Raw genomic sequence first — 67,654 nt, 5'->3', positions numbered from 1 at the left:
CACAAAGGGAATCCTAAGCTATGAATGCACATGCCCCCCCAACCGAGGTTCACCTAGCAAAGTGCGAAGTAGCTAGCAGCCCCCCCTCGTGTCGGCATGAAGGGAGTCCTAAGCAATGAGCATGCCCCCCTCCCACACACACACACACTTTCAGTCGGCGGGCCAGAGAGGCATATATCTCACCAAGATGGATCATAAAATGGACCAAGAATAATCCACCTTGGTCGTACAACATCTCTCTTGTTGTTGGTCAAAGTGATGGCCGTCCATGCGATCCTGGAGATGGGCTAGCTCGCCAATAATCACGCAAGTAGCTAGTCCCCGAAGACAACCACTACATGCGTGTGGCCCAAACATATGTATGGAGAGGTGTGTTTTTGAGTAACAATGGAACAACTTTGATGTGGCACCGTGATTTCGAACTAGAAATCCCCACACTGAGTGAGGGGTTGACGATGCATATGTATGTTACACCACACTTCAAGCCAACGACGGGGATACATATATGCATGCATGCGTGCATAGTATATGCGCTCAAACTTAATTAGGTCTGAATCTCACCATGACCTATACTACGATAACACAAACCAAATGAAGAATCCGCCATGGTAACCTATCTTGTTACTGGTCAAGGTGATCATGGATGTCCACGCGGGCCCACGAATATATAGGCTTGTCACCGATAACCACACGAGGGAGTGTATCGTTCGAAGGCAACCACTACATGCATATGTATGGAGGTGATGCGTGCATGCATGTTTGAATACACAACATTGACCTGGCACGTGTGTCAAAAATCGTACACTAGCTCCCCACACAGAGCAAGATCGGTTCATGATGGTGTCGTTGTACTAGCCACTTTGACTCAATGGGAGGGATTCATGCATACACATGCATGTGTGTGTGCTCAAAGTGTATCATGCATGTCATCCCAGAGAAAAAATAATAATCCCTTCCTAAGTCAAATTAACCTCTCTTGTTGTCAGGCAAAAAGAAGTGATGGACCAAGCGGGCCCACAGATGGAAAGCATCGATATCGCTGATAACCGCTTAAGTGGGTGCGAGAGGACAACCACCACCGCTTTGCATGTGGGCCAAACATATATATGTTGAATACCCAAAATGCACAACTTTGATGTGCCACATGCCTCAAAAACCGTAAACCATGCACCCACACATAGCGAGGTTCATATCAAGTGTACTACATATGATGGTCCCCTTCCCCCCTCTTCACCGCATACTATATGCTCCTGCCGTAATATATGTACAACCCAAAAGAATCCTCATCGATGGTGAAATTAATTAACCTCTCCGGATGTAGGTCAAAGTGATGCATGCATGCATATGCATCGACGATGGCCTCCTGGGCCCACAGATGGAAGCGTCACACATGAGTGTCCTAGCTAGGATATATATGCATGTGGCCCAAAAAGGTGTTGTGTGATGTTTGAATAACCAATTTTCACAATTTTGATGTGGCACGTGCCTCGGTAACCAAAAAGTCCCGACACTGAGTGAGGTGTACTTGTTCCCGGACGCATACGTATAGTATATATGCTAGTCCCCGCCCACCTCTTCGACGCGTACTATATACCACCATAACACAAACAAAAAAGATTCTACCTTGCTGGTCAAATTAACCTCACTGCCGGCTGTTCGTCAAAGTGATGGACGACGACCTCGCGGGCCCACAGAAAGCATCGCACGCGAGTATCGAGTGTCATGTAGGACAACCATCGACTACATGTGGCCAAAACATTTATGTATGAAAGGGTTGTGTAATTTTTTAAATAACGATTTCACGACTCTGATGTGGCACCAACCTGCCTAACAAAACTGCCAACCCACACGGTGGCTCACAACTCGTAGTGTACTGCGAGCCACCCGCCACCCCCAGACGCACACACCCACACACACACCGCGAATCCACATCAACTACGATGCATGTTAAATTAATTATCCCGCGGTGAACATACATGTTACCAAAGGAGGGACGTTTTAATTTCGAAAAAATCACAGAGATCATTAAGACGTTTGAGTACATTGATTGATTGATTTTCTATGGGTATATTGTGAAAAAATCAAATTTGAGCTACATGCACACGTGACAGTGCACCTAAATGGATTGCAAAAACACATGTGTCACACTGGGTGCATGTTTACTCCCCGTGCAACAAATTTCAAACATTGAGAATCTTGATTTTTAAATTGTAGTACATCCAAAACTTATTTGAAGTTAATGAAACTTATCGTGTTGTCATATGGACACCAATACAAAGTGGCATTGTACTTTTTTTGTCAAATTTGAGACCAGTTTTGATGTAATCTTTATCTAATTACAGACGGGAGATTATTAATAATTGGGAACTAATATACCAAACAGATTATTTATTCGAACCGTGAGCGTTAGACCAACAATGGGTACGTGCCATGCTTCGGTTAAGCAATAATGCGACAGCATTAATCATCCAAATAGGAAAACAATATACGTGTCGCCGCGCGACCCGTGTGGCGTGCGAGCAGGCGTGAGTTGACAGGATGCATGCGAGCAGTCCGCCGCGCAGGCAGCGGGGAGGCGTGCGTGCAGGTGTGTGAATTGACGGAGGCGTGCTCACTGCACAGTGTCATCGGGAGGCGTGTGAGTAGTTGTGTGAAACTTTGGTAGGCATGCCAGCAGTCCGGTGCGCAGGCTCACCGGGAGGCGAGCCATCGGTTTGACCGCTGCCCGCCTCTCTCCACTACTCCATATTAATGGTGCACCCGAGCGGCCGCACCCCCCATCCTCGCTACGCACACACAATCCTCTCTCTCCGCTTGCATCCTCGACGCCGCTCTCAGTCCTCAAAGCCGTCAGTGTATGAGGATGCCGCCGAAGCGCCCCATCAGAGGGAGTGGCGACACCTGGGCTGCTAAAGCACTAGAGCATGGCGTGGAGATGGAGAAAGAGGTTGTCGTCACCGCCGACGAGTTATCGCTACACCCTGACATCGTCGAGCTTCCATAGCCGGAGGCAGAGTTCCACACCGACTCCGGCGACCACTCCGGCAACGACTCTGACGACCACTCCGGCGACGACTCCGACGACGACGAACAACTGGTTAGTCATCTATACCCATTTATGTTAAGTAGATCATAGGGTTTCTCTGGTTACTCTTGCCTCCCCCTTTTTGGAATAGAAATCTTGTGGTTATGTTCTCCCAATCCATGAAATCTGAGTAAGTTTCGTTAGATCCGTGTAGTGTATTGATTGTTTGAATGGTACAGGTGATAAGTGATTAGTTGTTTCATCTGTGCAAATGATTTCTGCTAGTAATCCAACTAGGGTTAGTGTTCGCGCTAATAATTCCTAGCCAGGACATGACAATTGATTTTGAATGACCTACATATGTTTGTGCCATTATTTTCTTCAAGATTGGTCTGTACATAGACGATTGTGCTTAAAAATCGAACCATAATCTCTGGATATGTATAAATAAATAGCCATAAATTCCTAATCCTACTTCACGGCATGTAATCAGTGATTTGATGCCAAATTTATTTTACTACTTGTATAGGTGTTGTCTGACGATGTGGACAGCGAGGATGAAGATGCCCAGAGGAGGTACAAGAGGCGAATCCTGGGGGCGCATTATGCGGGAATGCATAACAGGCTTATTAGGACCTGGAACGACGGCTATGGATGCCCATTTTGCAACCACAAGATTCATGACGCGTATCTAAGTGTTCTGGCGCATGCAAGAGGATGGGCCGTTGGCTCCTTCAAGCAGAAGTATTCTCGCAGGGTGGCGCACGGCGCGTATGCCGAGTACCTGGAGAAGCTTCGGGATCGTGCCGGACGCATGTGAGATGAGATGTGGGATGGATCGAACTATGTACGCTTGAGTATGCTTAATGACGGTTGAACTATGTAGTTATGGTTGAACTATGCTTATGTACGTGTACGCTTATTATCTACGTCTGAGTATATTAAATATTTCGCCAAATTTTGGTAAAAATTATAACGGGGGACCAATAAACCAGGACGGAGGTAGTACGTCAATCACACATGGTTCACAAAATTGGAACCATGTGCAATGCCTTTCATTTTGCCTGCTACGTCAATCACACACGGTTCGCTCTAGCGAACCGTTGCCCCCAAAGTTCTTTGTGGGACAGCAAACCCTCACCACCCAATTCAAAAAAGAAAAAAGAAAACCCTCACCATCCCCACGTCACAAAACCCTCACCCCGCCCACCACCCCCTCGGCCCCTCCGGTACGTTCCCCATTCACACCTGCACAAGCTCCTCCGCGTCTATTCCATGGCACCGCCTATCGCGGCGGTAAACACTTAGCTCGACGCCTGCCGCCGCCGCCAGGCTGCCGGCAAAGCCCACCGCATTTCGCCACTTCCGCTTACCGCCGCCTATCGCCATCGACTTTCTCGACGTTGCTCGCGGTCGACCCAGCTCCGCTCGGTTGGGGAATCTGCCATACTGAGGGTTCTTTCTCATGGATGACAAAGTAACTAATTTAACGAGATATTATCTCATCTCTTATCCCTCTTCATCTGCCTCCTTTAATCACCCGGCGGAAATCGTTGTGAATACATTTTTATTCGAGCTTATTTGAGGGTTTTCTTTCATTCATATAATGTACAGTGCGCCGACACTTCAGGACTTGGCGACTGCCGCCAGAGATTCCATCTCATCGTACCAGATAACTTGAGGACGCGCGCGGTATGTTCAATCTCACCCTAAATCGGTTGGCATGGCCTACTTTCCTGAACATATTCTAAATATTGCTACATTTGGATAAAAGGTGCCCCAATCACCATATACGTCAAAGGGGATTTTCCCCCTCTTCTTTTTGTATTAGGCAAATTAATGATGTATTGTTCTTTTGATTACTCTCATATTTCCATGACATCATGTTTACCCTATCTGTTTAATTATAGACTTTTGTCCTTCGATTTCAACTACTGTACAGTTCTTTCAATTTGGGCCCACATTTGCATGTTACCATATTTTCTTTAACAATCCTACCATTTTCTGCAGGACATCCCTCGCTATGCAATAGATTATGTAGTGCACAATTTTTCCCTTTACATACATCAAGGCTCCACGAATGTCATACTGCACACAAACCATGGATTTACAATCGTTGCTACTGTAAGACTTGATGAACGTGGTGACTCCTATTTTGGCACTGGCTTTTGGAATGAAATTGCAAAGTTTTATGTACTGAAAGCTAGCACTAAAATTGCACTGCACATAGAAGGGCTAGTCATGAGATATATGCTAACTTCCCCGACAAAATCATCCGTCCAGACTTTGTTCGAAGTAAGTTTTCTTTTCAACTATCTGCATATGTTGACTTACCCAGCAATGTCAAATGAATTGTGTAGTATTTAAGCAACCAATTATTATTCCCTTTTCTTACTATATTCCTACCTAATAACTTCTAGTTACTAATACACTTTTCTATTGCCCTGTTTTAACTAAATATTCCCTGTACTCCCATTTCTATCAGAAAGCGCCGCTAACAAGGAGACTCCAGAGGTGGAGAACGGGGCTGCCAACAAGCGGAGGCGGGGAGAGCTAGAACCGCAAGCGACTCCAGTAGGCCCAGACTTAATCAGCAGCCTCCCCGATGATATGTTGAGAGTCATCATCTCCCTCCTCCCAATCAAATATGGGGCGCGGACAACCCTCCTTTCCCGACGGTGGCACCCCTATGGAACTCCATCCCTCTCAACCTCATCGACACCCACGACCTCTGCCATGGCTATCGCAAAAGCTTGGATGCGTTCTCCAAGATCCTCGGCAGTCACCTTGGCCCAACCAAAGGCCTTAGAATGGGCAAGTTCCGTTCCAACGGCAAGGACCGAGCCAAGCTTGACGACTGGTTCCGATCCCCCGCCCTAGATCAGCTCGAGGAGCTCACTTTTGATGATGGGCATATATGGTCGCTGCCAACATTCACGCTCTGCCTCGCGCCCACGCTGCACGTCGCCAAGTTTAGGAACTACCATTTCCCGCCCCTTAATGATGCGCTCGCTCTTATTCTACCACGACAGAAGCACCTCGAGCTCGTCGCCGTCTGCCTCTCAAAGGGTGACATGGAGCGCCTGCTCCATGGTTGTACTGCACCCAAGTACCTTCGTCTTCAGGCGATCAATGGGTTGAGTACCTTCCACATCACCTCCATGACTCTCCGGACTATTTATGTGTGTTGCTAGTGCGGCAGGAGGACATCACAAAAGATGGACCACGGTATGGTAATCCAGGACACACCTGCACTTGAGAGATTACTTGTAGTTGATCAAGAAGGTCCAACAAGAATCAATGTCATTTCTGCGCCGAAATTGACAGTGGTGGGCTACTCGTCTGACAAATACTCCGAACTTGTTATTGGATCCACACCCGTTCAGGTACAACAGCCGCCTTCTACCTCTCCTTCTACAAATTAACATTATTTCTAATTTTGAAGATGTTTGTTCGTCTGTCATTCAGAAAATGATTCCGACAAGCTTGACCCCGAAACTGCGCACAGTGAAGGTCTTGGCACTAGAATCTATCGGGCCCGACCTGGAGCAAGTTGTCAGTTTCCTGAGATGCTTTCCGTGCCTGGAGAAGCAATATATCAAGGTGATGTTCCTTTCCTGTTAAATGTTAACCATAAGGGAGTTCAATTTGTGACACCTTTTCCACGTTTACAATGACAATGTACTACGATTTCTGAAGGTTCTTTTGGAGGATTTTAGTACATACATGGCCCCCCATATTGGTTGCTTGATCCATATGGTTACATTCAATAAGCATTTCTTCTTTGGATTCATCTGTACTAGTTTTCTTAGGGAACTTTTCGTCCACTCCAACCTCTTGTGAAGAAGGCTACATTTTTCTAGAATGTAATCAAATGGCCATGTTAATCATGTCAGATCGAAGATGGCATGTTAGTGCATTTTACAAATCCTGCAAACCAAATAGCTAGGCCTGTAGTAATGTTCAAAACTGCATGTAGGCACTAACACGTTTTCTTCTTTTGCAAATAAGATTAGGCCCAATGGTGGATAATGTGATACAATATAACAATCACGTCGAATGCCTAGATCTGCATCTCTCAGAAATTAGTTTGAACTCCTACCGAGGGACCTTACCAGAGATTATATTCGCCGGGTTCTTTGTTCTCAGAGCAAGGGTGCTAAAGGAAATGAGGTTTTCCCTACATTTATTTCGCAAAAATGAACGGTCTGTTGATCAGCGCCGGCGCCTGCGGCAGAATGGAGTAGGCTCCAAAAATGCTGAATTTCATTTTGGAACTTCAAATGATAGAGTAATCGGAAGTCATCGGGTCAAACCCATACATGACTTCTTAGTGGCTGGCACCTTTGCAAAAATTGTGAGGTTTTGAAGCCAGACTTAGAAGCAGTGATATTAGTTTGAACTTCTCTGATATCCATGTTCAGCACATCAGCGCGAGCGTTTGCAGCTGATGAGCTGAATTTCATTTATAATATCAGTTTGAACCTTGTAATCTTCGAATTTGAGCCATATAACTCTGGAATTTGAACCTTGTAACATTTCGAGCTTTTGTGGTACAATCGTTGAAATGGCATCGTATGAGACTCATATATTGCTAGCACTATTTTGACCTTAATATGCAATGGTCTTAGATTTTATTAACCATTCTCGAATTAGTTTACCTTGTTGATCTCACAGCACGTGATCTGTATAGCTAACTCGACTGCGATCTTCGACATTATTGCACACAGTTGGTTTCTTCCACCGTATGCACTATAGAGTGTAGAATTAATGATCGCACTCGAGTGTCCATCATCACCCTTCTGTGTAACTTTGACCTCATCACCCAAGGGTAAACTTATGACCGAAGTCATTCCACACACCTCTTTTTTACAAAGCTTTTTGCCAATAAACGCCCATGATTTGTCCCTCTTCTAGCCGACACGTGGCCAAACTAGCCAGGCGGGAAGCTTGCGCGGTAGCGCGGGAACAGGCTCACCGATGATACATTTGGCGCCTCTTCGAGCCCACGCCTGGGGTGCGGTGTTGTCAAGCGTGCACTGGATTCTGGAATCCTCCGCTATGAACGCCGTCACAAGACATGACAATTACAGGTTGGCCGGCCCCCATTTATTACAGCGGCCATTTAACCTACCCTTGTGTCTCTTCAACCTTTTGATCGCGCCCCACCATTGCAAGAAGCACACCCACCACGAGAAATTCTTAGAGGGTATCCTGCGCAGCTCCAATGGCGCTCCGAGTGGCTGCCGACGACGAGCAACAGTTCACCATGCGTGCCGTGGTGGACACCCACGGAAGTTTCATGGACCTCTTGGTGGTGTACACCAACGACCCGGTCTGGGCGGAGCACTCCATCCACATCATGGAGCTGTTGCTTGCCGAGGAGAAGTACAAGGTGGTCGGGTTCGACCTCGAGTACACCCGCGCTCGTGCCGGGTCTCGTCCCAAGGTTGCCGTCGCCCAGCTGTGCGTGCGCCACCACGTCCTCGTCTACCACTACTGCCTGGACACAAGGCATTGTGAGCGTTTCGCCAGGTTTGTCAACAGCCCCCACTACATGTTCGCTACGGTGGACATCACCAACGATGTAAAGCCACTCGAGAATTCGGGCATCGCCTGCCAGAATCTTGTCGACATCCAGGGCCAATACAAGATCAGGGGCAGCAAGGAGCATGAGAATGACTCACTGGTTCACCTTGCCGAGGCCATCATCGACCCCTACTACAGAGACATGAAGGATTCGTGCAACAAGGACAAGCGTGCCTGGCACTCGGCCTGGATGGAGAAACTCGACAAAACTCACGTCGTGTACACGACGAAGGAGGCGTACACGAGCTACGACATGTACAGGCGGCTCGTTGACATGAGGAAGTCCCTCCTTCCCCAAAACGGCCAGGGATCCATCCGGAAGCAGAGCAATGGCAAGCGTCGTTGCAACAATAAGTAGATGATTAGATCCTCATTTCTCCTACTTTAGTATGCATGTAATTGCTTTTTTGGTGTGTGGAAATGTTATGTGTGTAGTCACTTGTGTAATTGTATGCTTAATTTGGTTATGCAATGCTGTCTTTTTAAGTATATATGTTGATGCTCTGTAGACAGAGCGTAGATGTTGTGCGGACAAAGAAAATCACATCGCACACGGACTATACAATGGAACCCGTCGGTGATGAAATCAATCACTCACAATTGTATACCAGCAATCGTTTGCTCACAACACATATGTCTTATTAGAAGCAATCGTCTGCGTTATTATCGGTCTTCGCACACATTTCTGATTACAGACCTGTTTGCCGCGTATCACACATATAAGTTGAACCATTTCTGTTCTCTTGTCTCAATGCAAACAGTTCATCCGAGTGAACCACGTGCCGTATATCGCACACACCTTGATCTGGCTGACCGTTTCTTTCGTGTTGCCTAATCACAAACAGTTCATCCGAGTGAACCGTATGATGTACATCGCACACACCTTCATCTGGCTGCCCTTTTTTTGTTCCTCCTCATCACAAACGGTTAATTGAGCTGAACCGTATACCCTGCATCGCACACGCAACTAAAATCTGAACCGTGTTTGATGCATCCTCCATCGCAAACGTTTTGCACCTTTTTTGACGGTTATTTTACACCACCGTTGGCGATTATGGCATCGCACACAGTTTCGTCAAAGGGTCTCTGATCGTAGTGTCGCGTTACCAGCATCCTGCAGTAGTGTATGCCATCTATATATTCAACTGTATTTTCATACCACATATCATATTTTTTCTAAATATATTTGCTTGCCAACATATAACTAATTTACTAGCACATGCATACGTCATCTATAATTCAACCAAATTATCAAACTAAGTCTATTGGTGGACAACATATAAACTAACCCGAATTGTTTTTGCCTACATATCCAACTAAACTACCTACATAATCATCCACCAACTACAAACATATTACTAAAACAAATAAATAATCTACTCATGTAACATCACCTAATGTGAAATAATGCATCAAAAAAGAGAGGGGGAACCCAAAACAAATTGGAGGGAATGGGGGAGAATACCTCAAGGATGCTTGGGGGAGGTCAGAACTATGAGTTTGAGCGGAGGATGGAGTAGATCAGGGGGTGGTGGTGTGAGGGAGAAGAGGGGCGACGAACAGAGCCTCTGTTCGTGAGGCGCCGCCAGGGAGAAGATGAGATGGGGATGGGTGGGCTGGCCCGCGCCGTTATCCACTTACCAGGGCCAGACGCCAGGAACCCTGGCGTCTGGCCCTTTGCCATGTCAGCAGGTCAACGGTGAGGTGGGTCGTGCGGGCCAGGGCCCAGATGCCAGGGTGCATGGCATCTCCCTTACAACCCAGACGCCAAGGATGTTGGCGTCACCAAAAAAGGTTATATTCGAATTTTTTTTCAGAAACAAGGTCAACTTAGGATTTTGTTAGCACTATAGGTCAGAACAGTAATTTTGTCCACCACCACCACATCGTGGTTCAGCCTCTGCACGCACGACGAGCTGTCAGCGATGGGACGAGGTTGCTGAGCCTAAGCTCGAGGCTCAGCGGCGGGAGTTTGGAAGGTGTGACACAAGCCATGACTCCGACGTGGACAAAGCACCTTGCCCTGTCTCCGCCGCATGACGTGCCGATGTTGGGTCCGGTAGAGCTCATCCATGTTGCCACCCGCCAGGTCTCCACTGCGCCGCAACTTTGGTGAGGACAGAGCAACCCGCCCCGTCTCTGCCCGCGATGTCCTGATGCTGGTCCGGTGGAGCTCCTCCCCGCCACTGCCCGCCTCACCTTCACTGCGCGACGCTCCGATGCTTGGTCCGGTGGAGCTCCTCCCCGCCGCCGCCCGCCTCGTCTCTGCCTCGCCACGACTCCGACGAGGACAGAGGAGCCCGCCTTGAATTTTTGTCTAAAAGGATCACCTGACGAGTGCACTTGATGAAAAACACCTCAAAATGGCACAAAATACCAACACATGCCGCCACGCGCCGAGGTGGCGAGCACCGCAAACTAGTTTTCCGCTGCCTCGGGCGAGCCACGGCCGAATGGACAGGACAGATAGGCCTACGACCACGCCACGAGGCAACATCTGTTCGGCCGATGTGATCGAAGCAGCACAATCAGTTGACGATAAGGCCAACTTCAACGCACAACCCCAAATCGTCTGGGATAGGACGAACGGCCCAACGCACGGAAGCATCCTCATTTTTGTCTGGTCCATGTCCGTTCTGCTCCATACCCAGCCCAAAGTTGATCTGGATTTGAGGCCGAGCGGGCAGAAGATGGACGCTTTATGGGCCGTTCGCGTCCGCGCGTGACTCCGCTGGACCCACTTGTCACCCACACTGCCACTCTCTCTCCTTTTCTTTCTCCCCCACACCCCATGCAGGAGCAGGGCCCGGCGGCCGGCGGGCGGGGCGCGTGACGAGCAGCGCGCGGCGGTTGGCGGGAGGGGAGGCGTGACGACCGGTGAGCCCAACGCGCGACAAGCAGGGCGCGTCGTGCTACCTCTTGAGCACTGCATTGGTTTTCCCTTAAAGAGGAAAGGGTGATGGAGTAAAGCAGCGTAAGTATTTCCCTCAGTTTTTGAGAACCAAGGTATCAATCCAGTAGGAGGCCACGCACGAGTCCCTCGCACCTACACAAACAAATAAATCCTCGCAACCAACGCAATAAAGGGGTTGTCAATCCCTTCACGGTCACTTACGAGAGTGAGATCTGATAGATATGATAAGATAATATTTTTGGTATTTTTATGATAAAGATGCAAAGTAAAATAAAAGGTAATGAAAATAGCTAAGTGTTGGAAGATTAATATGATGGAAAATAGACCCGAGGGCCATAGGTTTCACTAGTGGCTTCTCTCGAGAGCATAAGTATTATGGTGGGTAAACAAATTACCGTTGAGCAATTGGCAGAATTGAGCATAGTTATGAGAATATCTAGGTATGATCATGTATATAGGCATCACGTCCGCGACAAGTAGACCGACTCCTGCCTGCATCTACTACGATTACTCCACACATCGACCGCTATCCAGCATGCATCTAGAGTATTAACTTCATAAGAACAGAGTAACGCTTTAAGTAAGATGACATGATGTAGAGGGATAAACTCATGCAATATGATGTAAACCCCATCTTGTTATCCTCGATGGCAACAATCCAATACTTGCCTTGTTGCCCCTACTGTCACTGGGAAAGGACACCGCAAGATTGAACCCAAAGCTAAGCACTTCTCCCATTGCAAGAAAGATCAATCTAGTAGGCCAAACCAAACTGATAATTCGAAGAGACTTGCAAAGATAACCAATCATACATAAAAGAATACAGAGAAGATTCAAATATTGTTCATAGATAAACTTGATCATAAACCCACAATTCATCGGTCTCAACAAACACACCGCAAAAGAAGATTACATCGAATAGATCTCCACAAGGAGGGGGAGAACATTGTATTGAGATCCAAAAAGAGAGAAGAAGCCATCTAGCTAATAACTATGGGCCCGAAGGTCCGAGGTAAACTACTCACACATCACCGGAGAGGCTATGGTGTTGATGTAGAAGCCCTCCGTGATCGATGCCCCCTCCGGCGGAGCTCCGGAAAAGGCCCCAAGATGGGATCTCACGGGTACATAAGGTTGCGGCGGTGGAATTAGGTTTTTAGCTCCGTATCTGGTAGCTTGGGGGTACGTAGGTATATATAGGAGGAAGAAGTACGTCGGTGGAGCAACGTGGGGCCCACGAGGGTGGAGGGCGCGCCCAGGGGGTAGGCGCGCTCCCTACCTCATGCCTTCCTGGTTGATGTCTTGACGTAGGGTCCAAGTCCTCTGGATCATGTTCGTTCCAAAAATCACGTTCCCGAAGGTTTCATTCCTTTTGGACTCCGTTTGATATTCTTTTTCTGCGAAACTCTGAAATAGGCAAAAAACAGCAATTTGGGCTGGGCCTCCTAGGTTAGTCCCAAAAATAGTATAAAAGTGTATAATAAAGCCCAATAATGTCCAAAACAGAATATAATATAGCATGGAACAATCAAAAATTATAGATACGTTGGAGACGTATCAAGCATCCCCAAGCTTAATTCCTGCTCGTCCTCGAGTAGGTAAATGATAAAAATAGAATTTTTGATGTGGAATGCTACTTGGCATAATTTCAATGTAATTCTCTTAATTGTGGTATGAATATTCAAATCCGAAAGATTCAAGACAAAAGTTTAATATTGACATAAAAATAATAATACTTCAAGCAGACTAACTAAGCAATTATGTCTTCTCAAAATAACATGGCCAAAGAAAGTTATCCCTACAAAATCATATGATCTGGCTATGCTCTATCTTCACCACACAAAGTATTTAAATCATGCACAACCCCGATGACAAGCCAAGCAATTGTTTCATACTTTTGATGTTCTCAAACTTTTTCAATCTTCACACAATACATGAGCGTGAGCCATGGACATAGCACTATATGTGGAATAGAATGGTGGCTGTGGAGAAGTCAAAAAAGGAGAATATAGTCTCACATCAACTAGGCGTATCAACGGGCTATGGAGATGCCCATTAATAGATATCAATGTGAGTGAGTAGGGATTGCCATGCAACGGATGCACTAGATCTATAAGTATATGAAAGCTCAACAAAAGAAACTAAGTGGGTGTGCATCCAACTCGCTTGCTCACGAAGACCTAGGGCATTTTGAGGAAGCCCATCATTGGAATATACAAGCCAAGTTCTATAATGAAAATTTCCCACTAGTATATGAAAGTGATATCATAGGAGACTCTCTATCATGAAGATCATGGTGCTACTTTGAAGCACAAGTGTGGTAAAAGGATAGTAACATTGTCACTTCTCTCTTTTTCTCTCATTTTTTTTATTTGAGCCTTTTCTTCTTTTTTATGGCCTCTTTTTTTAGTCCGGAGTCTCATCCCGACTTGTGGGGGAATCATAGTCTCCATCATCCTTTCCTCACTTGGGACAATGCTCTAAAAATGATGATCATCACACTTTTATTTACTTACAACTCAACAATTACAACTCAATACTTAGAACAAAATATGACTCTATGTGAATGCCTCCGGCAGTGTACCGGGATATGCAATGAATCAAGAGTGACATGTATGAAAGAATTATGAACGGTGGCTTTGCCACAAATACGATGTCAACTACATGATCATGCAAAGCAATATGACAATGATGGAGCGTGTCATAATAAACGGAACGGTGGAAAGTTGCATGGCAATATATCTCGGAATGGCTATGGAAATGCCATGATAGGTAGGTATGGTGGTTGTTTTGAGGAAGGTATATGGTGGGTGTATGATACCGGCGAAAAGTGCGCGGTATTAGAGAGGCTAGTAATGGTGGAAGGAAGAAAAGTGCGTATAATCCATGGACTCAACATTAGTCATAAAGAACTCATATACTTATTGCAAAATTCTACAAGTTATCAAAGCAAAGTATTACGCGCATGCTCCTAGGGGGATAGATTGGTAGGAAAAGACCATCGCTCGTCCCCGACCGCCACTCATAAGCAAGACAATCAATAAATAAATCATGCTCCGGCTTCATCACATAATGGTTCACCATACGTGCATGCTACGGGAATCACAAACTTTAACACAAGTATTTCTCAAATTCAAAACTAATCAACTAGCATGACTCTAATATCATCATCTCCATATCTCAAAACAATTATCAAGCATCTAACTTCTCATAGTATTCAACACACTCATAAGAAATTTTTTACTAATCTTGAATGCCTATCATAATTAAAGCAAATTACCATGCTGTTTTGTAGGACTCTCAAAATGATCTAAGTGAAGCATGAGAGAACAATAGTTTCTATAAAACAAATCCACCACCGTGCTCTAAAAGATATAAGTGAAGCACTAGAGGAAAAACTATATAACTCAAAAGATCTAAGTGAAGCACATAGAGTATTCTAACAATTTACGAATCATGTATGTCTCTCTCAAAACGTGTGTACAGCAAGGATGATTGTGGCAAACTAACAAACAAAGACTCAAATAATACAAGACACTCCAAGCAAAACACATATCATGTGGTGAATAAAAATATAGCTCCAAGTAAAGTTACCGATGGAAGTAGACGAAAAGAGGGGATGCCTTCCGGGCATCCCCAAGCTTTGGCTTTTAGGTGTCCTTAGATTATCTTGGGGTGCCATGGGCATCCCCAAGCTTAGGCTCTTGCCACTCCTTGTTCCATAATCCATCAAATCTTTTACCCAAAACTTGAAAACTTCACAACACAAAACTCAGCAGAAAATCTCGTGAGCTCCGTTAGCGAAAGAAAACAAAACACCACTTCAAGGTACTGTAATGAACTAATTCTTTACTTATATTGGTGTTAAACCTACTGTATTCCAACTTCTCTATGGTTTATAAACTATTTTACTAGCCATAGATTCATCAAAATAAGCAAACAACACACGAAAAACAGAATCTGTCAAAAACAGAACAATCTGTAGTAATCTGTAACTAACGCAAACTTCTGGAACTCCAAAACTTCAGCCAAAATAGGACGACCTAGACAATTTGTTTATGATCAGCAGCAATTGGAATCAATATTTTATGACGTTTTGGTGATTTTTAACAATTATTTTCGTGAACAGAAAGTTTCTGGAATTTTCAGCAAGATCAAATAACTATCATCCAAGAAGATCCTATAGGTTAAACTTGGCACAAACACTAATTTAAACATAAAAACACATCTAACCAGAGGCTAAATCAAATATTTATTCCTAAACAGAAGCGAAAAGCAAAAAACTAAAAATAAAATTGGGTTGCCTCCCAACAAGCGCTATCGTTTAATGCCCCTAGCTAGGCATAATAGCAAGGATAGATCTAGGTATCGCCATAATAATAGGATAGATCATTAAAACTCATTTCATATTCTCTACGTTCAGCAGCGAGTTTTCTTTGAGGCAAGCAAAAGTAATCAAAAGGGCTAAATTTAATGGGGCAAAAGTCCCCAAGATCAACTTTAGGAGGTATAGGTTCCTCCTTCGGCCCTTCGTATTGCACAACCAATTCATCATTATAAGCATTCTTTTGACAGAACTTTGTGAGCCTATATTCGAGAGAATATCCTAGCTCATTATTTCGGATAACAAAATCATTATTAAGTTCAGAAATTCTATCAACTAGAACATTTGTAGGAACCTTTTTCTAAGGTTCTCATTAAAAGCAACATAGTCTAGAGATTGAAAACGCATTATTTCCTCTTGATCGAATAAGATAGTTTCTATGGGAGGACGGCCAACGTCTGCCCTATAATGCGCAAAGATTTCTCTGGCCTCTTTTATTATGAATCTGAACTCATGAGCCAAAAAGATAGTAGCGGCACGCTTAACCGAAGAATGCTCAATATTAGAAAATTCAAGGAAAATCCTTTGTATGCAAGGGTGTATGTGCATAAATTGCCTTTCAAGTTCAACTATAAGCATGGCAATAGCGTCCGCAAGACTACTAGTTCTATGAAGAATAGAGCTGCCCATAGAAGGCAAAGCACCGACACAAGTAAAGAAATCTTGAATCACCCCTTTTCCAATAATGTTACCACTACCAATTCGAAATTTTTTTGTATGCAAGATAGGGGGTTCTTCAGCGAGAGCATCAGAATTTTCCATATTATTACTATTGTCCATATCGACAATAGTTTCCCCAATTTCAGAAATAACGGCAGAAAGTGCGAGGAGAAAAAAGGAAGAGGGAGGCAAACGGAGAAGAGAGGGCGAATAAAACGACAAGGGTGAAGTGGGGGAGAGGAAAACGAGAGGCAAATGGAAAATAATGTAATGCGGGAGATAAGGGTTTGTGATGGGTACTTGGTATGTTGACTTTTGCGTAGACTCCCCGGCAACGGCGCCAGAAATCCTTCTTGCTACCTCTTGAGCACTGCGTTGGTTTTCCCATGAAGAGGAAAGGGTGATGCAGTAAAGCAGCGTAAGTATTTCCCTTAGTTTTTGAGAACCAAGGTATCAATCCAGTAGGAGGCCACGCACGAGTCCCTCGCACCTACACAAAAAAATAAATCCTCGCAACCAACGCAATAAAGGGGTTGTCAATCCCTTCACGGTCACTTACGAGAGTGAGATCCGATAGATATGATAAGATAATATTTTTGGTATTTTTATGATAAAGATGCAAAGTAAAATAAAAGGTAATGAAAATAGCTAAGTGTTGGAAGATTAATATGATGGAAAATTGACCCGGGGGCCATAGGTTTCACTAGTGGCTTCTCTCGAGAGCATAAGTATTACGGTGGGTAAACAAATTAATGTTGAGCAATTGACAGAATTTAGCATAGTTATGAGAATATCTAGGTATGATCATGTATATAGGCATCACGTCCGTGACAAGTAGACCGACTCCTGCCTGCATCTACTACTATTACTCCACACATCGACCGCTATCCAGCATGTATCTAGAGTATCAACTTCATAAGAACAGAGTAACGCTTTAAGTAATATGACATGATGTAGAGGGATAAACTCATCCAATATGATATAAACCCCATCTTGTTATCCTCGATGGCAACAATACAATACGTGCCTTGCTGCCCCTATTGTCACTGGGAAAGGACACCGCAAGATTGAACCCAAAGCTAAGCACTTCTCCCATTGCAAGAAAGATCAATCTAGTAGGCCAAACCAAACTGATAATTCGAAGAGACTTGCAAAGATAACCAATCATACATAAAAGAATACAGAGAAGATTCAAATATTGTTCATAGATAAACTTGATCATAAACCCACAATTCATCGGTCTCAACAAACACACCGCAAAAGAAGATTACATCGAATAGATCTCCACAAGAGAGGGGGAGAACATTGTATTGAGATCCAAAAAGAGAGAAGAAGCCATCTAGCTAATAACTATGGACCCGAAGGTCTGAGGTAAACTACTCACACATCACCGGAGAGGCTATGGTGTTGATGTAGAAGCCCTCCGTGATCGATGCCCCCTCCGGCGGAGCTTCGGAAAAGGCCCCAAGATGGGATCTCACGGGTACAGAAGGTTGCAGCGGTGGAATTAGGTTTTTAGCTCCGTATCTGGTAGTTTGGGGGTACGTAGGTATATATAGGAGGAAGAAGTACGTCGGTGGACCAACGTGGGGCCCACGAGAGTGGAGGGCGCGCCAAGGGGGGTAGGCGCGCCCCCTACCTCGTGCCTTCCTGGTTGATGTCTTGACGTAGGGTCCATGTCCTCTGGATCACGTTTGTTCCAAAAAACACGTTCCCGAAGGTTTCATTCCATTTGGACTCCATTTGATATTCTTTTTCTGTGAAACTCTGAAATAGGCAAAAAACAACAATTCTGGGCTGGGCCTCCGGTTAATAAGTTAGTCCCAAAAAAGTATAAAAGTGTATAATAAAGCCCAATAATGTCCAAAACAGAATATAATATAGCATGGAACAATAAAAAATTATAGATACGTTGGAGATGTACCACACCGCGGGCGGGTGGGAAGGCGGGGCGGCCGACGCGAGTCGGTGGAGCTCCTCCCCATCGCTGCCCGCCTCATCTTCACCGTGCGATGCCCCGATGCTTGGTTCCGTGGAGCTCCTCCCTTCCACCGCCCGCCTCGTCTCTGCCGCGCCACGACTTCGACGAGGACAGAGGAGCCCGCCTCGAATTTTTGTCTGAAAGGATCACCTGACGAATGCAATTGATAAAAAAGACCATCTCTAAGTCAAAATGGCACAAAAGAGCAGCACATGCCACCACACGGGGAGGCGGCAGGGCCTGCCACCACATGTCGAGGCGGCGAGCACCGCGTAACAGGTTTTCGCTGCCCCGGACGAGCCACGGCGGAACGGGGCAGGGGCAGATGGGCCCTGCCGCGAGGCGGCATCTGTTCGGCCGATGTGATCGAAGTAACACAAGCAGTTGATGATAAGGCCAACTCCAACCCAGGACCCCAAATCGTCCAGATGTTTCCGTTTGGGGTCAAACGGACAGGATGAACGGCCCAACGCGTGGGAGCATCCTCATTTTTTCGTCCGACCCGTATCCGTTCTGCTCCATTCCCAACCTAAATTTGATCTAGATTTGAGGCCGAGCGGATAGAAGACGGACGCTCTGTGCGCCGCTCGCGTCCTCGCGTGACCGGGCTGGACCCACTTGTCACCCACACTGCCACTCTCCCTCCCTTTTTCTCTCTCTCCCCCCACACCTCGTGCAGGAGCAGGGCGAGGCAACCGGCGGGTGGGGAGGCACGACGAGAAGCGCACAGCGGCCGGTGGTTGGGGTGGCGCGACGAGATATTATATACCTATATATATATATGAGAGATATATTATAAATCTAAACTCTAAAATACGTCTATATTCATCTGTATGTAATAGTCTATATTCATCAACTCTCTAAAAAGACTTATATTTCGGAACGGAGTGTGTATATTACTATGTATATAGTAGAGAGATACTTATATACCTATATACTAGCAAAAAGGCCCGTGCATTGCAACGGGAGAAAAAAAAGTCCTCTCATATCTCTAGCTGGGTCAGTTGAACAAATTGTGCGTGGCCGGTTGGCAGGTTATGAGATCGAACCCTCTCATCGGCAATTTTATTTTTTGCCAGCTCTCTGAACCTGGGGCCACAGTGCACCGCCAGATGGGCTTTCTCCCTTGGGCCAAAACAGGTGGCAAGTAACGAAACCGAATAGTGTGCGTGAAATTAATTGAAGCAAGACCAAACGAAGCGGAACGAAATCAAGAATATCACCTCCTTTTAATAGTAGGTATAGATATAGATATAGATGTGGTGAGAGGTATTGTTGATAACAGATCGTGTCCTAATTTAGAGAAGGCATCACGTCAAAAATAAATTTAGAGAAGGCAGACTCTTTTTTTTGGTTCTCTCTTCTCCACGCAATATTTATTTTTCTAGGGTAACACCTTGTACACGCACTAAGCTAACGAGATGTATTATTTCTTTCCACATGTGTGTGAATCATCCACCACTCACTGGGATGCCATCCAATGGTAGTCCCTAGGGATTCCCTTTCATTTCAAGGGTTGAATAATCAACACTACAAAATCTGAAGGATATGGCCGCATTTACTACTCACCAAATATAGAGCATTTTATTTCTTGTAATTAATATGGATAAGCACAGATCGGCACAATTAATTGTTACCTAAACATAGATCAGATTGGTCGTATATATATGTGTGTATGTGAGAGAGAAACATATAGCAATTAGCAAGTACTCCGTAGAAGATACTACTCATATCTGAAAGCATATATTGCCATGGAGAGAAGCAAGATCATTATGCTCGTGATGATCATCCTTCCGTGTCTCGTAACATTTTCTCAGGGTGAGTACACAACAACAATTAGGTCAACTTCTCGATATTTGTTAGTTCTATATTACTTTTGGCGATCTTGTTAAGAAGCATTACTAATTTATGTGACTTTGTGCATAATTTTACAAATTACCTAGTTTAATGTGGACACTTGTTTGCATGCAGCTCAAAAACCTGATGATAGCAGCAAGATCCAAATTTGCATGTGCCAAAAGAATCCTCCACCATGCCCAAATGATTTGTGCTTCTGTTGTGCATTGGAGCAAGATAAATGCTTTAGAACCAGCCAAGAATGCATTTGTGGCCCTGATTGCCCTCCTTTAGAAGCAACCTCCACTCATCCCCTCCCTTTGCCTTAAGACATCATGTCAGATTGTTGCAATGACAAGTATTGTCATGAATATCTTGGAATAAAAAAAGTTGTATTCGCTGCATGCTCAGCTTTATGTTCCTCTGAACTGGAATTAATTTTTAGTTATAATATTTTGATATATCTCCTTGATTGACACTCACCAGCAAAAAAAAAGATTGACACAAGAAAATACCAACACTTCTAACTCCGTTGCACTACGACCATGAAAAATGCAAAAAAAAAAGGTTGAGCTCCCGATTATGGATTCAATCTTCCCTGAAGCAATACCGTGAAAAATAATTGGTAAATATTTACACCCGGTGTACCGGCCGAACTTTGAGACGGACGCGCGTGGGGCGTACAATCGATTCGGAACACACAGCCCCATATCTCGTGTCGCTTCGCGTAGGAAACACGCCTTGGTGGCCCCACACACCTCCGCAGGCATCCACCTTATCTCCTTCGGCTTGTTCTGGTCCACACATTCATCTTCTTCTCCAAAACGCATCTTTCTCTCTCCCAAATGAGCACAACTCACACACACACCTTGAACTGGAGCACATCCTCAAGAGAAGGAGAATTCAACCTTAGAGCATCTCCAGCCGCGCCCCCAACAGGCCCTCCTCGGGCGTTTTTGCCGCGCCGGCGCCTAAAAATCGGCCCAGTCGCGCCCCCAGTAGCCCTTTTTCGCCGGCTCGGGCCGAAACTGGTGCCGGCGGACCCGAGCCGAACCCGGCACGCTGGGGGCGCCTGGGGGCGCCGGCACAAGCGAAAAGGGGCGTGGGGCCGCTCTGTCGGTGAGTCGAGAGACTCTTCCCGCCGTTTCTTCCCGCCTTTCCCCCACTTCCCTCCCATTCTCTCCATTCCTCCCGCCAATCTCCCTCCCGCTCGCATCCCACCTGGCCGCCATGCCGCCGAAGAAGAACGTGATCCCCCGCGCCGCGACAACCGCGAGCGCCTCCGTCGCCCAGCCGAAGCAGAGGAAGCCGAGTGCGCCACCGTCCAAGCCACCGGGCATGACAAACGTCGAGTGGAGGGCAGAAGTTCAGTGACGGAGGCTGTCACCGCTGACCGGCGGAACAGGGCAATCACCAAGAAGGCCCATGACAACGCGGCGCGTGCGGCTGCGGCGGACCAAGCCGAGGCCGAGGCGACTCGCGTGGGGATGATGAATCCACCCGGCGGCCACGCCCAGTACGCGCCCTAGAGCCAGCAAAGCGTCGACTCTCCGTCCGGCTTCTCGTCGTCGCCGCAGCCATGGGGATGCACGGCGTCGCCGGGCTACGCCGACGGGGACGCGCACGGTCGGTTCAACCCCAACGTCACCTTCCCCCATGGACACCCGGCCCAGCGCACGCCCTCACCCGCCTTCGCCGGCGTGCAGTACCCTCCATACAACTACTCGCCGCCGGCTTACGCGTCCTCCCCGGCGCCCCCTCTCCGCCGTGGCGCGCTGCCCTTCTCACACCTCGGCGACACCGACGAGACCGACGCCGACATGGACGACATCATCGCAGCAGGCTCGGCCGCGGCTGCCACGTCCCCCGGGTTCGCTACCCCGGACGACACGGTGGATCTCAGCGGCGGCATGGACGGCGAGCTCCGTTCGGCGAGGAGGAGCCGGAGGAGTAGGAGTAGGAGCAGGAGGAGCCGGAGGAGTAGGAGCAGGAGGAGCCGGCGACTGTTCCGGTGAGGAGGCGCAAGAAGAAGAAGAGGGCGGCCAGGACCGGCGAGCCGCGCATCAAGTGGGCGTCCAAGGAGCAGGAATGCCTCGCCGAAGCGTGGAAAGTCGTCTGCCTCGACCCGACCACCGGCACGAACGAGAGCATCGAGACATACTGGGAGCGCATCAAGGCCGAGTTCGACGAGCGCAAGCTCGTCGACCCCTACTTTAAAGGCGTCTACATGCAGCGTGGGGCGAAGGCAATGGCGAACCATTGGGGGCTCATCCAGGCGGCGTGCAACGAATGGCATGGGATCGTCGAGGAGGTCGCAGCTCGCGTGGAGAGCAGTGCCAACGTTGAGGATCAGGTATGCCACGCCGGTCTCCCGCTTCTCTTCGCCGTGTGCGCCCGCCAACTGTTTGTTCCTCCGCGCAGCTGGTGCGCATGTTCGCCATGTATCGCCAGGGCAACAGCAACCAAGAATTCAAGTACCTCCACGTTTACAAGCGCATTGGCAAGTGCGAGAAGTGGGCGGAAGTCCGGCGCACCCTCGACAAGGCCAGGGAGACCTACAAGCCGGACGCGCCAACACCGGGCGCGTCAGAAGGGCGGCCGGACGGCAACAAAGGGGCCAAGAAGGGGAAACACGCCGACGCGGCTACCGCACGAGTGCAGGAGTCCATCGAGCATTGTCTCACCGACGCACAGGCCCGGGCCGCCCTACGTGAAGAGAAGACCGAGGCGCGGTGGTCGGCGTTGCTGACGAGCAGCGCCGTCAAGCTCGACCTACTCCGGACCAACGTCGCCGCGAAGAAGAGGAATACCGACCTGGCTTTCCTGCTGGGCGGGGCGGACATGCTCCAGAGCAACGACGAGGCAGTCAGGGCGTGGTACTTGGCGGAGCGTGGCCTCATCCTGAACCAGCTGCCGTCGACGGCGCCGCCAACTCCCACACCCACGCTGACGCTGCCGCCAAGCCCGAGCGATGATGCCTCCATGACTCCTCGCAGCACAGAAGCCACGCCGACGCCGTCCAGCACAGAAGAAGCTCCGACCCCGCCAAGTCCGCGCACGACCCCGCCAAGCCCGCGCACGCCGACTCCGCCGACGCCGGAGCCCGACCTCGCCGTCTGATGCGCTGCACACGCATCCTTTCTTTTTTTGTACGCCAAACTTTCCATTCGATCGCCGAACTGTGGCCGCTTGATCGCTGGATTTGTGGCGTCTATTTTGTGAGCGTGAAGACTACGTTTGAATTTGCCGCGGCTTGGGGGCGGCGCCTGGGGGCGTGGCTAGGAGCTAGGTCGCCCCCAGGGGCCAATCTAGCGCCGGTTCGCCCCCGGGCCGCTCTTTTTCGGCGCCCTGGGGGGCTGAACGGCTGGAGACGCTCTTAGTTGGAGGGAGCTGCAACAAGCATCCAGGGGAGGCTGCAACCATGAATGGCGAGCATGGTAACCGCGAGGACGGGACGGCGCTGGTCCTAGCAAAAAAGTAATGTCGCAGTTTTTTGCTACATGCTTCAATCGGCATCGCATTTTGCTACAACCGGCACCGCATTTTGCTACAACCGGCGTCACGTTTTGCTGCAACACACAGTTGGCGTCGCGGTTTTGCTATAACTAGCATCGCATTTTGCTACAACGGGCATCACGTTTTGCTACATCCATCACGGCTGAGTTGCGACCCGCGACGGCGGCGACGACATTTTTGCTACAATCGTCATAGGTTTTTCCTACATCCGGCAACGACTTTTGCTACATCCATTCATTTTTAGATGCAAACGTTGCTACCTGCAATGACGAGCTACAACCGGCGACGACGGTAACGACTTTTTTGCTGAACCGTTCTCCGTTTGCTACGACCGACAACAGAAAAATGCTACAACGGAGATTTCTGTTTGCTGGAACCAGTCAACTCATCGGCGAGGCGGAGCTGCATCATTGGCAAAAAAAAGCTACAACCGGCATGTTTTTATGCTGGAACCAGCTTCATTGTCTGGAGTCTGGACAGCCACACAACACCAGCAGGGTTTCTATCACGGGACAGCTTGGGATCGCCGGTGAATATGTGCGGCCAGAGCGGCCAGCGCGGATGGATGGCAAGCACGGGCAGCCAGGGTGACAAGCGCGAGGGGCGGTCAAGGATGAGCGGGGCGGCGGAGGGCTGCTGGTCAACGCTCCGGAGATGTGGAGGTGAGGCGTATCCAACGGGTACAGTTGGACGAATCCAATGACTGCTAGGCGGCCGGCCGAAACTTTTGGGCCGGCGCACCGGCGCCTAGTACCGCCTAAAATAATTTTAGATACATGGCTATTGTTTCTGAAGTGTAAACCGGACTATAAGAACGAATTACAATTAATATGTTTTTTTTCTGATGGCCAAAAAAATACAGATAGATAGGCTCTGTTTGATACGTTTGGAGAGGAAACAAAGGAGAAAAAAAATACTTCAAAGGGTCTGACCAGTTGAATTATGTGCATAGTACGCAGCGTAGACAAGCAAACACACCGCCACCATCGCAAAAAAAAAAAAGAAAACACCGCGCAAGTTCCGCTTCCAGGCGTCGGAGGAAAATCGTACCATTACCATCGCAATGCTCCATCGACATCACAGGTATTGTGAGGACACATGAGTGCACGAAGAAATTGAAAGGTCCACCAGAATTATGTAGGAGGAGCCCCATTACACTCTCCAAGAGGCAATGTTTGGGGCGACCCTGGCGAAAGCCATGTCGATTTTACTGTGCCAAAAGAAAAAACGCGGAGAAAAGAAAGGAAGAAAGGGATCCGGGTTGTGCCGCTCAGTTAAGAGCATCTCTAGCAGACCACGTATATCACCGGTCCAGTTCACGGAAAAAACGGCTTTGCGAGCCGGCGTGGGCGGCGGCCGAGTAGACCCCGCGGATATTCCGTTTTACAGTTCCGCTATGCGGGGTCTGCTCGGCCACAGGCTGCGCCAACCCGCAAATCAGATGGGTTTTTATCTAAATTTAACACATATGCCATATATTCAGAATTATTAATTTAATATAAGATAAAATGCCAATATTACACTACAGCAATCATCCAAATTACAATATTTATTAAAATCACCTAAGCAAAACTAAATAATTCAATACAAAACTTGTCCTGAATACAAATCACACATGAATAAAATGAAATGAATGCAAAAATGGAATGTGTTACTACCCAGCCGTTTGCCAATGGTGCTCAATGAGATTCTCCCGAAGCTGAAAGTGGGTGTTTGCATCTTCAATCTCCCGGTAGGTCTGAAGAAATGCTCTAATGCGGTTAGGGTCTCTAGCTGGTTTGTTGGATTGTCCGCGAAGTAGTCTTGCATCAACATCTTGGCGATTGCAAGGAATGCAAAGACGACCGACGGTCAATCCTCGTCGTCTCTTTCGGTTCTCATCATCGTGCTCCTCCACGGCAAGGGCCATCACCAACATCTGCTGCCGATGGTTCTCAAGCAGCGTCTCAACATCCGAGTCGTCCGAATCGGACGAATCCTCGAGCAAAAACCTCTCGTGAGGTCTCAATTCCATCTAAAATCACAAATACCACCGCCGCATGAACCAACTATGCATATCGCATTCGAAAACACAAGCACAAGTACTCACTGGCGGCTCGAGGCGGTGGCTCTGCGGCGGTCGATCCCGGAGCGGCGACTCGGGCGGCTCGGCTCGGCGGATCCGGGGAGCCGGCGAAGCGGCTAGGTGGAACAGGGTGAGGGGCGCCCGGCAGCGTGATTCCGTCCACAGATATAGCCAGAATCGCCGGCGGCGAACGGGCGAAACCGATGGCGGGCGGCTGCAGAAGGGGGTGGGGAATGCGCGCGGGCTGAAATGTCCGTCCCGCCAACCATTTTTTCTGAGGTACATGGCACCGTCGGGTCAAGGGAGAAACCTGTGTTTTCGCGGGTTAGAGGTGGGATTTTACCGCGCCCCATAATTTTTTTTACGAGTCCGACGTGTTTATAGTGTATAGGCGGCTTTTTTCGCGTAAACCCGTATTTTGACGGTTATTTTACATGTCGGGGCATTATACGGTCTGCTAGTGATGCTCTAACGCCTGCCCAAGGCGATTGGCCGTGTCATCCAACTTGGGGATTGGGCACATCGAGCCCCACGCCCACATCCGTTTCTTCCCCACGCACGCCACCTGCTCTCTCTACGTTCCCTCTCCCACACACCTCCTTACGTGACCCCACCTCGCGCCCCCGGTGTTGCGCCGACACCTCCTCCCTCCGTCGCCCCAGGTCCATAAAGGCGGGGATCGTGGTGATTTTGAGTAGGGCGGCAGGTGGCTAAGGAGTGAGAGGTGGGTGGCTAGATCGGGCGGTCATGTGTCGGCGCGCCAACCTCGGCCTTGCGGATGTCGAAGTGGCGGCGGTGGCCAGGCTTGTTGGTGTCGCGATGGTAATTAACGTGCTCGGAGGAGCTTGATCGGTGGCCAAGTAGTCCCCAATGATGGCAAGACGCCAAGATCAGGCATCAGCACTACCAAAGGTGCGCTGCGCATGTCTCTCCCCACCCTCGCCCGGCCCCGTTTCCCCCTCCCACGCGCACTTGGTATGGCCCACTTCATCCCCGCCAATGAGCTTGGCGGCCTCGGCGACTACGCATCGAGCACTTTGAGCGGCATGTCTCCACTTCTCAGGGAAGTGGATCGCGTCGGCCTGGGTTTGGCCTTGTCAAGAAGGCGGTAGTGGGAAACTAGTTGTAATCTGCTCTATCCGCCCCTTACAATTTGGCCATGTATTGTGCTTGCTTGTACCTATTGGACGAGAAAAGGATGGAGAGTTCGTGGTGATTCATTTTACTCCTATATTAATACTTGTTATGCATGTAAACATTTGGAAGTATGCTAATCAGGAGGTGTTGCATGAAATTGGTATTGTCCATTCAACAAATGGTGATTTTAATCAATTGTTTCTCTCATAAGGATCATCACAAGATGGGAGTCAGTCTAGTGTTGCTCTACTCTTTTCTGCAGTAAAGGTGTGATACACAATTTTGCGATTTAGTTTCAGGGTTTTATTTTTAGATTAGATTGTACCCAGTTTTGTGCACATAAACCACATACTTTCTGATGAGGCTTCTATTTCCCAACCAGGAAAATGGTTATCAACCAATATTCCTTAGTGCTAGAGCCGTTGTCCAGGCATATTTGACAAAAACTTCCTCTTCAATCTAAAACAGGTAAATATAGTTGTTGTCATTTGTTGTTTCCTTCTGTCACTTTTTTCAATCTGTGGTGATCTGATCATATATGTAGTATAACTGCATTGATTATCTATTAGTAGATGTCTATTTCTACATTGTTAGTATGTCTATTAAGTTGGTTATATACTCAGTTATCCTTTTGCAATTTTGCGGGATGGGAAAGTACTGCCTAATGGACCTGTTGTAATTCCACTGGATGGATTGTTCATGTCGCTCTTCCAGAAGACGTCTTGCACATTCAGCTTTTTGTGCGTAGTCTCACTATGTCATGTGAGTACCGGTGAAAGTGATGCACTGAAAATGAAATTTGTTCTCTTTTTTTTCTCCCTTTAAATTAGCCGCTCAAGAAATCTGATAAGCACCACGTTGGTTCGGGGCTTGGTGCTAGATATGTTAGCACCCATTTATCCTGGACATGTACTGTATTCTCAGATCTATATAGTTTGTTGCTCTTGTTTTTTTATGTTGGAGCTACAGATGCATCTCGGCCATTTCGGGAAACTGAGATATGCATCTTCAACTTATAGTTTGCTGAATTGGGTTATTTATGAGAAGAATCCTACATGATACAGCCATTTCAGTTTCAATTTCAATATATGTTACTAATAATTTCAAAAGGCAGATCGGTGTAACTATGGAAATATGAATAATGCAATACATTGCATTTCTGAAGGTCCAGTTTGAGAGATACGTTTCAACATTCTATTGCTTCTGGTGGATTTGTTGGAGATCGGCGTGGTGTTGTTCCAGCATTAGGGTTTTCATTTAGCTCACAACAACCTTGACCTACCTACTCATAAAGTGAGTATTGCTATTTGTGAGCTGCGTTGGGATTGTCCTAAAGATGAAGGGTGAAGCAATATAGTAGCGGATAGTATTTCCGTCAGTGAGAACTAAGATTATCGAACCAATATGATTAAACCCCATCGTTTTACCCTTAGTAGCAATGATACAAATACGTGGCTCGCTACCCCTGCTGTCAGTGGTGAGGACACCACAATGATTGAACCCACTCCAAAGCATCTCTCCCACTGCACATAAATCAATCTAGTTGGCCAAATTAAACAGATAGATTCGAGAGAAATACAAAGCTATAATATCATGCATAATAAACTTCAGAAAAGACTCAATTACATTCAATGAATATTCCAATTATAAATCAACAATTCATCGGATCCCAACAAATACACCACAAAAGAATATTACATCGGATCGATCTCCGAAGAGAACATTGTATTGAAGGTCAAAGAGAGATGAAGTCATCTAGCTAATCACTATGGACCCATAGGTCCGTGGTGAACTACTCACACATCATTGATGGTGCAACAAGGTTGATGTAGAAGCCCTCCATGATCAATTCCCCCTTCAGTCGAGTACCGAAAAAAGGCCTCCACATGGGATCGTGGATGAACAGAAACTTGCGGCAGTGATGTCTACTACGCAACTATATTCTTGTAGATACGTGTTGGGCCTCCAAGCGCAGAGTTTTGTAGGACAGTAGCAATTTTTCCTCAAGTGGATGACCTAAGGTTTATCAATCCGTGAGAGGTGTAGGATGAAGATGGTCTCTCTCAAACGACCCTCCAACCAAATACAAGAAATCTCTTGTGTCCTCAACACACCCAATACAATGACAAATTGTATAGGTGCACTAGTTCGGTGAAGAGATGGTGATAAAAGTGTAATATGGATGGTAGAAATATATTTTTATAATCTGAATAAATAAAAACAGCAAGGTAGCAAATAGTAAACGAGCAAAAAAACAATATTGCAATGCTTGAAAATGAGGCCCAGGGTCCGTACTTTCGCTAGTGCAATCTCTCAACAATGCTAACATAGTTGGATCATATGATTATCCCTCAAAGTGCAATAAAGAATCACTCCCGAGTTCCTATTAGCGGAGAACAAAAGATAGAAATTGTTTGTAGAGTACGAAACCACCTCAAAGCTATTCTTTCCCATCAATCTATCCTAGAGCTCGTACTAAAATAACGCAGGCTATTCTTTCCGATCGATCTAATCAAGAGTTCGTACTACCCCCTCCATTCCCTTATACAAGGCCACAAACTCAAATACAGGTACCAAGGTAAAATTTAATGACTACTTTGCAAGTCAATTGTTCTTTCGTTAACTGGGATCATTAATACACCCACATGCATACAAGGAAGGAATTAGAAGGAAGTAGCACAGTGTCATTATGACTACATGCATGCAAGTATTAAAACAGTTGGTAGTATGAGAAAACATCATTAATTTCTGCCTCGATTACAGTTAGTGGCCTTGTATAGATGCAAATTGTATTTTTCATAGTGGCCTTGTATAAGGGAATGGAGGGAGTAAAATAACACAATAGCAAATTCATATTCATAATACTCAATCCACACAAAGAACTACAAAGAGACCCCAAAGTTTCTATCGGAGAAAAGATAATAAAAACGTGCATCAACCCCTATTCATAGATTACCCCAAAGTCACCTCGGGAATCCGCAAGTTGAGTGCCATAACATACATCAAGTGAATAAATATGATACCCCATTGTCACCTCAAGTATTCATACCGCAAGACATACATCATGTGTTCTCATATCTGAATATTCAATCCGACAAGACAAAACTTCAAAGGGTAAAGACTCAATTCATCACAACAAGAGTATAGAGGGGAGAAACATCATATGATCTATCTATATTAACAAAGCCCATGATATAGATCACCACAGAGAGAGAGATTAAACACATAGCTACTAGTACAAACCCTCAGCCCCGAGGGTGGACTACTCCCTCATCATCATGTTGGCCGCCGAGATGATGAAGATGGCCACCAGTGATGATTCCCCCCTCCAGCAGGGTGCCGGAACGGGTCTAGATTGGTTTTCGGTGGCTACAGAGCCTTGCAGCAACGAAACTTCTGATCTAGGTTAACCCCGAAGGGTTTTGGAATATTTGTGAATTTATAGGGTAAAGAGGGGGTGCGGGAGGCCACCAAGGTGGGCACAACCCACATGGGCGCGCCCCAGGTGCTGCTCTGGCCAATGGATGTCTTCCGGTCCATAAAAAATCTCCGTGGAGTTTCGTTGCATTTGTACGCCGTTTGGTATTGATTTCCTGCGATGTAAAAAACAAGCAAAAACTGGCACTGAGCACTGGGTCAATAGGTTAGTCCCAAAATGATATAAAGTTGCTATAAAATGATTGTAAAACATCCAAGAATGATAATAAAATAGCATGAATACTTCATAAATTATAGATACATTGAAGATGTATCAGCATCCCCAAGCTTAATTCCTACTCGTCCTCGAGTAGGTAAATGATAAAAGAAATAATTTATGAAGTGTGAATGCTAGCAAAGTGCACAAGTTTGGTCAATGAAAATTTCAATCACTTCTCCTAGCATCATAACAACAATTCTTTCTTATAAAATTTCTCATGTTATAGTAGCAACTAATTCACATGTTAAGGTTCAAACAATGAACTCTCTTGAAACTCAACAACATATGTTCTTAGTCACCAAGCAATTGCAATTCAACTTATTCAACAGAGTTTAAGTAAGAGCTCCACATACTCAACCATCATATAGTCTTCTATGATTGCTAACACTCACTGCATACACATGAGCAAAACGTTTCAACCAAACACATAGAAAGATAGGGGCTTATTGTTTTTCCTCCCAACGTATTCACCTCAAGGGTGATGTCAACAATAATAACTCATGCTACCCATATTCAACTGGACATATGTGCTTAGATCTGTCCTCACCACATGATGCTTGCCAAAGGAGAAAAATAAAAAGGAATAGAGAGAAAAACTTTGACTCTTTGCATAAAAGTAATTACATAAACGTAAATACATAAAAGTAAAAGATAGGCCCTTCGCAGAGGGAAGCAGAGGTTGCCATGCGCAGTGCAAAAGAACGTCACGTTATATTGCCCCTTATGATAGCAACCTTTATTATGCAGTCTGTCGCTTTTATTCTTTGCCATCACAAGTTCGTACAACGCTCAATTTTCTCTTACACTAAATGATCTCACACTTTTAGAAGCAATTTTTATTGCCTTATTGCACCGATGGAAACTTACTTGAAGAATCTTATTCAATCCTTAGGTAGGTATGGTGGACTCTTGAAAATGAGATTTGGGTTTAAGGGTTTTTGGAGGCACAAGTAGTATCTCTACTTGGTGCGGAATTTTTGGCTAGCAAAGATGGGGGGGTGTCGTGGAATTGTCACGGCAGATGTCCTTGAGCTAGGACTTAGTCGTGGAGCCATCGCAACTAGGAAGCTTGAAGGGGTTATGTGGGACAAGGAACACGAGGGTTTATACTGGTTCAGCCCCTTACGGTGAAGGTAAAAGCTTACGTCCAGTTCGAGGTGTTATTGATTAGGGTTATGATCGCCAGGGAGCTAAACAGCTATGCCCGGTTCTCGATGAGGTTGTTCTCGCCCTTAAACCGCTGCCGGGTCCTCCCTTTATATAGGGAGGTCGACGCCCAGCAGCCCTTAGAGTCCCGGCTGGCTCATAAGAGCGTCCGGCTCGGACTCTAAATAATACTTGCCTTACACTACAAGTCTACTATAACAATGATGATAACTATGGGCTTTAAGCCATATCCGGGTCTCAGCCCATCTCTGGCCCATTATCTTGAAACTTAGCTCCGGGCTTCTGGCAACGACCCTACGAGTAACCCGGCCCCTCCTGGCGGGTGACTCTAAGGTCTATATCCTCAACATTAGGCCCCAGATTGATTTGAACCGGCTCATGTCAATCTTCAACTCTGCAGACAGAAAAAATCTCCGGCTTACCATTCATGTGAAGGCCATAACCCGGAGTGACGTCATCCTCGGGACTCCGGATAATCCGCCGTGACGTCATCCTCCATTAAGTCCGTTTCTTACTCCGCCAGATCCGCAACGGATCTTTGCTTTTACTGTCATTCCGAGAATCGAGGCGCCGTGAGGGGGAGATAACCACGCCGTGGCCTCCTTGAATCCCGCGCCCACTTATGACTCCACCTTATAAATAGGCCGGCCCAACGCTCTCTTCTCACACTCTCCTTCTTCTTCCTCACGCTGTCGCTCCTCTGCCCGAGCTTCTGCCGCTGCCGCCGCCGTCGCGCCCCCGATCTTCATCGACCCGGCCGCTGCATCACCCTGACTCGGACCAGATAACGGCGGCGACCTCCTCTCTTCCTCAACTCCGGTGAGTCTCCTCCGCCTTGCTAGAACAGATCTGCGGTAGGGTTCCTTCAGTTCTTCGTGTTCGTCACCATTGCCTACAAACTCGGTAGTTCTCGTTGCCACCGTAGTTGGTTGATTCTTAACCTCGCGTAGAACCACTGCGGTAGAGGTTTGAGACCCATTTCATCTGTAAGAAACCCTCTTTTTACTGCATAAGAACTGTGTTCAATCTCAAGAACTTCTTCTGCCTCTATTTTTTAGGTCTAGAAAATTTTCACCTCGCCCGACCATTTTGATCCGAAAAAGTTACTGCAATGTATGGAATCTGTTTTACCACACTTAGTAAAAACTGCAACCCTTGAGTCTTGGTGGCTTATACTTCCGACTTAAAGAAAACACGCGCCGTAGAACTTTCCGGTTTAAAGAGAGCCATGCTCTGTAGAATCCTCCAACTTAACTGCAGTAAGCCGTAAATGACCAACTTATCCTGAAAACTCCGACGGCTTAGATTAGCCCCGACGGCTTAGATAACTCACCGTATCAATATATATCATTAGTTCCCTTCATAAGCCGTCACTGTAGTTTGAATGATAATTCCCGGCTTATAATTAACCCGGACACTTTTCTCTTCCCCATAGACCACCAACTGTCACCATGCCTCCCAAAGCTCCCATCACTTGCAACTGGATGAGATCCAACGTCACTGATGAAACCTTGGCCAACTTCGTTAAGTCCGGATATCTGCCCAAGAAGGAAGTGATGTCCTACCGTGCCCCTGACCCGTCAAAGGAAAGACCACAGCCGAGGGATGGGGAGGTAGTGATCTTTGCGGACCACATGAGCCGGGGCTTCGCACCGCCCGGCTCAAAGTTCTTCCGGGATGTACTCAACTTCTTTGACCTTCGACCTCAGGATATAGGACCCAATTCCATATCCAACATCTGCAACTTCCAAGTCTTTTGTGAAGTATATCTTGGGGAAGAGCCGAGTCTGCTGCTCTTCAGAGAGTTGTTTTATTTGAACCGCCAAAATGAGTGCGCAAACGGTCCAAGCCTGGAATTAGGCGGCATCTCCATCCAACGGCGCAGGGACTGTCTGTTCCCTTACGCAGAGCCGCCGAGCCACCCTAAGGACTGGAACATGACTTGGTTCTACTGCCAAGATACATCCCCGGCTGACGAGAATCCACTGCCCGGCTTTCGCCCAACACGCCTGGAGCCGACTCATCCATTATCCGACAAACTGACTGCCGCGGAACGCCAGCCCCTGCTTCCAACGATCAACAAGATCAAGGCCCTGCTAGGCAACGGTCTGAACGGGATTGATCTAGTCCGGGTCTGGATTTCATGGCGGGTGATCCCATTGAGCCGCCGCCCCGGCTTAATTTGTGAGTACACCGGGCGAAAGGATGACCCGCAGAGGCACAGTCGCAATGATCTTCCAGAAGACGTTGCTGAAGAAGAGACCAAGGCTCTGTTAAACGAGAGCCTGGCCGACTGTGGAAGAACCGGGCTGGCCCCGTTCTGCAAGACCAATCCAGCCCCACCGGTAAGCCGCGGACCTTAACCTTTCCACTTCTTTTACATGTCACCTTGCTCTGAATCTTTTTAAGAGTTCATTACTGTATTTCTCAGGCTGATGATAAATTCTGGCGGGTCAAGTATGACCACGAGGCGGCCAAGAAGGCGAGGAAGGCGAAGAAAGCCACCCCTCGCAGAAAAGGAAACAGACCAACTGCTTCAGAGTTGCTGCAGTTAAGTGACAGCTCCGAGTCAGAGGTAATCCTTAACCCTTTTAAACTCTTGCTATATTTGTCGTTTGCCACTGTCCGGCTTATCAACTTTTTGCTTACTGACAGGACGACACCGGCGCCAGTAACCCGGTGACTGAAGAGGTAACATCACTTTCCTCCGACTCGGAGCCTTTGCCACAGCTGAAAGTCCGAAGAGTAACCTGGAAAGTAAGCTTTTCTCATCCATTAGCTCATCAAGATCCTCAATTTCTTTTGAAGCAACAGGTTCACGAAAGCCAGCGTCACACCCGGGCCCGCAAGGACACCGAACTCTCCACCGGTTTACCCGACGCAACAAGGAAGCGTCGTACCGAGGTTTTTTCTCACCTGTACCCTTTTCATCCGTTGGCGGGTGTCATCCGTCAGCCACTCAACTCTTCTGACTCCAATTACCAGGAGACCTCCCCATCTTCGGGTGACTCCATGCAGTCAAGTCTGCCGGCTTTTAAAACTGCACCCGGGTAATAACAATTTCCTTACATTATCTGTCTGTATTTACTCTTTGTATGCCTAACACTTCTGTCTTTTCAGTGCCCAGGCAAAGCTCACCAAAAGAGCAAAGAAAACCAGGTCAGCCGGAGTGCCAGACTTGCCTGAGCCGGAGACGACGGCTCAAGAGCCGCCAGCCGCCTCCGAAGCCACCATTCCCATGGACACGGCGCCTGAAGCCCCTGCCCCGACCACCAAAACAACGACCGAAGCGTCAGCTAACCCGGAGGCCTCCGGCTCAACCCCACCGGCTAACGACCCGGACGTGGTAATTACCCGGACGGAGTATGTTGAGCCAGGGAGGCCGACCGCGCTGGCCAAATGCTCCGCGAAGGGGGAGTTGCTGCAACCCCACCGGGTGAATCTGGATCTCTCTGGCTACACCGACTTGAGCATTGGAGAGCTCGTCTCCGGCTACATCAGCCAGGTTAACAAGAGCCGGGATGCCGAGATCGCCATGGTCAACCAGATCCAACAAAAGTCTGAGGTAACCTTCTGCTGTCTTCTTACTTTCCGCATAGTGATCCTTGTCATGCTAGCCCCCAAGTCTAGGACTTATACTTGAATATGTTGTAGACTTAGAGTCCGGCTTACTTAACTGAACCGGCAGTACGTAGATAGATACGTTCAATATGCATTAGCCCCCAAGTGCCAAGTGTCTTTGCTTGGAAAGTGCTTGGGACTTATATAATGACTGTTAATAACCCGGAAATATATGCAGGCTACTGGCAAGAAATTTGAGTCAGACCTTGCGGATCTCAAGAGCCAGTTAAAGACTCAAGAGATGGAGACCCGGAAGGCGAACGCTAAGTTTGTCTCCAGCATCGCTGCTCAGGAGAAACTGAAGACTGAATTCGACGCTGAGCGGAAGGCCTGGGCGGAGGAGAAAGCCGCACTAGTGACCCGGGCAGAACAGGCGGAGAAGGCCCTTACTGAGAAGACCGCTGAGCTCTCCGGCCTAAAGCGCCAGGTGTCCCAAATGGTGGCTGCTATCTTCGGTAAGTCGCCTCACCGGCTCTCATCAAGTCTGTATAAGTTGTGATTCATCCTCGTCACCGGCTTGTCTGACCTTTATTAAACAGGTCCCAGGAGTGCCAACCTCAACCAGAGCGTGGTCACCAAGCTAAAGGCCGTGTACACCCTGGTGGAACAACTCTACACCGGGTCACAGCGCGCCTTAGCTGTGGTGGCCCTATCCAACGAGGTGCCAACCCATCTGGCTGAAGTCCTTCGCCGGCTCGCAGTTCTGCCACAGCGGATCCAGGAGCTACGCCGAGCCTCCGCAAGATCCGGAGCAATTGCCGCGCTGAGCCGGGCCAAAGCATTTCTGCCAGAGCTAGACCCGGCAGACATCGCCCTGGGTTACCCCAGCCTGAAGGAAGACGGCTCCGCCTTCGACCAGAAGGACTTCGCGGCATGTGTGAAGGCTGTACACCCGGTGGCCACCATCATCGGGAACGACACCGACTTAACCAAGTATCAGCCGGGGTACAACGCGGAGAATCAGAGGATTCCAACCCCTCGCTATGAAGCTCTTAGTCTGCTTCCTCCGGCTCGCCAACACACCTTCGCCCCCGAGATTGACCCGGCCGGGTTAATTGACGAAGAAGCCCAGTTCGAAGCTCTCAGCGGCATCAACTGGAAGTCGTCAACCTTCGAGGTCTTGGGGTCAGCCGGAGCAGAAGATGAGCCGGGGACTTCGACTCAACAGGCGTCATAAAGCGACTGGCGGTTCACCGAACAACACTCCACCCTTGAAACTTTGAAGGATTTTTGTAATAGAATAAGTGCAACAATTTATCTCTGCCGTGCCATCGTGCACGCAATGAATGCTGAAACCCTTTGAAGTTATTCTTCTGATGTTCCTCCGGATCATGATTATCCTTTGTGCTTCTCAACCCTTAAAACGTATCCTCAAGCATCTGCATAGAAAAGGCAAACCACAAGTCTCAAGGCGGCTTACCGCCCTGAGAATCAGGTGTTTGAAATGGATAATCCGGAACATGAACCAAAAAAGACTGGTCGTTAACTATACTCTAAACATAGCCGTGATAACACACTGAATGGCCCGTAAGCATACCTCCGGTTTAAATAACCCGGGTAGCCTGGTTGGTACCTGAACTCGAATTTACCTGTCTTGATGACATCCATGATGTTCAACTTAACAAGATAAACCAGATATAAGCCGGTCAAGAGAGACCCGGCAGTACATATTTTGACATGAGCAGAGTAGATTTGCGATAAAGTATAAAAACTTGGGGCGGCCGGTTCGAATACGACCAGAAACCCGGTCCAAAGAGGTTAAGCTAAGATTCGGATGCGATCATATAGCCCCCAGTGGGTGTGGCGATGCCAATCAAAAGGGTATCGACAGCTATGTTCTCTTTGGTTCGAATACGACCCATGTTTGAACAGGAAGCCCCCAAGTGACTCTGAAAATTGTTTAACGACGCTGATTCGAATACGATCCACGTCGGTTCTCAGAGGGGTTACACTATGATTCAAATATGACCAAAGGCAACCTCCCAATGAGCTCGGCACTTTGCCAATCAAATGGGTATCGACAGCTATGTTCTCTTTGGTTCGAATACGACCCATGTTTGAACAGGAAGCCCCCAAGTGACCTTACTGTTTACGGCTAAACTTGAATACGATCATAAGCCAGATCCTCCTTTCAAACTAGTATATAAAAGATGACACACATAATTGGAGGAAAAAGGACAAAGGTCCTGCTTTATTGCTTATCATAATATATACATGTCTGAAATATGTACACCACGAGAGCCGGCAGCTCAAGTGTAGTAAGGCCGAAGTTGAGCTATATTCCATGGCCGACGGGTCTCCTCCTCAGACTTACGTGAATCTTTATGTTCCCGAATATCAATGAGGTAATATGACCCGTTGTGCAAGTTCTTACTGACCACAAAGGGCCCTTCCCAGGGTGGGGATAACTTGGGTGCATCTGTTTGATCCTGGATGAGCCGGAGCACAAGGTCGCCTTCCTGGAAGACCCGGGACTTGACCCGGCGGCTGTGATAACGGCGCAGGTCCTGTTGGTAAATCGCTGAACGGGCTGCTGCCACATCACGCTGTTCGTCCAACAAGTCCAGAGCATCTTGGCGCGCCTGTTCATTGTCCGTCTCAACATAAGCCGCCACACGAGGCGAATCGTGACGGATATCGCTGGGGAGGACTGCTTCTGCTCCATAAAACATGAAGAAAGGCGTGAAGCCAGTAGACCTGTTAGGAGTAGTGTTGATGCTCCATAAGACGGAGGGCAGCTCCTCCACCCAACAACCCGGCGTCCGTTGCAAAGGGACCAAAAGCCGGGGTTTGATGCCCTTCAGAATCTCCTGGTTAGCTCTCTCAGCTTGACCATTGGATTGGGGGTGAGCCACTGAGGAAACATCAAGTCGGATATGCTCCCGTTGACAAAATTCTTCCATAGCGCCTTTGGATAGATTGGTGCCATTGTCAGTTATTATGCTGTGCTGGAAAGCCGAAGCGGAAAATCACTTTTTTCATAAACTGAACCGCCGTGGCTGCATCGCACTTGCTAACTGGCTCAGCTTCCACCCACTTTGTGAATTTGTCAATTGCCACCAAGAGGTGGGTCTTCTTATCCTTGGATCGTTTAAAAGGCCCAACCATATCAAGCCCCCAGACCGCAAAGGGCCAAGTGATTGGGATCATCCTCAACTCCTGAGCCGGCACATGAGCCCGTCGTGAGAACCTTTGGCAACCATCACATTTACTGACCAAGTCCTCTGCATCAGCGTGAGCCGTTAGCCAATAAAAACCATGACGGAAAGCCTTGGCTACAAGAGATTTTGAACCAGCATGATGGCCACAATCCCCTTCATGGATCTCGCGCAAGATCTCTTGACCTTCCTCAGGGGAGATACAACGCTGAAACGCCCCTGAAACACTGCGACGATGCAACTCGCCATCAATGACAACCATTGACTTAGCCCGCCGGGTTACTTGCCTGGCCAGTGTTTCGTCCTCGGGCAACTCTCCCCGGGTTATATAAGCCAGATATGGCATTGTCCAGTCTGGTATGACATGAAGAGCCGCCACCAGTCGTGCCTCCGGGTCAGGGATAGCCAAGTCCTCCTCTGTAGGCAATTTGACCGAAGGGTTATACAGGACATCCAGGAAAGTGTTAGGCGGCACCAGCTTTCGCTGAGAGCCTAGCCGGCTTAACGCGTCAGCCGCCTCGTTCCTCCTGCGATCAATATGCTCCACTTGGTATCCCTGGAAGTGCCCAGCAATGGCATCAACCTCGCGACGATAAGCCGCCATTAGAGGATCCTTAGAATCCCAGGTGCCCGACACTTGTTGAGCCACCAAATCTGAGTCCCCAAAGCATCTTACCCGGCTTAAGCTCATCTCCTTAGCCACCCGAAGACCGTGGAGCAAAGCTTCGTATTCAGCCGCATTGTTAGTGCAAGGAAACATCAACCGTAGCACATAATGGAACTTGTCACCTTTTGGGGAAGCCAATACAACACCAGCCCCCGAGCCCTCCAACTGTTTGGACCCGTCGAAGTGGATAGTTCAATAAGTGTTATCCGGCCTTTGTTCAGGCACTTGAGACTCCGTCCAATCGTTGATGAAATCCACCAAAGCCTGAGATTTAACAGCAGTGCGTGGCACATATTTGAGGCCATGAGGTCCAAGTTCTATAGCCCACTTAGCAATTCTTCCTGTAGCCTCTCTGTTCTGGATAATATCACCAAGGGGGGCAGAACTGACCACAGTAACGGGATGACCCTGAAAATAATGTTTGAGTTTCCGGCTTGCCATGAACACACCGTATACGAGCTTCTGCCAATGCGGGTACCACTGCTTGGACTCAATGAGCACCTCGCTGACATAATAAACCGGCCGCTGAACCGGATGCTCCTTACCTGCCTCCTTGCGCTCCACCACAATAGCCACGCTGACGGCTCGTGCATTTGCCGCTACATATAGTAGCAAGGGCTCCTTATCAATCGGAGCAGCAAGGACAGGGGGCTCTGCCAGTTGCTTTTTCAAATCCTCGAAAGCGGTATTAGCCGCATCATTCCAGATAAAGTTATTAGTCTTCTTCATCAACTGATATAAGGGCATAGCCTTCTCACCCAAACGGCTTATAAACCGGCTTAAAGCAGCGATGCGACCCGCCAAACGCTGAACATCATTTATACATGCCGGCTTAGCCAGGGAGGTGATAGCCTTGATCTTCTCCGGGTTAGCCTCAATGCCTCTGTCAGAAACCAAGAAGCCCAATAGTTTGCCTGCAGGAACACCAAAAACACACTTGGCTGGGTTAAGCATCATCTTGTAGCCCGGAGATTATCGAAGGTTTCCCTTAAATCATCTATCAGGGTTTCCTCCTTAATGGATTTAACCACAATATCATCCACGTAGGCGTGAACATTGCGCCCGATTTGTTTATGAAGACAATTCTGCACACAACGCTGGTAAGTCGCCTGTGCACACTTGAGTCCAAAAGGCATAGACACATAGCAGAAGGCTCCAAAGGGAGTGATGAACGCCGTCTTCTCCTGGTCCTTAACTGCCATCTTAATCTGATGATACCCGGAATAGGCATCCAAGAAACTTAAGCGTGCGCAACCTGCCGTAGCATCGATGATTTGATCAATACGGGGGAGAGCAAACGGATCAGCCGGACACGCCTTGTTCAAGTCCGTGTAGTCCACACACATCCGCCAGGTGCCATTTTTCTTGAGTACGAGCACCGGGTTAGCCAACCACTCCGGGTGAAAAACCTCAACAATGAACCCAGCCGCCAAGAGCCGGGCCACTTCTTCACCGTTAGCTTTCCGCCTCTCTTCGTTAAACCGTCGAAGGAACTGTCTGACCGGCTTAAATTTTGGATCAATATTGAGAGTGTGCTCAGCGAGTTCTCTAGGTACACCTGGCATGTCAGAAGGTTTCCACGCAAAGATGTCCCTATTCTCACGGATGAACTCGATGAGCGCGCTTTCCTATTTCGGGTCCAGATTTGCACTGATGCTAAACTGCTGAGATGAATCACCTGGAACAAAATCAACAAGCTTAGTCTCATCAGCTGATTTAAATTTCATTGCTGGTTCATTCTCTGTGGTTGGCTTTTTCAGAGAGGTCATATCTGTCGGGTCAACGTTGTCTTTATAAAATTTCAACTCTTCTGTGGCACAAACAGACTCTGCATAAGCCGCGTCACCTTCCTCACATTCCAGAGCCACCTTCCGGCTGCCGTGAACCGTAATGGTCCCGTTGTGACCCAGCATCTTGAGCTGTAAGTATACATAACACGGTCGTGCCATGAACTTGGCGTAAGCCGGCCGTCCGAATATAGCGTGGTATGGACTTCTTATCTTGACCACCTCAAAGGTCAAGTTCTCCACCCTGTAGTTGTTCTCATCACCAAAAGCCACTTCCAGTTCGATCTTGCCGACTGGAGAAGCCGACTTACCAGGTACCACACCATGGAAGATAGTATTTGACTGGCTGAGGTTCTTATCGACCAGCCCCATACGACGGAAAGTCTCATAATAGAGGATGTTGATGCTGCTGCCTCCATCCATGAGTACCTTTGTGAACTTGTAACCTCCCACCTGAGGGGCCACCACTAAGGCCAGGTGGCCCGGGTTGTCCACCCGGGGGGGTGATCCTCCCTACTCCACACTATGGGCTGCTCAGACCACCGTAAATAGCGTGGAACTGCCGGCTTAACAGCATTAACAGCCCTCTTGTGAAGCTTCTCGTCTCGTTTGCACAGGCTAGTGGTGAACACGTGATATTGTCCACCGCTAAGCTGCTTCGGGTTGGTCTGATATCCCCCCTGCTGCTGTTGATGACCCTGACCCGACTGTTGATTAAAGCCCCCTTGACCGTTCTGAGGACCGGAACTTGAACCACCGCCCGGGCCATGAAAGCCGCCGGCGCCTGAGCCGCCAGCGCCTGAGCCGCCGCCCGGACCATTGTAGATTTTAAAGGCCTTCATGATAGCACAATCCTTCCACAGATGAGTCGCTGGCTTCTCTCTAGAGCCGTGTCTCGGACAGGGTTCATTCAACAGCTACTCCAGAGAAGGTCCTGACCCGCCGCCTCGGGGAGGGGGCCTCCCCTTGCGTCGCTGGTTACTACCTTGAGAGTTGGTGTTGGCTACAAACTCTAGGCCGCCATCGGCCTTACGCTTGCCTCCTCCTTGGCTCCCCGGGTTAAACTGGGGACCCTTGCCGTTGCCATTCTTCTTTCCCTTCCCTGCCCTTTCATCGTCTGAAGGGGGATCCTTGGTACCATCGGAATCGGCGTATTTGACAAGAGCCGCCATTAGGGTACCCATATCGGTGCAGTCGCGCTTGAGCCGCCCAAGCTTCATCTTAAGGGGCACAAAGCGACAGTTCTGTTCCAACATTAAGACTGCAGAGCCGGCATCCATCTTATCTGATGAATGTATGATCTCCTTGACCCGGCGAACCCAATGGGTCGTGGACTCGCCCTCCTGCTGCTTACAGTTAGTCAAGTCCACAATTGACATAGATTGCCTGCAGGTATCTTTGAAGTTTTGAATGAACCGGGCTTTCAGCTCAGCCCAGGACCCAATGGAGTTCGGTGGTAGCCCTTTTAACCACGTGCGGGTAGTTCCATCTAACATCATGGTAAAATATTTGGCCATGGCCGCCTCGCTGACCTCTAGTAATTCCATAGCCATCTTATAACTCTCAATCCAGGCTGCAGGCTGTAAGTCTGCTGTATAGTTAGGCACCTTCCTAGGGCCCTTGAAGTCCTTAGGTAGACGTTCATTACGGATGGCTGGTACCAAACAAGGGACTCCCCCGGTCCTGGTAGAAATTCCCACATCAACGGACGTCGTCGGATAAGCCGGGGGGGTCTGATAAGCCGTTAATTGAGGCGCCTGCTCCGCCTCTTGCCGTGCTTGGGTTGTTGCGTAGAAGGCTCCGTTATGAGCCGGGCCATGACCAGGGGTCGGGGCGTGGCGTCGGACATTACTTGAGCCGGTCGCTGAGACCATGTGCCGGCTGTAACTCGGGCTCTGGCCTGGACGAGGGGTTGAGTGGATCCTATCCTGGCTGTAGGAGTACGCCTCTTGCTGTGCTAGTGCCGTCTGCAGGAGTTCCCTGACCCGGCGGGTTTCGATGGCCGCCGGAGAATCGCCGTCAACGGGGAGAGCCGCCAGCCGTGCTGCTGCAGCCACCATGTTCTCTAGCGGGTTATCATAATGACCCGGGGGTATTGGCACACACTGAGGCGGGGCAGGGGGCACCTGGGGAGGCCCCATCATTCATGGTTGAATAAGGGGCCCAGACCCGGGCGCAATGACTCCTGGTGGGTTACTAGACCCTGCACCCGGCGTGTTAAAGAGATTGCGTGGATCGTAGACCGGCGGGAGCCGAGACTGGGCCTTTCGATGCCTCCTTCTCATAACCTCGTTGGCCGCGTTCTGGTCCATCGTGAGTTGGAAGGACTGCGCCTGAATTAGCTGAGTCCGGGCATCGAGGGCCGCCCGCTCCGCAGCCAGCCTGATTCCTTCCGCTGCGAGCTCCTCCTTAGCCTTTATCAGATCTAATTTTAACTGCGCCACCTCCGCATCATGCTGAGCTTGATCCGCCGGGTCGACCGTGGCGGTTAACAGGGCCGTCATCTTGTCCGTGAGATCCATCAGTACCTGGGCCGGAGAAGGCACCTGGTTTCCCGTTCCAGCAGCGGGGTTCTGAATAGGCTGCGCACCGGCCATAAAAACTCCAACCTGACTTGGCGGCTCAAAAAGGTCCGGAATACTGTCGCCATCGGAACAACCCATGAGCCTGCTATCTTGGAGTTGATACAACGAGTTTGATTCGTCGGTGGCCGACTCGCCGTCAGAGCCGGCGGCTGCCTCATCTCGAGACCCGGAAGGATCAGAGGGCCCTCCATGGATACATCCCACAAAAGCGCGCCTTAAGGCAGGCCGGGCCCGAGCGGGTCGTGCGCGCTGAGCCGTTTCAACGAGATCGGCGCAGAGATCCGGCTCGGGGCCCGGCTCACCAACCTTGCCAATGAAGACATGAATTCCGCCAAAGGGGACCCGGTACCCGTACTCAATTGAGCCGGCGTCGGGGCCCCAGTCCTTGTCGTCGATGTAGAGCTTGCCGCGACGACTCTTGGTCATCCGGCCTACGGCATATCCCATGAGCCCTTCGAAGCTGCCCTTCAAGAACTCAAATCCACCGTGCGCTGGCCCCACGGTGGGCGCCAACTGTCGTGGAATTGTCACGGCAGATGTCATTGAGCTAGGACTTAGTCGTGGAGCCATCGCAACTAGGAAGCTTGAAGGGGTTATGTGGGACAAGGAACACGAGGGTTTATACTGGTTTAGCCCCTTACGGTGAAGGTAAAAGCTTACGTCCAGTTCGAGGTGTTATTGATTAGGGTTATGATCGCTAGGGAGCTAAACAGCTATGCCCGGTTCTCGATGAGGTTGTTCTCGCCCTTAAACCGCTACCGGGTCCTCCCTTTATAGGGAGGTCGACGCCCAGCAGCCCTTAGAGTCCCGGCCGGCTCATAAGAGCGTCCGGCTCGGACTCTAAATAATACTTGCCTTACACTACAAGTCTACTATAACAATGATGATAACTACGGGCTTTAAGCCATATCCGAGTCTCAGCCCATCTCTGGCCCATTATCTTGAAACTTAGCTCCGGGCTTCTGGCAACGGCCCTACGAGTAACCCGGCCCCTCCTGGCGGGTGACTCTAAGGTCTATATCCTCAACAGGGGGCAAGCACCACATGTGGAAGGATCTATGACAATATGACTTCCATGTGAATATGTACAAACATAAATCATTACGTTGTCTTCCTTGTCCAACGTCAACAATTTTGGCATATATATTTTGATGGGGCTCACAATCACAAAAGATTTCCAGGATAGTGTATTTGCATGTGAAAGTTCTCTCCCTTATACTAATTATTCGTGAATTGCTTGTATGACCAAAATTGTGATTGTCAAGTGATGACCCACAAGTATAGGGGATCTATCGTAGTCCTTTCGATAAGTAAGAGTGTCGAACCCAACGAGGAGCAGAAGGAAATGACAAGCGGTTTTCAGTAAGGTATTCTCTGCAAGCACTGAAATTATCGACGACAAATAGTTTTATGATAAGGTAATTTGTAACGGGTAACAAGTAACAAGTGTAAATAAAGTGCAGCAAGATGGCCCAATCCTTTTTGTAGCAAAGGACAAGCCTGGACAAACTCTTATATAGAGAAAAGCGCTCCCGAGGACACATGGGAATTATCGTCAAGCTAGTTTTCATCACGCTCATATGATTCGCGTTCGGTACTTTGATAATTTGATATGTGGGTGGACCGGTGCTTGGGTGCTGTCCTTACTTGGACAAGCATCCCACTTATGATTAACTCCTATTGCAAGCATCCGCAACTACAAAAGAAGTATTAAGGTAAACCTAACCATAGCATGAAACATATGGATCCAAATCAGCCCCTTACGAAGCAACGCATAAACTAGGGTTTAAGCTTCTGTCACTCTAGCAACCCATCATCTACTTATTATTTCGCAATGCCTTCCTCTAGGCCCAAACAACGGTGAAGTGTCATGTAGTCGACGTTCACATAACACCACTAGAGGAGAGACAACATACATCTCATCAAAATATCTAACGAATACCAAATTCACATGACTACCAGTAGCAAAACTTCTCCCATGTCCTCGGGAACAAACGTAACTGCTCACAAATCATATTCATGTTCATAATCAGAGGGGTATTAATATGCATAATGGATCTGAACATATGATTTTCCACCAAATAAACCAACTAGCATCAACTACAAGGAATAATCAACACTACTAGCAACTCACAGGTACCAATCTGAGGCTTTGGGACAAAGATTAGATACAAGAGATGAACTAGGGTTTTAGAGGAGATGGTGCTGGTGAAGATGTTGTTGGAGATTGACCCCCTCCCGATGAGAGGATCGTTGGTGATGACGATGGCGATGATTTCCCCCTCCCGGAGGGAAGTTTCCCCAGCAGAACAGCTCTGCCAGAGCCCTAGATTGGTTCCGCCAAGGTTCCGCCTCGTGGCAGCGGAGTTTCTTCCCGAAAGCTTGCTTATGATTTTTTTCTCGGACGAAAGACTTCATATAGCAGAAGATGGGCACCGGAGACCTGCCAGGGGGCCCACGAGGTAGGGGGGCGCGCCCAGGTATTTTCTTCGCTCAGTATTTTTTATTATTTCCAAAAATGACTTCCGTGAAGTTTTAGGACTTTTGGAGTTGTGCAGAATAGGTCTCTAATATTTGCTCCTTTTCCAGCCCAAAATTCCAGCTGCCGGCATTCTCCCTCTTCACGTAAACCTTGTAAAATAAGAGAAAATAGGCATAAGTATTGTGACATAATGTGTAATAACAGTCCAATGCAATAAATATCAATATAAAAGCATGATGCAAAATGGACGTATCAACTCTCCCAAGCTTAGACCTCGCTTGTTCTCAAGCAGAAGCCGATAACGATAAATATGTCCACATGTTTAGAGAAAGAGGTGTCGATAAAATAAAATACGGACATGAGGGCATCATGATCATTCTCATAACAGCAACATATATAGATATCGTCATATTATTTTTAATGCTAAAGTAACAATCTATCCACAATGTCAAGTATGAATCAGAAACTTCATTGAGAACTAACAAACTATAATCTCAGTCATTGAGACAATTGCAATTTATCATAACATCAGAAAGAGTCAATATAAGAGCTTTTCAGCAAGTCCACATACTCAACTATCATTTAGTCTTTCACAATTGCTAACGCTCACGCAATACTTATGGGTATAGAGTTTTAATCGGACACAGAGAAAGATAGGGGCTTATAGTTTCGCCTCCCAACCTTTTACCTCAAGGGTAATGTCAACAATAATGATTCATGTTAACTTACATCCAATTGGATATATATATATCAGGATCTTTCCAACACAATGCGCTTGCCAAAGGATAAAATGTAAAAAGGAAAGGTGAAGATCACCATGACTCTTTGCATAAGGGTAGAAGATAAAAGTAAAAGATAGGCCCTTCGCAGAGGGAAGCAGAGGTTGTCATGCGCTTTCATGGTTGGATGCACGAAATATTAATGCAAAAGAACGTCACTTTATATTGCCACTTGTGATGTTGACCTTTATTATGCAGTCCGTCGCTTTTATTTCTTCCACATCACAAGATTGTATAAAGCTTATTTTCTCCACACTAATAAATCATACATATTTAGAGAGAAATTTTTATTGCTTGCACCGATGACAACTTACTTGAAGGATCTTACTCAATCCATAGGTAGATATGGTGGACTCTCATGGCAAAACTGGGTTTAAGGGTATTTGGAAGCACAAGTAGTATCTCTACTTGGTGCAAATAAATGGCTAGGATGAGGGAGAAAGGCAAGCTCAACATGTTGGATGATCCATGACAATATACTTTATTTCAGACGTAAGAAAACATAACCCATTACGTTGTCTTCCTTGTCCAACATCAACTCTTTAGTATGTCATATTTTAATGAGTGCTCACAATCATAAAAGATGTCCAAGATAGTATATTTATATGTGAAACCTCTCTTTCTTTATTACTTCCTATTAATTGCAACGATGACCAAAACTATGTTTGTCAACTCTCAACAACTTTTAATCATCATACTCTTTATATGTGAAGTCATCACTCTCCATAAGATCAATATGATCTCTTTGTTTCTTTTTTTATTTCTTTTATTCCCTCAAGATCATAGCAAGATAATCAAGCCCTTGACTCAACACTAATCTTTATTATATAGCTCACGGACTCGATTACATAGAGGGATCAAAAGGCAAAACTCAAAACTAAATCATACTAAAACTTTATTCTACTAGATCAAGATATTGTTGGGGATCGTAGCAGAATTTTAAAATTTTCCTACGCTCACCAAGATCCATCTATGGAGTATACTAGCAACGAGGGGAAAGGAGTGCATCTACATACCCTTGTAGATCGCGAGCGGAAGCGTTCCAATGAACGTGGATGACGGAGTCGTACTCGCCGTGATTCAAATCACCGATGACCGAGTGCCGAACGGACGGCACCTCCGCGTTCAACACACAAATGGTGCAGCGACGTCTCCTCCTTCTTGATCCAGCAAGGGGGAAGGAGAGGTTGATGGAGATCCAGCAGCACGACGGCGTGGTGGTGGATGTAGCGGGTCTCGGCAGGGCTTCGCCGAGCTTCTGCGAGAGGGAGAGGTGTAGCAGGGGAGGAGGGAGGCGCCCAAGGCTGTTGTGCTACTGCCCTCCCTCCCCCCTTTATATAGGCCCCCTGGGAGGGGGGCGCCGGCCAAGATCCCATCAAGGGAGGGGGCGGCGGCCAAGGGGGGAGACTTGCCCCCCAAGGCAAGTGGGGCGCCCCCCCACCCTAGGGTTTCCAACCCTAGGCGCAGGGGGGAGGCCCATGGGGGGCGCCCCAGCCCACTAGGGGCTGGTTCCCTTCCCACTTCAGCCCATGGGGCCCTCCGGGATAGGTGGCCCCACCCGGTGGACCCCCGGGACCCTTCCGGTGGTCCCGGTACAATACCGGTGACCCCCGAAACTTTCCCGGTGGCTGAAACTTGACTTCCTATATATAATTCTTCACCTCCGGACCATTCCGGAACTCCTCATGACGTCCGGGATCTCATCCGGGACTCCTAACAACTTTCGGGTTTCCGCATACTCATATCTCTACAACCCTAGCGTCACCGAACCTTAAGTGTGTAGACCCTACGGGTTCGGGAAACATGCAGACATGACCGAGACGCCTCTCCGGTCAATAACCAACAGCGGGATCTGGATACCCATGTTGGCTCCCACATGTTCCACGATGATCTCATCGGATGAACCACGATGTCGAGGATTCAATCAATCCCGTATACAATTCCCTTTGTCAATCGGTATGTTACTTGCCCGAGATTCGATCGTCGGTATCCCAATACCTTGTTCAATCTCGTTACCGGCAAGTCTCTTTACTCGTACCGCAATGCATGATCCCGCGACTAACGCCTTAGTCACATTGAGCTCATTATGATGATGCATTACCGAGTGGGCCCAGAGATACCTCTCCGTCACACGGAGTGACAAATCCCAGTCTCGATCCGTGCCAACCCAACAGACACTTTCGGAGATACCCGTAGTGCACCTTTATAGTCACCCAGTTACGTTGTCACGTTTGGCACACCCAAAGCACTCCTACGGCATCCGGGAGTTGCACGATCTCATGGTCTAATGAAAAGATACTTGACATTGGAAAAGCTCTAGCAAACGAACTACACGATCTTTACGCTATGCTTAGGATTGGGTCTGGTCCATCACATCATTCTCCTAATGATGTGATCCCGTTATCAATGACATCCAATGTCCATAGTCAGGAAACCATGACTATCTGTTGATTAACAAGCTAGTCAACTAGAGGCTTACTAGGGACACGTTGTGGTCTATGTATTCACACATGTATTACGATTTCTGGATAATACAATTATAGCATGAACAATAGACAATTACCATGAACAAAGAAATATAATAATAACCATTTATTATTGCCTCTAGGGCATATTTCCAACAGTCTCCCACTTGTACTAGAGTCAATAATCTAGTTACATAGTGATGAATCGAACACCCATTGCGTCCTGGTGTTGATCATGTTTTGCTCTAGGGAGAGGTTTAGTCAACGGATCTGCTACATTCAGGTCCGTATGTACTTTACAAATATCTATGTCTCCATTTTGAACACTTTCACGAATGGAGTTGAAGCGAGTCATCTGGCCCGACGCATTGGTCTTCCTGTGAAATCTGGGCTCCTTCGCAAGGGCAATAGCTCCAGTGTTGTCACAGAAGAGAGTCATCGGGCCCGACGCATTGGGAATCACCCCTAGGTCGGTAATGAACTCCTTCATCCAGACTGCTTCCTGTGCTGCCTCCGAGGCTGCCATGTACTCCGCTTCACATGTAGATCCCACCACGACGCTTTGCTTGCAACTGCACCAGCTTACTGCTCCTCCATTCTAAATATACACATATCCGGTTTGTGACTTTGAGTCATCCAGATCTGTGTCGAAGCTAGCATCGACGTAACCCTTTACGACGAGCTCTTCGTCACCTCCATATACGAGAAACATATCCTTAGTCCTCTTCAGGTACTTCAGGATATTCTTGACCGCTGTCCAGTGTTCCATGCCGGGATTACTTTGGTACCTTCCTACCAAACTCACGGCAAGGTTTACATCAGGTCTGGTACACAGCATGGCATACATATAGACCCTATGGCCGAGGCATAGGGGATGACACTCATCTTTTCTCTATCTTCTGCCGTGGTCGGGCATTGAGCCGTGCTCAATTGCACACCTTGCAATACAGGCAAGAACCCCTTCTTGGACTGATCCATATTGAACTTCTTCAATATCTTGTCAAGGTATGTACTCTGTGAAAGACCAATGAGGCGTCTTGATCTATCTCTATAGATCTTGATGCCTAATATATAAGCAGCTTCTCCAAGGTCCTTCATTGAAAAACACTTATTCAAATAGGCCTTTATACTTTCCAAGAATTCTATATCATTTCCCATCAATAGTATGTCATCCACATATAATATGAGAAATGCTACAGAGCTCCCACTCACTTTCTTGTAAACACAGGCTTCTCCATAAGTCTGTGTAAACCCAAACGCTTTGATCATCTCATCAAAGCGAATGTTCCAACTCCGAGATGCTTGCACCAGCCCATAGATTGAGCGCTGGAGCTTGCATACTTTGTTAGCATTCTTAGGATCGACAAAACCTTCCGGCTGCATCATATACAACTCTTCCTTAAGGAAGCTGTTAAGGAATGCCGTTTTGACGTCCATCTGCCATATCTCATAATCATAGTATGCGGCAATTGCTAACATGATTCGGACGGACTTCAGCTTCGCTACGGGTGAGAAAGTCTCATCGTAGTCAACCCCTTGAACTTGTCGATAACCCTTAGCGACAAGTCGAGCTTTGTAGATGGTCACATTACCATCCGCGTCCGTCTTCTTCTTAAAGATCCATTTCTTTTCTATGGCTCGCCGATCATCGGGCAAGTCAGTCAAAGTCCATACTTCGTTTTCATACATGGATCCTATCTCGGATTTCATGGCTTCTAGCCATTTGTCGGAATCCGGGCCCGCCATCGCTTCTTCATAGTTCGAAGGTTCACCGTTGTCTAACAACATGATTTCCAGGACAGGGTTGCCGTGGACCTACGAAGTTCAGTAGTAACTTGATCCGAAGCTTCATGATCATCATCATTAACTTCCTCCCTAGTCGGTGTAGGCACCACAGGAACATTTTCCCGCGCTGCGCTACTCTCCGGTTCGGAAGGGGTGACTATCACCTCATCAAGTTCCACTTTCCTCCCACTCAATTCTTTCGAGAGAAACTCCTTCTCCAGAAAGGACCCGTTCTTGGCAACGAAGATCTTGCCTTCGGATCTGAGGTAGAAGGTATACCCAATAGTTTCCTTAGGGTATCCTATGAAGACGCATTTTTCCGACTTGGGTTCGAGCTTTTCAGGTTGATGTTTCTTGACATAAGCATCGCATCCCCAAACTTTTAGAAACGACAGCTTAGGTTTCTTCCCAAACCATAATTCATACGGTGTCGCCTCAACGGATTTCGACGGAGCCCTATTTAAAGTGAATGCGGCAGTCTCTAAAGCATAGCCCCAAAATGAGAGCGGTAAATCGGTAAGAGACATCATAGATCGCACCATATCCAATAGAGTGCGATTGTGACGTTCGGACACACCGTTTCGCTGAGGTGTTCCAGGCGGCGTGAGTTATGAAACGATTCCACATTTCCTTAAGTGCGCACCAAATTCGTGACTTAAATATTCTCCACCACGATCTGATCGTAAGAATTTTATTTTCCTGTCACGTTGATTCTCAACCTCACTCTGAAATTCCTTGAACTTTTCAAAGGTTTCAGACTTGTGTTTCATTAGGTAGACATACCCATATCTACTTAAGTCATCAGTGAAGGTGAGAACATAACGATATCCTCCGCGAGCCTCAACACTCATTGGACCGCACACATCGGTATGTATGATTTCCAATAAGTTGGTTGCTCGCTCCATTGTTCCGGAGAACGGAGTCTTGGTCATCTTACCCATGAGGCATGGTTCGCACGTGTCAAATGATTCGTAATCAAGAGACTCCAAAAGTCCATCTGCATGGAGCTTCTTCATGCGCTTGACACCAATGTGACCAAGGCGGCAGTGCCACAAGTATGTGGGACTATCGTTATCAACTTTACATCTTTTGGTATTCACACTATGAATATGTCTAACATCGCGTTCGAGATTCATCAAGAATAAACCATTGACCAGCGGGGCATGACCATAAAACATATCTCTCATATAAATAGAACAACCATTATTCTCGGATTTAAATGAGTAGCCATCTCGAATTAAACGAGATCCAGATACAATGTTCATGCTCAAAGCTGGCACTAAATAACAATTATTGAGGTTTAAAACTAATCCCGTAGGTAGATGCAGAGGTAGCGTGCCGACGGTGATCACATCGACCTTGGAACCATTCCCGACGCGCATCGTCACCTCGTCCTTCGCCAGTCTCCGTTTATTCCGTAGTTCCTGTTTTGAGTTACAAATATGAGCAACCGCACCGGTATCAAATACCCAGGAGCTACTACGAGTACTGGTAAGGTACACATCAATTACATGTATATCACATATACCTTTGGTGTTGCCGGCCTTCTTGTCCGCTAAGTATTTGGGGCAGTTCCGCTTCCAGTGACCACTTCCCTTGCAATAAAAGCACTCAGTCTCAGGCTTGGGTCCATTCTTCGACTTCTTCCCGGCAACTGGCTTACCGGGCGCGGCAACTCCTTTGCCGTCCTTCTTTAAGTTCTTCTTACCCTTGCCCTTCTTGAACTTAGTGGTTTTATTCACCATCAACACTTGATGTTCTTTTCTGATCTCCACCTCCGCTGATTTCAGCATTGAATATACCTCGGGAATGGTCTTTTCCATCCCCTGCATATTGAAGTTCATCACAAAGCTCTTGTAGCTTGGTGGAAGCGACTGGAGGATTCTGTCAATGACCGCGTCATCCGGGAGATTAACTCCCAGCTGGGATAAGCGGTTGTGTAACCCAGACATTCTGAGTATGTGCTCACTAACAGAACTATTCTCCTCCATTTTACAGCTGAAGAACTTGTCGGAGACTTCATATCTCTAGACCCGGGCATGAGCTTGGAAAACCATTTTCAGCTCCTCGAACATCTCATATGCTCCATGTTTCTCAAAACGCTTTTGGAGACCCGGTTCTAAGCTGTAAAGCATGCCGCACTGAATGAGGGAGTAATCATCAGCACGCTGCTGCCAAGCGTTCATAATGTCTTGGTTCTCTGGGATTGGTGCTTCACCTAGCGGTGCTTCTAAGCCATAATCTTTCTTGGCTGCTATGAGGATGATCCTCAGGTTCCGGACCCGGTCCGTATAGTTGCTGCCATCATCTTTCAGCTTGGTTTTCTCTAGGAACGCGTTGAAATTGAGGACAACGTGGGCCATTTGATCTACAAGACATAGTGTAAAGATTTTAGACTAAGTTCATGATAATTAAGTTCATCTAATCAAATTACTCAATGAACTCCCACTCGGATAGACATCCCTCTAGTCATCTAAGTGAAACATGATCCGAGTTAACTAGGCCATGTCCGATCATCACGTGAGATGGACTAGTCAAGATCGGTGAACATCTCCATGTTGATCGTATCTTCTATACAACTCATGCTCGACCTTTCGGTCCTCCGTGTTCCGAGGCCATGTCTGTACATGCTAGGCTCGTAAAGTCAACCTAAGTGTATTGCGTGTGTTCCGAGGCCATGTCTGTACATGCTAGGCTCGTCAACACCCGTTGTATGCGAACGTTAGAATCTATCACACCCGATCATCACGTGGTGCTTCGAAACAACGAACCTTCGCAACGGTGCACAGTTAGGGGGAACACTTCCTTGAAATTATCATAAGGGATCATCTTACTTACTACCGTCGTTCTAAGCAAATAAGATGCAAAAACATGATAAACATCACATGCAATGAAATAGTGACATGATATGGCCAATATCATTATGCTCCTTTGATCTCCATCTTCGGGGCACCATGATCATCTTCGTCACTGGCATGACACCATGATCTCCATCATCATGATCTCCATCATTGTGTCTTCATGAAGTTGTCACGCCAACGATTACTTCTACTTCTATGGCTAACGTGTTTAGCAACAAAGTAAAGTAATTTACATGGCGTTATTCAATGACACGCAGGTCATACAAAATAATAAAGACAACTCCTATGGCTCCTGCCGGTTGTCATACTCATCGACATGCAAGTCGTGATTCCTATTACAAGAATATGATCAATCTCATACATCACATATATCATTCATCACATCTTCTGGCCATATCACATCACATAGCACTTGTTGCAAAAACAAGTTAGACGTCCTCTAATTGTTGTTGCAAGTTTTTACGTGGCTTGTATGGGTTTCTAGCAAGAACGTTTCTTACCTACGTAAAACCACAACGTGATTTGCCAATTTCTATTTACTCTTCATAAGGACCCTTTTCATCGAGTCCGTTCCGACTAAAGTAGGAGAGGCAGACACCCGCTAGCCACCTTATGCAACTAGTGCATGTCAGTCGGTGGAACCTGTCTCACGTAAGCGTACGTGTAAGTTCGGTCCGGGCCGCTTCATCCCACAATACCGCCGAAACAAGACAAGACTAGTAGCGGCAAGAAGAATTGGCAACATCAACGCCCACAACTGCTTTGTGTTCTACTCGTGCATAGTAACTACGCATAGGCCTGGCTCATGATGCCACTGTTGGGGATCATAGCAGAATTTTAAAATTTTCCTACGCTCACCAAGATCCATCTATGGAGTATACTAGCAACGAGGGGAAAGGAGTGCATCTACATACCCTTGTAGATCGCGAGCGGAAGCGTTCCAATGAACGTGGATGACGGAGTCGTACTCGCCGTGATTTAAATCACCAATGACCGAGTGCCGAACGGACGGCACCTCCGCGTTCAACACAGGTACGGTGCAGCGATGTCTCCTCCTTCTTGATTCAGCAAGGGGGAAGGAGAGGTTGATGGAGATCCAGCAGCACGACGGCGTGATGGTGGATGTAGCGGGTCTTGGCAGGGCTTCGCCGAGCTTCTGCGAGAGGGAGAGGTGTAGCAGGGGGGGAGGGAGGCGCCCAAGGCTGTTGTGCTACTGCCCTCCCTGCCCCCTTTATATAGGCCCCCTGGGAGGGGGGGCGCCGGCCAAGATCCCATCAAGGGAGGGGGCGGCGGCCAAGGGGCGAGACTTGCCCCCCAAGGCAAGTGGGGCGCCCCCCACCCTAGGGTTTCCAACCCTAGGCGCAGGGGGAGGCCCATGGGGGGCACCCCAGCTCACTAGGGGCTGGTTCCCTTCCCACTTCAGCCCATGGGGCCCTCCGGGATAGGTGGCCCCACCCGATGGACCCCCGGGACCCTTCCGGTGGTCCCGGTACAATACCGGTGACCCCCGAAACTTTCCCGGTGGCCGAAACTTGACTTCCTATATATAATTCTTCACCTCCGGACCATTCCGGAACTCCTCGTGACGTCCGGGATCTCATCCGGGACTCCGAACAACTTTCGGGTTTCCGCATACTCATATCTCTACAACCCTAGCGTCACCAAACCTTAAGTGTGTAGACCCTACGGGTTCGGGAAACATGCAGACATGACCGAGACGCCTCTCAGGTCAATAACCAACAGCGAGATCTGGATACCCATGTTGGCTCCCACATGTTCCACGATGATCTCATCGGATGAACCACGATGTCGAGGATTCAATCAATCCCGTATACAATTCCCTTTGTCAATCAGTATGTTACTTGCCCGAGATTCGATCGTCGGTATCCCAATACCTTGTTCAATCTCGTTACCGGCAAGTCTCTTTACTCGTACCACAATGCATGATCCCGCGACTAACGCCTTAGTCACATTGAGCTCATTATGATGATGCATTACCGAGTGGGCCCAGAGATACCTCTCCGTCACACGGAGTGACAAATCCCAGTCTCGATCCGTGCCAACCCAACAGACACTTTCGGAGATACCCGTAGTGCACCTTTATAGTCACCCAGTTACGTTGTCACGTTTGGCACACCCAAAGCACTCCTACGGCATCCGGGAGTTGCACGATCTCATGGTCTAAGGAAAAGATACTTGACATTGGAAAAGCTCTAGCAAACGAACTACACGATCTTTACGCTATGCTTAGGATTGGGTCTGGTCCATCACATCATTCTCCTAATGATGTGACCCCGTTATCAATGACATCCAATGTCCATAGTCAGGAAACCATGACTATCTGTTGATTAACGAGCTAGTCAACTAGAGGCTTACTAGGGACACGTTGTGGTCTATGTATTCACACATGTATTACGATTTCCGGATAATACAATTATAGCATGAACAATATACAATTACCATGAACAAAGAAATATAATAATAACCATTTATTATTGCCTCTAGGGCATATTTCCAACAGATATTACCAAAAGGATCGAACTAAGAAAAACGGTAAAAATAGGAGTGTGATGGTGATACGATACCGGGGCACCTCCCCCAAGCTTGGTAGTTGCCAAGGGGACTGCCCATACCCATATGATTATGTCTCCTTCTTCGGGGATGGTGATGTGATGTTCTTGGCTATGATACCCCTCAGGATATGATTCTCCTCCTTGAGCTTGTTGACGTGCCGCTTAAGATCCATTATTTCCTTATAGAGCTTACCCGTGACGGTTAAAGCTCCTTGCACCCATGGATGCTGCATAGCTGCGGGAGAACAAGTAACACTCCTTTTCATATTTTCATAAGAGAGAAATTTAACATTGGAGGGGATGACCGAGTTTGGGATAGCTGAGCTCTGTAGTTCCCCCATCGTGAACCCTGCCCGGAAACGAGAAGTAACTTCTTGATCCTCCTCCATGGCATCTATCCTTTTCAAATCGGCCTCCATCTCTTCCTCTGTTGTTGGCCCAAAGTGGTCAGCGTCGCTGTTTGTTCCTGGTCCCGGTGTCGGATGAGACACCCGACTCTCCCCGACCGACTCTTGAGAAGACATCTTTCTCTAATCTGCGGCAGAAATAGCTTGAAACAAAAATAGAGGATATTTGTGTGATGAGAGTCAAAACCTTCGGGAGGTTATATAATGAATTTTTACCAACCAAAAGAAGTATCGTGCAAGAAAACGGAGTCCGGAGAGCGCACGAGGTGCCCACGAGGTAGGGGGCGCGCCCAGGGGGATAGGGCGCGCCTCCCACCCTCGTGGAAGCCTCGTGTCCTTCCCGGACTACTTCTTATTGTCCTATTTTCTTAAATATTCCAAAACAGAGAAAAATTGCCATTAGAACTGTTTTGGAGTCGGTTTACTTACCGTACCACGTACCTATTCCTTTTTGGAGTCTGAAGCGTGCTGGAAAGTGTCTCTTATGTATTCCTTCGGGGTTACAGTTTCAATAATATTGGTTTCAACATTTATGGGATTACCTGAGATATAATGTTTGATTCTTTGACCGTTCACCACCTTCGGATTTGTGCCTTCGAAGTTGTTGATTTTTATGGCACCGGAATGATAGACCTCCTCGATAACGTAAGGGCCTTCCCATTTAGAGAGTAGTTTTCCTGCAAAAAATCTTAAACAAGAGTTGTATAACAACACATAATCACCTACATTAAACTCAAGCTTTTGTATCCTTTTGTCATGCCATCTTTTAACTTTTTCTTTAAACAACTTGGCATTCTCATAGGCTTGGGTTCTCCATTCATCAAGTGAGCTAATGTCAAATAGCCTCTTCTCACCAAGAAGTTTGAAATCATAATTGAGCTCTTTAATAGCCCAATATGCCTTATGTTCTAGTTCGAGAGGTTCCATAAACCATTTTATACGGAGACATACCCATAGGATTTTTATATGCAGTTCTATAGGCCCATAATGCATCATCAAGTTTCTTGGACCAGTTCTTTCTAGATCTATTAACATTCTTTTGCAAAATTAATTTGAGCTCTCTATTACTCAATTCTACTTGACCACTAGACTGTGGGTGATACGGAGATGCAATTCTATGATTAACATCATACTTGGCAAGCATTTTACGAAAAGCACCATGAATAAAATGTGAACCACCATCAGTCATTAAATATCTAGGGACTCCAAACCTAGGAAAAATAACTTCTTTAAGCATCTTAATAGAGGTGTTATGATCATCACTACTAGTTGGAATAGCTTCTAATCACTTAGTAACGTAATCAACAGCAACTAAAATATGTGTATACCCATTAGAGGAAGGAAAAGGTCCCATATAATCGAAGCCCCAAACATCAAATGGTTCAATAATAAGTGAATAATTCATAGGCATTTCTTGACGTCTACTAATATTACCAATTCTTTGACATTCATCACAAGATAAGACAAACTTACGAGCATCCTTGAAGAGAGTAGGCCAATAAAAACTGGATTGCAATACCTTATGCGCAGTTCTATCTCCAGCGTGGTGTCCTCCATAAGCTTCGGAGTGACACTTGCGTAGGATCTGTTCCTGTTCATGCTCAGGTATACAACGTCTAATAACACCATCTACTCCTTCTTTATAAAGGTGTGGGTCATCCCAGAAGTATTTTCTTAAATCATAGAAAAACTTTTTCTTTTGCTGGTATGTGAAACTAGGTGGTACAAATTTAGTAACAATGTAATTAGCATAATCAGCATACCATGGAGCAATACGAGAAGCATTTATGACAGCTAATTGTTCATCAGGAAAGCTATCATCAATAGGTAGTGGGTCATCAAGAACATTCTCTAACCTAGACAGGTTATCTGCAACGGGGTTCTCAGCTCCCTTTCTATCAATAATATGCAAATCAAATTCTTTCAGCAAGAGAACCCATCTAATAAGTCTAGGCTTAGCATCTTTGTTTTCCATAAGATATTTAATAGCAGCATGATTAGTGTGAATAGTTACTTTAGAATCAACAATATAAGGTCTGAACTTATCACAAGCAAAAACAACTGCTAAAAATTCGTTTTCAGTAGTAGCATAATTTCTCTGGGCATTGTCTAGAGTTTTACTAGCATATTGAATAACATTTAATTTCTTATCAACTCTTTGCCCTAGAACAGCACCTACAGCCTAATCACTAGCATCACACATAATTTCAAAGGGTAAATTCCAATCAGGTGGCCGAACAATAGGTGCAGAAATCAATGCTTTCTTAAGTATTTCAAATGCTTCTACACAATCATCATCAAAGACAAAAGGGATATCTTTTTGTAATAGATTAGTCAAAGGCCGAGAAATTTTTGAGAAGTCCTTAATGAACCTCCTATAAAAACCGGCATGACCAAGGAAACTTCTTATACCTTTGATGTCCTTGGGACACGACATCTTTTCAATAGCATCAACTTTAGCTTTATCAACTTCAATACCTCGTTCAGAAATTTTATGCCCCAAGACAATGCCTTCATTAACCATAAAGTGGCATTTCTCCCAATTCAAGACAAGATTAGTTTCTTCACATCTCTACAAAACTCGATCAAGGTTGCTCAAGCAATCATCAAAAGAGGATCCATAGACGGAGAAATCATCCATGAAAACCTCACAAATCTTTTCACAAAAGTCAGAGATTATAGCCATCATGCATCTTTGAAAGGTAGCAGGTGCATTACATAAACCAAAAGGCATACGTCTATAAGCAAAAGTACCGAAAGGGCAAGTAAAAGTGGTCTTTGCTTGATCATCAACTGACACAGGTATTTGAGAGAAACCAGAGTAACCATTTAGAAAGCAAAAGTGTGTATGTTTGGATAGCCTTTCTAGCATTTGATCAATAAAAGGCAAAGGGTAATGATCTTTTTTAGTAACTTTATTTAATTTATGGAAATCAATTACCATCCTATAACCTGTAATAATTCTTTGCGGGATCAACTCATCTTTATCATTAGGAACGACAGTAATACCTCCCTTCTTAGGGACACAATGGACAGGACTTACCCACTGACTATCAGCAACAGGATAAATTATACCTGCCTCAAGGAGCTTTAGTATTTCCTTTCTTACCACTTCTTTCATCTTAGGATTCAGCCGTCATTGGTGATCAATAACTGGTTTGGAGTCTTTCTCCAAAATTATTTTGTGTTGACATAGAGTGGGACTAATGCCCTTAAGATCATCAAGAGTATATCCAATAGCAGCACGGTGCTTCTTCAGAGTTTTCAATAATTTTTCTTCCTCCTTCTCTGAAAGGTTAGCACTAATAATAACAGGATATATCTTCTTTTCATCAAGATAAGCATATTGAAGAGTATCAGGTAATGGTTTATGCTCAAACACGGGATCACCCTTGGGTGGAAGAGGATCCCCTAGGATTTCAACAGGAAAATTGTGTTTCAGAATGGGTCCCTCTTTAAAGAATACTTCATCTATTTCCCTTCTTTCATTCATAAACATATCATTTTCATGGTCAAGCAAATATTGTTCTAAAGGATCATTAGGAGGCACAGCAATAGAAGCAAGACCAATAATTTCATCCTTGCTAGGCAATTCCTCATCACGGGGTTGTCTACGAAATTTAGAAAAATTAAACTCATGAGACATATCATCCAAACCAATGGTAACAACATCCTTTTCGCAGTCTATCCTAGCATTGACAGTATTCAAGAAGGGTCAACCAAATATAATGGGACAAAAGCTATCTCGTGGGGAACCAAGAACGAGAAAATCAGCAGGATATTTAGCCTTCCCACACAAGACTTCAACATCTCTAACAATCCCAATTGGTGAAATAGTATCTCTATTGGAAAGCTTAATGGTAACATCGATATCTTCTATCTCAGCAGGTGCAATATCATGCATAATTTCTTTGTATAAAGAATGAGGTATTGCACTAGCACTAGCACCCATATCACATAAGCCATGATAACAATGATCTCCTATTTTAATAGAAATAATAGGCATGCCTACAACAGGTCTATGTTTATGTTTACCACCAGGCTTAGCAATCCTAGCAGTCTCATTACAAAAGTAAATAACATGCCCATCAATATTATCAGCCAAGAGATCTTTAACAATAGCAATATTAGGTTCAACTTTAACTTGCTCAAGAGGTGTATAAGTTCTAATATTACTTTTACGAACCACAGTTGAAGCTTTAGCATGATCCTTTATCCTAACAGGAAAAGGTGGTTTCTCAACATAAGTAGTAGGAACAATAGGATCATTATAACTGATGGTCTTTTCTTCCACTTTAATAGGTTCAACTAATTTTACTTCTATCGGAGGGTTATATTTAAACCACTTATCCTTAGGGAGATCAACATGAGTAGAAAAAGATTCACAGAAAGAAGCTACTATCTCAGAGTCAAGTCTATATTTAGTGCTGAACTTACGGAAAACATTAGTATCCATAAAAGATTTAACACAATCAAACTTAGGTTTCATACCTGACTCCTTACCTTCGTCGAGATCCCAATCTTCAGAGTTGCATTTAATTCTCTCCAATAAATCCCATTTGAATTCAATAGTCTTCATCATAAAAGAACCAGTACAAGAAGTATCGAGCATGGAGCGATTGTTGTCAGAAAGCCGAGCATACATTTTTTGAATAATCATTTCTCTTGAGAGCTCATGATTGGGGCATGAATATAACATTGACTTAAGCCTCCCCCAAGCTTGAGCGATGCTTTCTCCTTCGCGAGGCCAAAAATTATATATATAATTACGATCACGATGAACAAGATGCATAGGATAAAACTTCTGATGAAATTCCAATTTCAATCGCTTGTAGTCCCATGATCCCATATCATCACATAGCCTATACCATGTCAATGCATCTCCCATCAAATATAAAGGGAAGACCTTCTTCTTGATAACATCATCGGGCATACCTGCAAGCTTAAATAATCCACAAACTTCATCCACATAGATTAAGTGTAAATCGGGATGCAATGTTCCATCTCCTGCAAAAGGATTAGCTAGCAGTTTCTCTATCATAACAGAAGGAATTTCAAAGTAAAAAATTTCAATAGGTTCAGTAGGTTGAGGAGCAACTATTTGCTCTACTGGTCGGGGTGAAGATACCCAGAACAAGCCCCTCAAAGGATTACTTTCCATAGTAACAAGTGACAGTAAATTTCAGCACACTATATAAATTTTTCCTTACCAAATTCCACCTACCAAAGGCGCTTCACTCCCCGGCAAAGGCGCTAGAAAAGAGTCTTGATGACCCACAAGTATAGGGGATCTATCGTAGTCCTTTCGACAAGTAAGAGTGTCGAACCCAACGAGGAGCAGAAGGAAATGACAAGCGATTTTCAGTAAGGTATTCTCTGCAAGCACTGGAATTATCGATGACAGATAGTTTTATGATAAGGTAATTTGTAACGGGTAACAAGTAACAAGTGTAAATAAAGTGCAGCAAGATGGCCCAATCCTTTTTGTAGCAAAGGACAAGCCTGGACAAACTCTTATATAGACAAAAGCGCTCCCGAGGACACATGGGAATTATCGTCAAGCTAGTTTTCATCACGCTCATATGATTCGCGTTCGTACTTTGATAATTTGATATGTGGGTCGACCGGTGCTTGGGTGCTGTCCTTACTTGGACAAGCATCCCACTTATGATTAACCCCTATTGCAAGCATCCGCAACTACAAAAGAAGTATTAAGGTAAACCTAACCATAGCATGAAACATATGGATCCAAATCAGCCCCTTACGAAGCAACGCATAAACTAGGGTTTAAGCTTCTGTCACTCTAGCAACCCATCATCTACTTATTATTTCGCAATGCCTTCCTCTAGGCCCAACCAACGGTGAAGTGTCATGTAGTCGACGTTCACATAACACCACTAGAGGAGAGACAACATACATCTCATCAAAATATCTAACGAATACCAAATTCACATGACTACCAATAGCAAGACTTCTCCCATGTCCTCGGGAACAAACGTAACTGCTCACAAATCATATTCATGTTCATAATCAGAGGGGTATTAATATGCATAATGGATCTGACCATATGATCTTCCACCAAATAAACCAACTAGCATCAACTACAAGGAATAATCAACACTACTAGCAACCCACAGGTACCAATCTGAGGCTTTGGGACAAAGATTGGATACAAGAGATGAACTAGGGTTTTAGAGGAGATGGTGTTGGTGAAGATGTTGATGGAGATTGACCCCCTCCCGATGAGAGGATCGTTGGTGATGATGATGGCGATGATTTCCCCCTCCCGGAAGGAAGTTTCCCCGGCAGAACAGCTCTGCCGGAGCCCTAGATTGGTTCCGCCAAGGTTCCGCCTCGTGGCGGTAGAGTTTCTTTCCGAAAGCTTGCTTATGATTTTTTCTCGGACGAAAGACTTCATATAGCAGAAGATGGGCACCGGAGGCCTGCCGGGGGGCCCACGAGGCAGGGGGCGTGCCCAGGTATTTTCTTCGCTCAGTATTTTTTATTATTTCCAAAAATGACTGTCGTGAAGTTTTTTTGGAGTTGTGCAGAATAGGTCTCTAATATTTGCTCCTTTTCCAGCCCAGAATTCCAGCTACCGGCATTCTCCCTCTTCACGTAAACCTTGTGAAATAAGAGAAAATAGGCATAAGTATTGTGACATAATGTGTAATAATAGCCCAGAATGCAATAAATATCAATATAAAAGCATGATCCAAAATGGACGTATCATCAAGCCTCAAAAGATTTCACTTTCTAAACCCAATGTGAAGCTACCACTAGGCATGATTGTTGGGGAACGTACTATTTCAAAAAAATTGCCTACGATCATGCAAGATCTATCTAGGAGAAGCATAGCAAAGAGCGGGGAGAGTGTGTCCACGTACCCTCGTAGACCAAAAGCGGAAGCGTTTAGTAATGCGGTTGATGTAGTCGAACGTCTTCGTGATCCAACTGATCCACGTACCGAACGCACGGCACCTCCGCGATCTGCACACGTTCAGCTCGGTGACGTCCCTCGAACTCTTGATCCAGTTGAGGCCAAGGGAGAGTTTCGTCAGCACGCTGGCGTGGTGATGGTGATGATGAAGTTACCGACGCAGGGCTTCGCCTAAGCACTACGACAATATGTCCGAGGTGGAAAACTGTGGAGGGGGGCACCACACACGGCTAAAGATCAACTTGTGTGTCTATGGGGTGCCCCCTCCCCCGTATATAAGGGAGGGAGGGAGGAGGCCGGCCGGCCCCTAGAGCCGCACCCAAGGGGGGGGAATCCTACTCCAAGTAGGAATCGGTCCCCCCTTTCCTAGTCCAAGTAGGAGAAGAAGGAAGGAGAGGAAGAGGGAGAGGGAAAGAGGGGCCGCCCCCTCCCCTAGTCCTATTCGGACTCCCCTTGGGGGGCGCACTACCTCCTGGCTGCTGCCCTCTCTCTCCCTTAAGGCCCACTAAGGCCCATTACTTCCCCGGGGGGGGGGGTCCGGTAACCCCTCCGACACTTCGGTTTTATCCGAAACAATCCGGAACACTTCCAATGTCCGAATAACATGGTCCAATATATCAATCTTTATGTCTCGACCATTTCAAGACTCCTCGTCATGTCCGTGATCTCATCCGGGACTCCAAACAACCTTCGGTCATCAAATCACATAAACTCATAATACAAATCGTCATCGAACGTTAAGCGTACGGACCCTATGGGTTCGAGAACTATGTAGACATGACCGAGACACATCTCTGGTCAATAACCAATAGCGGAACCTGGATGCTCATATTGGCTCCTACATATTCTACGAGGATCTTTATCGATCAAACCGCATAACAACATACGTTGTTCCCTTTGTCATCGGTATGTTACTTGCCCGAGATTCGATCGTCGGTATCATCGTACCTAGTTCAATCTCATTACCGGCAAGTCTCTTTACTCGTTCCGTAATGCATCATCCCGCAACTAACTCATTAGTCACATTGCTTGCAAGGCTTATAGTGTTGAGCATTACCGAGAGGGCCCAGAGATACCTCTCCGATACACGGAGTGACAAATCCTAATCTCGATCTATGCCAACTCAACAAACACCATCGGAGACACCTATAGAGCATCTTTATCATCACCCAGTTACGGTGTGACGTTTGATAGCACACAAGGTGTTCCTCCGGTATTCGGGAGTTGCGTAATCTCATAGTCAAAGGAACATGTATAAGTCATGATGAAAGCAATAGCAATAAAACTAAACGATCATTTATGCTAAGCTAACGGATGGGTCTTGTCCATCACATCATTCTCTAATGATGTGATCCCGTTCATCAAATGACAACACATGTCTATGGTCAGGAAACTTAACCATCTTTGATTAACGAGCTAGTCAAGTGAGGCCTTCTAGGGACACTCTGTTTTGTCTATGTATTCACACATGTACTAAGTTTCCGGTTAATACAATTCTAGCATGAATAATAAACATTTATCATGATATAAGGAAATATAAATAACAACTTTATTATTGCCTCTAGGGCATATTTCCTACAGTCTCCCACTTGCACTAGAGTTAATAATCTAGTTCACATCGTCATGTGATTTAACACCAATAGTTCAAATCTTTATGTGATTAGTTCACATCTCCATGTGACTAATACCCAAAGGGTTTACTAGAGTCAATAATCTAGTTCACATTGCTATGTGATTAACACCCAAAGAGTGGTCATGTTTTGCTTGTGAGAGAAGTTTAGTCAACGGGTCTGCCACATTTAGATCCGTATGTATTTTGCAAATTTCTATGTCTACAATGCTCTGCACAGAGCTACTCTAGCTAATTGCTCCCACTTTCAATATGTATCCAGATTGAGACTCAGAGTCATCCAGATCGGTGTCAAAGCTTGCATCGACGTAACTCTTTACGACGAAGTCTTTATCACCTCCATAACCGAGAAATATCTCCTTAGTATACTAAGGATAATTTTGACCGCTTTCAAGTGATCCACTCATGGATCAATATCGTACCCCCTTACCAAACTCATGGCAAGGTACACAATAGGTTTGGTACACAGCATAGCATACTTTATAGAACCTATGGCTGAGGCATAGGGAATGACTTTCATTCTCTTTCTATTTTCTGCCGTGGTCGTGTTTGGGGTCTTACTCAACTTTACACCTTACAACTGAGGCAAGAACTCCTTCTTTCACTGATCCATTTTGAACTCCTTCAAAATCTTATCAAGGTATGTACTCATTGAAAGTCTTATCAAGTTTCTTGATCTATATTTATAGATCTTGATGCCCAATATGTAAGTAGCTTCACTGAGGTCTTTTATTTGAAAAACTCCTTTCAAACACTCCTTTATGCTTTCCAGAAAATTCTACATCATTTCCGATCAACAATATGTCATTCACATATACTTATTAGAAAGGTTGTAGTGCTCCCACTCACTTTCTTGTAAATACAGGCTTCACCGCAAGTCTGTATAAAACTATATGCTTTGATCAACTTATCAAAGCGTATATTCCAACTCCGAGATGCTTGCACCAGTCCGTAGATGGATCGCTGGAGCTTGCACATTTTGTTAGCACCTTTAGGATTGACAAAACCTTCTGGTTGTATCATATACAACTCTTCTTTAATAAATCCATTAAGGAATGCAGTTATGATATCCATTTGCCAGATTTCATAAAATGTGGCAATTGCTAACAAGATTCGGACAGACTTAAGCATCGCTACGAGTGAGAAAATCTCATCGTAGTCAACACCTTGAACTTGTCAAAAACCTTTTGCGACAATTCGAGCTTTGTAGATAGTAACACTACTATCAGCGTCCGTCTTCCTCTTGAAGATCCATTTTTTCTCAATGGCTTGCCAATCATCGGGCAAGTCAACCAAAGTCCACACTTTGTTCTTCATACATGGATCCCATCTCAGATTTCATGGCCTCAAGCCATTTTGCGGAATCTGGGCTCATCATCATTCGTCATGGTCTAGTAACATTACTTCCAGAACAGGATTACCTTACCACTCCGGTGCGGAACGTACTCTGGTTGACCTACGAGGTTCGTGTAACACCCTGGGAATCATGCTACAGTAACCCCCTGTGATTAAGCTAATCATGTGCTAAACAGGGCTAGATCACATTTGAACCACACCCTTGTCAAGCTCCTAGTTCAAACTTCAAATATAATTAAAGTGGAAAATAAAAGTTTTCAAAAATTCAAACAGAAATGTTCAGTGGGTTCTAAATAATACACTGGTAATTATGGTGGAGAAAACACATTTTTATAAAATGTCTAAATACTTTTAAATGAAATAAAACAGAAAAGGAAATAAACAAAAAAGAGAAAACAGAAAACAAAACAGAAAAAGAAAGCAAAAGGAAAAAGGCCCGCTTCCCCCCCACTGGAACCGCGGCCCAAACCCCCCCCCGGCCCAAGCTGGGCCGCCACCCGCAGCCGCGCCCCGGCCCAGCCCACCCCCCCGCCCCGCGTCCCCTTCCTGTTCCCCCGACCGGGTCGGAACAGGGGAGCGTCGCCGCC

At 46.6% G+C, this 67,654-nt stretch overlaps 2 long non-coding RNA genes across 2 annotated transcripts; both read left to right on the top strand.

Moving 5' to 3' along the window:
- The first annotated feature begins 20,255 nt into the window (after positions 1-20,255).
- On the top strand, positions 20,256-20,805 carry LOC123099563 (uncharacterized). The gene is made up of 2 exons (XR_006448184.1): positions 20,256-20,371; positions 20,525-20,805. It is a non-coding gene; the product is annotated as an uncharacterized lncRNA (long non-coding RNA).
- Positions 20,806-26,516: 5,711 nt separating this feature from the next.
- Positions 26,517-28,213, top strand: LOC123099562 (uncharacterized). Its single transcript, XR_006448183.1, has 3 exons — positions 26,517-27,374; positions 27,490-27,575; positions 27,731-28,213. It is a non-coding gene; the product is annotated as an uncharacterized lncRNA (long non-coding RNA).
- The last annotated feature ends 39,441 nt before the right edge of the window (positions 28,214-67,654 follow it).

Source organism: Triticum aestivum, chromosome 4D (genome assembly GCF_018294505.1).
Source record: "Triticum aestivum cultivar Chinese Spring chromosome 4D, IWGSC CS RefSeq v2.1, whole genome shotgun sequence".
NCBI classification, from domain to species: Eukaryota; Viridiplantae; Streptophyta; class Magnoliopsida; order Poales; family Poaceae; genus Triticum; species Triticum aestivum.
This window is presented reverse-complemented; position numbering and strand designations above follow the sequence as displayed.